Raw genomic sequence first — 66203 nt, 5'->3', positions numbered from 1 at the left:
CTGGGGCTGCTGAGCCTGGAGAAGGGCAGCCCCAGAGGGGATCCTGGAGGTGAGGGTGCTGGAGCCCTGGAGCAGGCTGCCCAGAGAGCTTGGGGAGTCTTCTCTGCAGAGATTCCACAGTCCCCTGGCCATGGGGATCCTGGGCAAGCTGCTGTGGGTGCCCTGCTCAGGCAGGGGGTGGGGCTGGATGATCCCTAGAGCTCCCTTCCAAGCCCCTCCCTGCTGGGATGCTGTAACGCTGAGTACTCTACCCAAGACTACTCAAAGAGCTAGAAGCCATCAGGAAGGTCCCCTCCCAAGCTCTCCTGAGGTGAGTTACCTTGTGTGGACATCGAGGGAGGCCTCAAAAGTGCAATAGTAGCTCTTCACCTTCCGTGGAGTGAAGGTGACCGTGGCAAAGGCCTGGGAGCAGCTGGGCACGGACAGCCGGACAGGATCCACCTCAAACACCTGGCCAGAGTGGCTCTTCAGCTTGGGGAAGCCCAGAGAAGGCTGTTAGGAGGAAACTTTTCTCCATGTGCTGCTGTCTCACCCATACAAGGATCATGAGGAACAGCCCCAGACAGTGTGGCCTCCTTCCGGCTTCCCTAGACAGGCTCCATCTGTCTCAGGGGGGGAATCCAAAGCAGTGCTGCCCCAGGGGGCTGCCATCAAGCCCAGGAGTGCAAAGCTTGCTTTCAGCGCTGGTCAGAGCCCCAGCACACATGGGAAGTGGGGACTGCATGGAAAACCCTGCAAAGAACCTGCCCCTGGCCTTTAAAGAGAAGGGGCAAAGAGCAGGGAGCCTAAGGAAAGCAGAGAATGGCTTGGGTTGGAAGAGACCTTTAGGATCATCAAGTCCAACTCTGAGCCCAGCACTGCCAGGTCACCACCAAACCATGGCCCTCAGCACCACAGCTCCACAGCTCTGAAATCCCTCTAGAGATGGGGCTCCACCTCTGCCCTGGGCAGCCTGGGCCAGGCCTTGACAACCCTCAAGGGAAAGAAATTGCTCCTCATGTCCAACCTAACCCTCCCCTGGCACAACCTGAGGCCATGTCCTCTTGTCCTAGCACTTATTCCTTTTGAGAGGAGACCAAGCCCACCCCAAAAGGGTCTGCTTTGAGCCCTGGCTCAAAGCTGAGGAAAAGCTCCTCCTCTGCCTGTGCTTCCAAGAGATGTTCAGAAGGGCTCAGGTCTCACTCCAAAGCCCCAGGGGCCTGGAGCTAAAACCTTGCCTGAGACACACTGAATGCAGCCCAGCTGTCACCTGCCCTGAGCTGCACTAGGCTGGGCAAAAGGAAGCAAGGAAGCTGGAGAACAAGGCAGATGCCACACAGCCTTCAGAGACTCCCCAAGGCCTCCTGTTCTTACCTTGCTGGGGCTGGGTTTGCTGGAGAGGAGCACATCGCAGGGGATTCTGTTCACATTGCAGATCCTGAAGCGTGCCGTGGCCTGGTGCCCAACCAGGAGCTTGGTGAAGATGAACTTGTTCTCATCTGTGAGGAACACCCCCTGCTGCTCCTGCACTGTCTGGAGGACCTGGCAGAGGTTGCTGCTGCTGCTGCAGATCTGATGCCCCTCAAAGATGGACTCAAGGTCATCAGCCAGGAATGCTGTGAGCAGAGCAGAGGGAGGGCTGAGGATGGAGAATCCTTCCTGCTGAACTGCCCTGCCCCTGCTGGCCTCTGAGAAGCTCTTTCTGCCCAGGGAGCTGCAAACCCCAGCCTTGGCTGGGGGAGCTGCCTGTGAGGATGGAGCTCAGGCACCCTCAGTCTGAAAGGGTTTCTTTTGATCCTTCCATGCATCCCTCCCAGCCTCTCCCACTGGTGGGCTTGGCAAGAACCTCTGAGGATTCGCAGAGAGATGCAAGGTCAGGCTCAGGCTGTCTGCTCTGTCCCAGGACTGAGGCTGGGTGCCGAGCAGCAGCAGCCTGGCCACAGGAACCCGTGGGCAGCACTCACCTGGAAGGCAGGACTCGGCCAGCAGGGTGTAGGGGATGCCAAGAGGGTTGTCCCTGGGGTCTCTGTTGCTGATGTCGATGAGCAGCTGCTCCTGGCACGGCCCTGGCAGCTCCGCAGCACAATCTACTGTCACCAGCTGCTGCTCCCCAGGAAGGATGGAGCCAAAGGCAGGGGACACTGTGAACATGCCCAGGGTGAGGCGAGCCTGCAGAAAGAGTCCCAGCAGAGGCTGATGGCAAACAGCCTCACTCTGAGCATCCCAGCAAGGAGGACCCTGGGCCTTGGCCTCCAGCTGGGCCCAGGGCAGGCAGGGATGACACCACGGCCCAGAGCACAACCCAGGATGAGATGAACAAGCTAAGGAGATGTGCAGGCCTAGCCTGAGTGGCTTAGAGAAAGGAGTTGGGTTGTAAGGGTGAAGGTGGGAGCTGGTGTCCTTCAGCCTCCAGTGTGAAACAGGAGAGCAGAGAGAACTGTGAGAAACCATCAGAGAGGAGAGCAGACTGGGCAGAAGGCAAGGCAAGGTCATCTCCTGTCCCTGGACTGGGAGTTCAGCAGGGACACTCCACAGCTGTGGCACTCACAGCCTTGTTTTGGCCAGCAGCTCCCAGGTACAGATCCCTTCCCCTTGGCCCCACAGCTCCAGGGCTGAGCAAGAGCACAGCATTGAGCAGCTCCTTCCTCTGCTCAGGGCTGGCAGAGGATGGGTCTCCCCCATGCAGCCCGTGTCCTGTGCTGTGGGCACAAGCCCCCAGCCTGGGCACAGCAGTGGAGGAGCCTGTCCTGGGGAGCAGGAGCCACCCACCTTCACAGAGGGCTTGGTTTCCTTTGGCAGCAAGGGCTTGCTCTGCTTGGCTGCAGCAGACCTTCCACTGGAGCTCCCCTGCTTGTGGGAGTCGGAGAACTTCCTTTGATGTGCACCCAGAGGAGAGAGCAGAGAACATCCCTCAGGCTGAGCTCCTCCTGCCCTTCTCCACAGCCAAACCTTCCTCCCCAGGGAAGAAAGTCCTCCTGCTCTTCACAGCCCCTGCACCACCTGTGGCTGTAGCTGATGGGCAGATGGGCTCCAGCAGCAGCTGCATGAGGATGAGCAGGAGGATTCTGTGGCATCTCTCTCCTCCCTGCTCACAAGCCAACTGCACAGGCAGACAATAACCCAGGGCTCACAGGACATGGACTTGTTTAGTTGGGAGAGACCTTTAAGGTCAGCAAGGCCAAGACTGACCCCAGCACTACAGGTCACCACTAAGCCATGGCCCTCAGCACCACACCTCACAGAGTCACAGAGGTGTTGGGGCTGGAACAGACCAAGCACCACATCTAAACGACCTTCAAACACACCCAGGCTTGGTGACTCCACCACCTCCCTGGGCAGCACATTCCTCTCCTGACCACTCTTGCTGGGACACAGTTTTTCCTGATGCCCAGTCTGAACCTACCCAGTCACAGCTTGAGGCTATTCCCTCTTTTCCTGTCACTAATTACCTGTGAGAGGAGACCAGCACCAACCTCTCCACAGCTCTGAAACCCCTCCAGGAGCAGGCACTCCACCACTGCCCTGGGCAGTCTGGGCCAGGCCTTGACAGCCCTCAAGGGGAAGAAATTGTTCTTCATGTGCAGCCTAAACCTCCCCTGGCACAACTTGAGGCTGTGTCCTCTTGTCCTAGCAGTTGTTCCTTGGGAGAAAAGACTAACCTCAGCTGGCTCCAGCCTCCCTTCAGGGAGCTGTAGAGAGCCAGAAGGGCTTCCCTCAGCCTCCTCTTCTCCAGGCTAAACAATGCTAGGTGCCTCAGCTGCTCCTCACAGCCCATGTGCTCCAGACCCTTCCCCAGCTTTGTTGTCCTTCTCTGGCCACCTTCCAGCACCTCAATGCTCTTGGAGTAAGGGGCCCAAGCCTGGCCCCAGGACTCACAGTGCAGCCTGGTTGTGTGTCCTGGCTGCCTGCCACACGCCAGCCCTGCTGTGGGGCCTCCTCCAGCAGGAAGGTTGCTGCAGGCCTTCTCACCTTTTCTTTGTGGGCTCAGCTGCAGCCTGCTCTGCTCTGCAGATGAGGAACTCGAAGGGCAGGAGGCCTCTGTTCTGCAGCAGGAAGCTGCAGGCCCTCCTGGTGCCGCTGGCCATGGCCCCGCAGTCGAGCAGCGCCGCAGGGCTGATGCTGTACTGGCTGAGCACAGCTCTGGCTGAGAGCCTCACTGGGATGCTGGCCATGGGCTCCCCTCCTGCCCTCAGCTTGGGCTCCAGCACCTGCAACCAGGGCAGGCCTTGGTAAATCCAGCAGAGCCCAACCTCTGGCTCTGGCCTGTGGCCACAGCCCAGGTGCCCATCAGCTCATCCCCCTGCTCTGAAGTCCTTCTCCAGAACTGCATTTTCAGCCCCTCTTAGAATCATGGAATGGGTTGGCTTGGAGGAGTCATTGGCTCAATTTTCCTGCAGTCAGCAGGAACAGCTGAGGGCAGAGCAGGTGCTTCAGAGCTCCAAACAACCTGACCTGCAGTGCTCCCAGTGATGGGGCAATGACCACCTCCCTGGCCAAGCTGGGCCAGGCTGGCACCACCCTCAGTGTCAGACATTTCTTCCTCCTATCCAGGCTGAATCTTCCTCTTTTAGTTTCAAACCATCACCCCTTGTCCTGTCCCAGCAGGCCCTGATCCAAAGTCTGTCCCCAGCTTTTGGATTGGCCCCCTCCAGCACTGGAAGGGCCAGAGCTGGCTTCTGAAAGCCTTTGCTGTGTGCAAATAACAGAAGGTTCCCCAGCTAAAGCTTGCTTTCCAGCACAGCCATGTCCTCCTGACCCCCTCAGCCCAGCTGTGCTCACCCTGCCTGCCCCAGGCAGCTCACCTGGCACAGCAGGATGGCTTTGTCCTCAATGCTGATCTCCCTCTGGGGGTGGAAGAGCAGCTGGACAGGGACAGGATGCTCAGAGGCAGGCAGCAGGCCCTGCTGGGGCTGCACAGTGAGGTGGGAGGCCAGGTCACGGCTTCCGGGGTCTGTGGGGCGCAGCCTGAACCTGGGGAGGGAAGGAGAAGAAGATCTCTGCAGTGAACAGCCCAGGGGCCAGCAGCACAGCCAGGACCTGGCATGGGACCAGTAAAAACCAACCAAAGAATTCTGCTGTGCTTAGGAGCCCCAGGCCCTGGCAGAGCCAGGCAGTGCTGAGTGCTGGCAGCTCCCCTCCACCCCCAGCGTTTTCATTCCTCCTCTGAAGAGTCTCCTGAAGAGAAAGGACTTAGCCCTGGAAGGACAGCAGCAGAGCTCAGCAGGGACTGGCCTCAGCTTCAGGGGCACAAAATCCCAGACCCCCAGCATGGGAGGGCTTGGAAAGGACCTCTGGGGATCATCTGGTGCAAGCCCCCTGCTAAAGTAGGGCACCCACAGCTTGCCCAGGAGCACAAGGGCCAGGGGGGGTTGGAATCTCTGCAGAGAAGGAGACTCCACAACCTCTCTGGGCAGCCTGCTCCAGGCCTCCAGCACCCTCACAGCAAAGATTCTCCTCCTGCTCAGATGGAACTTCCTGGGTTCCAGTTTGTGCCCACTGCCCCTTGGCCTGTCCCTGGACACCACTGTCAGGAGTCTGGCTCCAACCTCTTGCCTGCCACAGGTCCTTCATCTCCTGCTGAGCATTGCTCAGCTCCCCTCTGGGGCTGCTCTTCTCTAGGCTCAGCAGCCCCAGGGCTCTCAGCCTTTGCTCCTCACAGAGCTGCTCCAGGCCCCTCAGCACCTTTCTAGTTTCTGCTGGACTCTCTCCAGTGGTTCCCTCTTGCACTGAGGAGCCCAGAGCTGGAGCCAGGACTCCAGAGGTGGTCTCCCTAGGGCAGAGGACAGGCAGAGGAGAATGTCCCCTGACCTGCTGGCCACACTCTTCTTACTGCACCCCAGAGCCCAGGGGCTCTCCTTATGGTGCCTGCTGAGCTGTGCAGAACTGCTGGGCTGGGGCTGGATTCTCCATGGCAGTGGAGCCTGGAGCTCAGGACAGTCCCAGTGGTCACACACACCATGAGGCAGCCAGCATGGGAACAGCTTCTAGCCACAGGAGCAGACTGCAGGCCTGGGCAGGTGCTGGCCCCAGGCACTCCCAGAGCAGGCAGCTGGACCAACCTGTATGCAAGCTTGCACTGCCCTTGGTTCCTCAGGGTCAGCACTTGCTTGGCACTCCCCAGGACCTCCAGGACTCCAAAGTTCACACAGCCATCTGCACCTGCAGGACACCCCCAGAGCGAGGGAAGGGATGGGGAGGATGCTGGAGCTGCTGCAGGCTGCACCCAGTCAGGAGACAGAGACTGGGAGAGCTCAGGTGGGACAAAGCTCTGCTCAGCAAGTCTCCAGCCTTGCAAGGTTTCTCTGCCTGCTTTGCTGCCCTTTGCTCTTCTCACTCTGAGAGGATCTGTAGGGCTTAGCAGCCAAGGAGCTCAGCCTCTACCTCCTTGCTTCCAAGCACAGATCAACCACTTGATGTGCTGTACTGAGCCTTCAGGAACTGCCAGCTGCTTGTTCCCACCCCTGGTGTTTCAAAGGGGCACACTTCAAGGTGTGAGAGAGGCAAGGCACTGTGTGACCTGACAGTGCTCTACTCCACACAGCTGGCAAGAGACCTGTGCCATGGATCCATGCCAGGCCTGCATTGCTGTCCCATCCCATCCCATCCCATCCCATCCCATCCCATCCCATCCCACCCCCCACTTGCCCCAGCAGTGCAATGCATCTGAACTCCTTTGCTCTGGGGCCAGCCACTGACCTTCAGGCAGGGTGATGTTCAGAGCAACTTCCTAGGCCTCAGCCACAACTTCAATGCTCTCCACCTGAACAACACCCTGGACATTCTCTGCAGCTGAAACCTGAGGCAGCAAGAAGCAAACCCTAAAGTCCTTCTCCTCAGTGTTCCTGCTAAACAAGAGGAGTCCTTGTCTCTAGCAGCTGTCTTTACCCAGCCTGGGAGGCAGTGTGATGTACAAACACCCACAAGAGTCCTGAGGTGTCCCAGAGCAGGTGGCAATGACAGCCAACTCTCTCTTAGCAGGCAGCAGCCTCACTGCAATGCAGCCTCTAAACCCCAGGGGACAAAGCCTTAATAGCCAGAGGAGGAGACTCCACAACCTCTCTGGCAACCTGCTCCAGGGCTCCAGCACCCTCACACCAAAGATGTTGGAGCCTCCTGGCTTCCAGTTCCTGCCTCTTCCCCCTTGTTCTGTGCTGGCACCACTGCCTGGCTCCAGCTTCTTGCCCCCCACCCTCAGCTCCTGCTCAGCACTGAGGTATTCATAAGCAGCATCCTTCAGTGAGGGTCCCTTGGTGCTAAGGGCCCAGACAATGTGGGCTCAAAGGAATCTCCTCAGGGCTCATCCTTTGGCCCTCTTTGCCTTCAGACACAGCCTCCATCCCCCAGGGCCCACAGCACTCTGCCCAGCTCTGCCAGGCAGGGCCCTGTCCCCTCACCTCCAAGCGGAGCTTCTTCTCCACGCCGAGAGCCTTGGTGCTCCTGAAGCACAGCTGCACGGCCAGCTCCGAGCGGGGCCCGACCGTGCCCTGCCTCTGCCGCACCGAGAAGCCCTCGCCGAGGCTCTGCAGCCCGCTGAGCCTCCAGGCCACCGGCAGGGGGCAGCTGTTCCGCAGCAGCAGGCTCCTGCTGTGCTGGCTGCGGAGACACCAAGGCTCAGTGCCAGCTGCTGAGGGGCACAGCGGCAGCCCTGCCGCTGGCAGCAGCCCTCCCCATGGGGCTGAAACCACCCTGCAGGTTTTGCTCTTTGCCACAAGCCTGAGAGGGGAGGCCCTAGGGAGAGCTTGGTGGCAGAAGGGGATCCAACAGCAGGCAGAGCCAGAGCCAGATCCACTCTCTCTGCACCAGCAGAGGAGCAGCAAATGCATCAGGGCCCCCACTGCTGGGGGGCTAGAGCTGGGGACTGTCATGGGACATCCCAGCCAGCAAGGAACGGTGAGCAAGAGGCTGGCAAGTGCTGGGAGCAAGAGGGCTGCTGGCCCAGCCTCCAAGCTGAGGAAAGGGAAGCTGCAGCAGAGCCACCCCCAGCAGAGTGCCCCTGGCCTGACTGACCTGTGCAGAAGCACCCTGTTGAAATGCAGCTGCCTGGGGCTGACCCCCAGCTTCACCTGCACCCCTTGGCAGCACAGGTGGAAGACCACTGGCTCTGGGTTGCCCTTGATGCAGCAGATGAGGCTGTCTTCCACCAGGCCAGGTGAAGTGGGGTATGCCCAGATGCTCAGCTCCTGGCCCCAGCCCCACAAAGAGAAGCACAGAAGAACATTCAGTGAGCAGGAGGGGCAGCTCCTGGGCTCTGCTGCTGCTCCCTGGCCCACCTGCCTGTCTCCTACCTGCTTCTCCTTAGGTCCCAGCTGCATGCTGGCAGGCTCCAAGAGGAAGGTGCCCCCACTGCCACCCCTCTCAAAGGAGAAGTGCAGCTCTGCCTCCCAGGGGCTGACATTGCAGATGGAGAGCTGCTCGCAGTTGTCATCCTGCAGCACAGCCTTGGAGCTGGCCACAGAAAGGGCAAAGGCTGCAGGGGAGCTCTGTCAAGCAGCCTGAGAGAAAGGCTCATGTGGGACACCTTGCATGCTGCCTGTGTTCATTCCCTGCTTCCTTGGATGCCCAGCCCACACTTGGTGTCTCCATCCCAGAGGTGTGCACAGGCCACTTCAAGAGGCCTTCGACAAACCAGGACCTCAAAGGTGCCTGGCAAAACAGAAGCACAGCAGGCACCTGGATTCCTCCCCTCCTCTGCTGGCTTTCCCTCCCTGCAGGCTTCCCAGAAAAGTGTGGAGAGAGCTCAGCTTCTCTCTTCCAAAGCAGCCAGGAGACTGCCTGGGCCCAGCTCCTGGGTGAGCCTGAGGCTGAGGGCGGGAAAGCAAAAGGATTCCTTCCCAAGAGGAATCCCAGAGTTAACAAACACCTCCTGGTTCAGGTGTGGGACAGAGGTTGGTGGGAAAAGGTCAAAAAAAGGCAATGCCTCAGCCTGGCCAAATCCTCTTTTGGTTTTTAAACTCTTTTGATTTAACCTCCCTGGGGTGTCAGAATGCCACCAGCTCTCCAGAGCTCCCCTGCAGACAAACCTCCATTCCTAATGCTGAAAGAAGAGGGAAGTGAAAACCAGAAAGATGCCAGCAGCTACAGGGACATTATTTTAAGGCCAGACTCTATCCAGCAGTGGGGATCAGGAAAATGGAAATCCCATTTGCCCTGCCCTGCAGGTGCTTGTCCCCCAACAGCAGCTCCAACCATCAAGTCTTGCTGACACTGCAGATTTCACGGAGGGTTTCCAGTCCCTCAGCAGAAAAACTTCCTTTGCTCCTTCAGGCTGACCCACAGAGCTCCCAGCACTTGAAACAAACAGCACAAAGCTGCTGAAGCTGAGATGGGGGCTGACAAGTGACCCCAAGCTGCTTTCAGGCCGCAAGCAGCACCTGGCTCTGGCCACCAAAGCCCCCAGGGGGCAGGAAGATCAGCTCCATCCCCCCCAGCACTCCTGTGCCTGCTAGGTGCTCAAGTTGCCACAGCTGTGCTCCTTCAAAGCCACCAAACTCCCAGCTCTCTGCCCGGGCCTGCCCTGAATCGTGCCCCTGGGTGCATGTTCCTGGAAGCACAAGGTCCTGCAAGCAGCACAGCTGGGGGCTGGGCAGCACCTACCTGTCTCTTGCCTGGGCACACAGCAGCGGCCCCAAGTGGAACATCCCCGTGCTCAGGACATACTGCTTGGAGATGATGGCATCAGCTGCCTTGCTCTGCCTGCAGCCAGGAAACACCTCCCTGGCACAGAGAGAAGGAAGAGTTGGGAGATTCTCTGAGCACAAAACCTGCTCCCAAAGGCTGAACTCTTAGTGCTGGCCGAGGCACAGCACCGCTGCCCAGCTCCAAGCACGGCAAGAGATGCTGGGGGGCTCAGGCAGGTCCCAGGGGCACAAGGGGCAGAGTCTCAGCTCTGAGCTCAGGGGCAGCAGAGCGGGACGGCCCCAGGGGCCAGCCTTACCGTGGCTCCTGGCTGATGCTGGGGTACAGGCAGGTGCCCCTGCAGTGCAGCTGGTAGGGGCGCTTGGTGCCCAGCAGCTCCAAGTGCAGCCTCTGCTCAAAGCTGCCCAGCAGCGCGGAGCTGAAGTGGACCTGCAGCACCACCTGGCCCTGGGCAGGCACTACCCAGCGGTAGCTGCTGAGCCTGGCAGGGAAAGAGGAACCTTCAGGCACTGCTGAGGAGCAAAGGAGAGCAGGAGGAGCCATGGTGGAGCTGGGGTGGGAAAGCTCCTTGGCAAGCTGGCCCTGAAGCAGAGGGATCCCTCCTCCCTCACAGCTCACCTGGCACAGCTCTCTGGGGGGGGCAGGGTGTCCACGTCTGGGGGGTCCTGTGGCTGGTCCCTGGAGATCTCTCCTGCCACAGCCAGAGCTCTGCTTTCCCCTCACAGCCTCCTGGCTGCTGCTGCCTTTCTCCCTTCTCCAATGGCCTCTGGCTGGGGTGCCCTGCTCCTCTGAGGTCTTCACCCCAAAGGGAGAGAGCAAAGGGAAAGACAGCTGAGACCTGCCCTGAGAGCCAGCACTGCAGGGGAGGTCTCAGCAGAGCAGAGCACAGCACAGGGGCAAAAGCCTCTCCTTTGACCTGCTGCCCACATTGCTGGGGATCAGCCCAGGATAGGGCTTTCAGTGCCAGCTCCTCTCCATCTTTGCACCTCCCAGCTGAAGGTTTGAGGGGCAGAGCAGGGTGTGCTGCTGAGGCTTTGCCTCTCCTCTCAGACTGGCCCTGTGTTTCAAGCAGAGCTCTTTCTTCTGGACAGCCAGAAGGGATCTCTGCAGGCTTGGGCCCTGTCACATCTTCACTGCCCTGCCACTCTCACCCTTTTCCATCCCACCTGCCCCTTTGCCCCCATCCAGCCTGGTCCCTGTCCTGGCACCTTCACTGTGGGCCCAGTGGGGACATCCACAACACTTTCAGGAGCCTCCTCCTCTTCTGGCCCTGTGGCAGCTGCTGGCAGGAGCACAAAGTGCTGGAGGACTTCTGCAGGCACCTCCTGCTTGGCTGGGCAGTGAACCACAGAGTAGACAGCAGGGGGAGGAATGGGGGGCCCTGAGGGACCCAGGCCCAGCTCATCCAGGACCTAAAGCAGAAGAGCAAACCTTGGTCATGCTCCTGTGGCCTCTATCCTCACACCTCCTGAAAGACACTGAGCTGTTAGGGAGCTCTGATTGATTGAGGTGGAGCACAGCCCTTGCTCTGCCCAGGGTGGGGAGCAGGCTCCAGAGCAGGGCCAGGACTACAGGTGGCACCTGCAGAGGAATCTGGCCCCATCAATTCACCCCCATGAGCATGGCCTGCAGGATCTCAGCCAGCTGCCAGGAAGCTCCTCCAGCTCCAGCAGGGACAACCTCCAGGGGTGGACAGCCCCTGGGGCAGCACTCAGCTGATGAGAGTCATGGCTGAGTGTGGGCAGGGAGGTCCCACCTGCTAGCAGGGCCCCAGGAAGCCTGTTGTGGGGTACAAGGGGATGCAGTGACACAAGGGGGAGAGGCTGGCTCCTGCCACACAGGGCAGCAGCTGTTCTCACCGTGGCAGCCAAGTCATCTGGGGTTGGTTCTGTGGCTGCAGCCTCCCCCAGGACAACTTCTCCATCTCTCTCACTGTCCTTGGCCATCTTTTCTTTCACCTTCCTGAAGGCCTTCTCATATTTCTCATTGCCTGAAGGCAGAAACCCCCCAGAGTGCAGTGTGGGCATCTGAGCTGGGCAGCCCCCTCCCCACACCACCTCTCCCAGAAACACTCCTCCAGCAGCTCAGGGCACAGCATTGGAAGAGACCTCGAGGATCATCCAGCCCAACCTGTCACCACAGACCTCATGGCCAGACCATGGCACCAAGTGCCACATCCAATCCCCTCCTGAACCCCTCCAGGGATGGGGACTCCACCACCTCCCCAGGCAGCACATCCCAATGACCAATGACTCTCTCAGTGAAGAACCTTCTCCTCACCTCCAGCCTAAACCTCCCCTGGCACAGCTTGAGACTGTGTCCTCTTGTTCTGGTGCTGGGTGCCTGGGAGAAGAGACCAACCCCTTCCTGGCTACAGCCACCCTTTAGGTAGCTGTAGAGGGCAATGAGGTCACCCCTGAGCCTCCTCTTCTCCAGGCTAAGCAACCCCAGCTCCCTCAGCCTCTCCTCACAGGGCTGTGCTCAAGGCCTCTCCCCAGCCTTGTTGCCCTTCTCTGGACACCTTTCAAGTCTCTCAATGTCCTTCTTGAACTGAGGGGCCCAGAACTGGACACAGGACTCAAGGTGTGACCTAAGCAATGCAGAGCACAGGGGCACAATGACCTCCCTGCTCCTGCTGGCCACACCACTCCTAATGCAGGCCAGGATGCCCTTGGCCTTCTTGGCCACCTGGGCACACTGCTGGCTCATGTTCAGGCAGCTGTCAGTCAGCACCCCCAGGTCCCTCTCTGCCTGGCTGCTCTCAGCCACTCTGAGCCCAGCCTGGAGCTCTGCCTGGGGCTGCCGTGGCCAAAGTGCAGCACCCGGCAGTGGGTGCCTATCCTCCTGCTGCATGCTGAGCTTCACCCCTGCCCAGCTTCCTCCCCCAGAGGAGCAGCTCAGCCCCAGCCAGCTGGTGCAAACCCAGCTCTGCAGGGTGGCTCCTGGGACACAGCCCACAGGGACTTGCAGAGCCTGGGGAAGCCACCAGTGCTGCTCTGACAGCCTTGGGGGTAGGCCCTGGGGGAAAGCCCAGGGGAGCATCCTGAGGAGCAGCCAGGCAGTGCTCACCTTGGCTGTTCCTGGGCAGGTGCAGGCAGAGCCTGGGAAAGCTTCCCTCTCCTTTCAGGCAGACTTCTTGCGGCTCCAGGTGACCCACTGGGAGCTGGAAAGCCTTGCAGAAGGCCCCAGGCGCTTCTGGCAGCTAAGAGACTTTCAGCACCTGCTGCTGGCCGGCTCCAAGGCTACCCTGCAGGGAGGGAATGCACCAAAGAGGCTTTGATGGAGGGGGTGATGCTCAGCCAGGTTCTCCTCTGGAAGACAGCAGACAGCAGCACCTTCTAGCTGTCTGGTTTCCAAGAGCTTGTCTCCTGCCCCAGGCTGCCAGGTCCCCTCCAGAGTGCCAGCGTGGGGAGAGCTGGAAAGGACCTCTGGAGGTCATCACTCCAACTGCCCTGCTAAAGCAGGGCACCCCCAGCAGCTTGCCCAAGAGCAGCATGGCCAGGGGGAGCTGGAATCCCTCCAGAGCAGGAGGAGGCCTTCCCTCAGCACAGCCTGGCCTTTGCTCAGCACCAGCACAGCTCTGCTGCTCCCAGGCTTTGCCTTCAGCCAGCAGGAGCCAGGCCTGACCAAGCAAAGCTCCAGCAGCAGTGCTGGGCAAGGCAAGGGAAGTGCCCCTGCCCTCTGCAGGGCCAGCAGCTCCTGTCACAGCACCTCAGTGGTGGCCACTAGGCTCCTCAGCTCAAAAGGGACAGGGACCTACTGGAAAGAGTCCAAGGGAGACTACACACATGCTGAGGGCCTGCAGCATCTTTGTGAGGCTCAGAGGCTGAGACTCCTGGGGCTGTTGAGCCTGGAGAAGAGCAGCCCCAGAGAGGGCCTCTGATCAAAGCTCAGCAAGAGCTAAAGGGCTTGTGGGGGACAAGAGGATGGGGCTGGACTCTTGTCAGTGGTGCCCACTGACAGGACAAGAGGCAAGGGGCATCAGCTGGAACCCAGGGAGTTCCAGCTGGCCAGGAGGAGAAAATTCTCTGCTGTGAGGGTGCTGGAGGCCTGGAGCAGGCTGCCCAGAGAAGCTGTGGAGTCTCCTATGGAGAGATGCCAACCCCCCCTGGGCACGCTGCTGGGGGTGCCCTGCTGGAAGGAGGAGGTTGGGCTGGATGACCCCAGAGGCCCCTTGCAAACCACCCCCCCTCCTGGGATCCTGGGAGTGCAGGTGGGTGTCCAGGGCTCTGAGCCCCACCTGGGACTCCCACCAAACCTCCTGCCTGTGCAGTTCAACTCAGGGTGCAGGAGCCTGCCCTGGCTCATGCTGAGCTCCAGAGAAAGGCCACAAGGAGGAGCAGAGGGCTGGAGCTGCTCTGCTATGAGGACAGACTGAGAGAGTTGGGCTTGTGCAGGCTGGAGAGGAGAAGGCTCCAGGGAGACCTTCTTGTGGCCTTCAGGTCTCTGCAGGCAGCTCCAAGAAAGCTGGGGAGGGACTTTTGAGGGTGTCAGGGAGGGACAGGACTGGGGGGGTGGAGCAAAACTAGACAGGGGGAGATTCAGGTTGGGTGTTAGGAAGAAGTTCTTCCCCATGAAGGTGGTGAGAGCCTGGCCCAGGCTGCCCAGGGAGGTGGTGGAAGCCTCCTGCCTGGAGGTGTTTGCAGCCAGGCTGGAGGTGGCTGTGAGCAACCTGCTGTGGTGTGAGGTGTCCCTGCCCATGGCAGGGGGGTTGGAACTGGCTGAGCCTTGAGCTCCCTCCCAACCCTGACAATTCTGTGAGCTGCAAACACATCTCTGGCCACACAGCAGCAGAGCCTAGGACAAGATCTAGAACAGAAAGTGTCACTGGGGCTTCCAGAAGTGTCTCTGGCTTCCAGAAGAGCTGTCCCAGGCCAGAGCAAAAGGAAGCAGATCCAGAGGCACCTGGCTCTGGGTGACAGGACACATCTGCAGCCTTCCTCAGCTGCCCACTGCACACAGGGCTGCACTTGCAGGTCCCTGCTCCCCTTCAGGCTGCAGGGAGAAGCTGAGGAGTGGGCCAGGACCTGCCCCCTGAGCCCCCACTCCAGCACAGGACACAGCCAGAGCCAGCCCAGCCCCACTGCCAGCACCATCCACGCTGCCACAGCAGCACCAAGCAGAGCTGTGCCTTCAGAAGCTGGCAGGAAGAGGGCATGAGCCTGGCACCTCTTGCAGGAGGCAGGCAGGAGGAAAGATGGAAGCCATTTGGCTTCCTTTGCCCATGGCACCAAGGGCCTGAGAGAGGAATGCTGCTCCAGCCCAGAGACATCCACCCAAGGCTCAGGAGCTGAGGTCACAGAATCCTGGAAGGCTTTGGCTGGGAAGGGACCTTTCAAGGTCACAGAATCACAGGGCTTGGAAGGGACCTCTGGAGATCATCAGAGCAGGGTCACCTAGAGCAGCTTGCACAGGAGTGCAGCCAGGAGGCTTTGGAATGGCTCCAGAGGAGACTCCACAGCCTCTCTGGGCAGCCTGCCCCAGTGCCCCACTGCCCTCAACACACAGAAGTTCCTCCTGCTGTCAGATGGAACTTGGCTGTTGCAGTGTGTGCCCCTTGCCCCTTGTCCTCTCCCTGGGCACCACTGACAAAGCCTTGGCCAGAGCCCCCTGGGTCCCCTTGAAGGCTTCAGAAGCACTGAGGGGATCTGCCCTCTGTCTTGTCTTCTCCAGGCTACAAAGCCCCAAGCCCCTCAGCCTTTCTTCACCAGACAGATGTTCCAGTCCCCTCAGAGCCCTTGGCTGGACCCTCTCAAGCAGCTCCCTCAGGTCCTGACCAGCTCCTGCCCCCTGGGGACACTCACTACAGAAGCTCCAGCCAGCCTCTGTGCCAGCAGCTCCTTCAGGCCTGCAGTGAGCAGGGACAGCTGCAGCTAGGGCAGGCTGCTGGGATGCTGCAAACTCCTCTCTGCACTGCTCCAGCCCTGCTCAGCCCTGGCCCCCTCACTGCCCCCCCAGCTGCTGCAGAGGAGCAGAGCTGGAGGGGTGAAGGAGCAGGGAAGGGCTGCTCCAGCTCCTGGCACAGGAGCTTCATGGCCAGGCAAGAGCCAGGCAGTCTCCTGGGCAGCCCTGGCAGGGGCAGGCAGGGCAGTTCCTGTCTGCTCCCACAGGAGGTGACCCAGGACAAGAGCAAATGCTCTCAGGCTGTGCCAGGGGAGGGGGAGGTTGGGCATCAGGCACAATTTCTTCCCCACAAGGGCTGTGAAGGCCTGGCCCAGGCTGCCCAGGGCAGCAGGCAGTCCCCAGCCCCGGAGGCACTGAAAAGCTGTGGAGATGTGGTGCCAAGGGCCAGGGTTTGGGGGTGGCCTGGCAGTGCTGAGCTCCCAGCTGGCCTTGAGGATCTGAAAGGGCTCTTCCAAGCCAAAGGATCCTGTGATTGCATCCCCTCAGCAGAGACAGCTCCCAGCCCTGCCTGCTGCTGGGACAGTTCCCTCCTGCTCTTCTCTTTCTCCCCGGTTTTCCCCTCCAAGCCCAGCCAGGGCAGGCTGGCACAGGGCCAGGGTCAGGCCCTTGTGCTGCCCCCATCCTCACCGTGCTGGGCACCACCAGGGGCACAGCGGGCAGGGGGCTGCGGGCAGTGCCCGTGCCAGGGCTCAGCACCACGAAGGGGAAGGGCAGCTTCCCACAGCTCTGCAGGGGCAGCTCCACCTCTGTGACCACGTCCCACAGCTGCAGAGAGGAGAGAGGAGTGGGCAGTTAGAGACAGGCCTGGCACTGGGCACCTCCTGCAGCTGGCACTGGGGAAGGAGCCAAGGGAGGCAGTGCAGCAGAGCAGCAGAGCAGAGCTGGACACTTGGCTCCCAGCTTCACCTGGGCACCCCCAGCCCCAAGGGACCTCTTGGCCCTGCACAGGAGCTGAGCTTTGGGGCCCTCCCAGCAGGAGCACACCAGCACACTGCTCCCTCTTCACACTCCAGCAGCAGCAAGGCCCAGGGCTGCTCACCTGAGCATCTGCAGGCAGGGGCTGCTGCTCCACATCACAGAGAGAGAAGGGCTGCCCTAAGGCCAGGACCATGCTGAGGGGCAGGGGGCAGATGTTCTTCAGAGACAGAGGCTGGGCCAGAGGAGTTAGGACATCCCCTGCTTGCTGCAAGCACAGGAGAGAAGCATCACTCACCCCCAAGTGCCCAGGGCCCTCCTTCCCCACCCGCTGCCTTTCCAAACCCTTCAGCCCCCAGAGCTCCCAACAGCTCCTCTGGACTCTTTGGATAGGTTTCTCCCCTTCTGGAAGGGCTTTCTCCAAGCACAGCAGATGCTGCTGCTGGCTGCAAACCACAGCACTGCCCAGGGGGAACAGCCTCAGGACTGTGCAGGGAACAGGCCCCTGAGAGGAGGCAGCTGCTGCTAAGAGATCCAGCCCATCTGATTGCAGTGGCCTGTCCTCTCCTGGGGACAGCAGCACAAGAGGAGTGCCAGTCACCTACACTCATGCCTCTAGGAGCCTCCTAAGGCCAGGGGTGCTGGGCAGAGGAGACAAGCAAGCAGGATGCAGCAGAGAGCCTGCAGGAGCCTAAGGCTGGCTTTGAGTATGCACAGCCAGCCAGCAACCTCCAGGCTCCTGCTGCCCCTGCTACAGTGCCAAGATGCTCAGGGGCCTGGAGCAGCTCTGGGAGGAGCTGAGAGCCCTGGGGCTCTTGATCCTGGAGAAGAGCAGCCCCAGAGGGGATCTGCTCAGTGCTCAGCAAGAGCTAAAGGGTGGGGGACAAGAGCTTGGGGCCACTCTCCTCAGTGGTGCCACACCAACAAGAGCAAAGCAGTGCTGCTGAGGCTGTTGCCAGCCCCAGGGCAGCAAAGAATGAGCTCAGTGCTAACAGCAAAAGCTTGGTCCTGCTGCAGTCGACAGCCAAAGCCCTGGGGACTCAGAGCAGCTCTCTCCCCTCCTCCTTTGAAGCCAAGCACAGCCACAGCTTCCAGCCAGCAGGTCCAGGGCCAGGATGCCAGCCAGACACTCACCTTCTCCACCTGGAAAGTGATTGCTGTGGAGGACATCTGCAGGGCAGGAGCAATGAATTGGCAGCTGAGCTCCACCTGCAGGGTCTGGGTGCTCCTGGCCTCGCTGCCCACCGCGGCCTGGCACAGCAGCTGCTCCCTCACCGCCTGCAGGAGAAGCCACAGGGCACATGGGGGCTGCCAGCAGGGTGGCCAGAGGACAGCCTGCCTCTGCCAGCCACCAGCCACGGCCCTGCCACTGCCCCCCTCACTGCTGGTTTCCCCTTGCCCTCCACAGCTTGTGCTGCATCCCCTTTCTCCTGCACTCCAGTGGCCATCAGGCTGCAGCCAACAGCCACAAACAGCTCTGGGGAGGCTTGTGCTGCCAGGGACAATCCCTGCCCCAAAGGGTTCTTCCTTTGATGTGCCCCAGTGCTGAGCACAGTGCTACAGAAAGCTGGAGGAGCTGATGGAATGAAGATGGAGATGGAACTGGGCAGAAAAACAGGAGACAGAAAGGCCAAGGGCAGTCAGCTCTGCCTTGGAAGCTCAGTGGAAATGATTCCTGAGGAGGAACAACCCCTGCCCCAGCACAGCTGAGGCCTTGGCCTGCTGGGAGCTTGCAGCTCTGCAGACAGGGACCTGGGAGTGCTGCTGGAGAGCAAGTTGCCCACGAGCCAGCAAGCTGCCCTTGTGTCCAAGAAGGCCAAGAGGATTCCTGAAGGAGACTGTGGCCAGCAGGCTCTCCTCCCCCTCCATCCTGCCCTGCTGAGGCCACAGCTGGGTCCAGTTTGGGGCTGCCCAGTTCAAAGTAGTCAGGGAACTACTGAAGAGAGCCCAGTGAAGACTACAAAGATGCTGAGGAGCCTGGAGCACCTCTCTGAGGAGGAAAGGCTGAGACCTGGAGCTGCTGAGCCTGGAGCATCACAGAATCACACAGAAGCACAGAAGGCTCTGAGCTGGAAGGGACCTCCACAGGTCTTCTAGTCCAACCCCCTCAAAAAGAAGAGCAGCCCCAGAGCAGATCTTCTGCATGCTCAGCAAGAGCTAAAGGGTGAGGGGCAAGAGGATGGAGCCTGTGACAGGACAAGGGGCACAGACTGGAACCCAGGAAGCTCCATCTGAGCAGGAAGAGAAAATTCTCCTCAGCGAGGGTGCTGAGGCCTGGAGCAGCCTGCCCAGAGAGGTTGTGGAGTCTCCTTCTCTGCAGAGACTCCAAACACCCCCTGGACACTGGCAACCTGGCCAACCTGCTGTGGGTGCCCCTGCTGTAGCAGGGGGATTGGGCTGGATGATCCCCAGAGGTCCCTTCCAACCTCCCCCATGCTGGGATTCTGTGACCCACAGGAACCCCCCCCCAGGCAGATGCCTTCAGGTCAAGGAGGGATCACTCCCCACTAGGATGCCTCCTGCCCTCCTTCCCAGAGCTGCTTTGGAAAGAGACCTCCCCAGGACAGAGCTGCCTTGCATGTCCCAGCAGAGTCCTCTCTCAAGCTGGATGGGCTCACAGCCAAGCCTTGCTCTGGACAGCTCCTGGGATCACTTCTCCACTGCTGGCTCTTTCCTCTGCTACAGCACCACAACCCAACTCCTCCCAGAGCTCTTGGCTCTGACTGCAGGGCCAGGCAGGCACAGCTGGCTGCACAGAGCCCCTGCCAGCTTTCCAGGGAGACATTCTCACCACTGCACTCAACAGCTTGGTGCCTTTTGCTCCTCCTCAGCAAAACCTTTGGGCTCAGAACTGCATGGGGACAGCCCCAATACAGCCACCCAGGTGAGCAACGAAGTCTGCTTCAAGCCACTCTTGAGGCAAGCCTTTAGAACACCCTTCAAAACATGAACATCAGCAGGAGCTTCCTCTAGAGCTGTTCCACAGAGAAACATCTCATGGCTTGCCTTGGCTTGGCAGGGACCATTCAAGGTCATCCAGTCCAAGCCCTCTCCACTTCAACCTCTGTGCTGCTGGAGCTCAGCAGTGCACATCAGGGTGCAGCTCCTCTGCAGAGCTGCATTCCCCTGGCAGAAGGCTCCAGGCAGGAGGAGGCCCAGTGACCCATCCAAGGGTGCTGGCAAGACCTGGCTGCCCTTGGCACAGCAGGGCTGGCTGGGAGCCTGGGGCAAGTGTCACTGTTCCCAGGAAAGCAAGTTAAGCTGCCAGTTGCAGTGGTGCCATGGGGATGAACATCCCTGATCAGCAGAGCTGGCACTGGGCTCCTGCCTCTCCTCCAGCACTTGGTGCCAGACAAGGCCTCTGCCCATCTTTGTCTGCAGAGGAGAAATGCTGCAGCTCCAGCCACTGCCTGCCCTGCTGGCTTCCCCCAGACACAGGAAACCTGCCCTCCTGCCTTCCTTTCTGCCTCTGCTCCCAGGCTGTGAGTCACTTCTTCTCTCTGCCCTTCCCTCCTGCCTCAGCACCTGGCACCTTGGCACCTGCCACAGCAGCAGCTGCCTTCAGCCCCTGCTTTGGTAGCAGCAAGTGCTGCAGGATGGAACACAGAGCAGCCCCAGCCACTGATGGTGGCCAGCAAGGAAAGCAGAGGACTCTGCCAGGGGGAACCTGTGGCCTTCAAACAGTCTCTTGCTCACATTCTCAGGCCAGTGCCAGGGGGCTGCAGGACAAGTCCCAGGGGAGGTGATCTGATGGGGAAGGCTCAGCCCTTGTGAGGGACCTCACCTGGGGAGTGCTGGAGAAGCCTTCCAGCATCACCTCCATCGTTTGGCCTGGCCTCAGCTCCATCCTCTTGGGCCGAAGCTGAAACACAGGGCAGGCAGCAGGGGGGCCCTGGGAGGAAGCTTTGCCCTTGGTGCTGCTGAGGGAAGGCAGCCAACGGCGCTGGCCAGGCAGGGAGCAACCTCCCACGGTCCAGCGGAGCCGCTGGGTGCGGCGGCCTCGGTTGGTGACCCTGAGGCTGTAACAGCAGGGAGCCAGGCTGCAAGAGGAGCAGAGATGGAAAAGATCAGGAGAGCTGCTACTGCCCAGCACTCACCCAGCTGCTGCTGCTGCTGTCTGACCACACAGCTGGCAATGGAACCACCTCTGAACTGCTGACCTAGCTCAAACCTTCAGCGGGAGCCAGCCCGTGCCTACCCCTGAGCTTCTCCCCACCCAGCAGCAGCTCTGGTTGTGCCCAGCCAGGGAAAGCTTCCTGAAGCACATCCTCTCAGCTGCTGTGGGCAGAGCAGCACCAGCCCCTGCTGCTTCACACTCAGCAGAGTTGTAGCAAAGGGCTGCCTGAGGGTCAGGCTGGATCAGACCCTGAGCTGGCCTGACCTGGCTGCAAGCCCCTATGACAAGAGGGATCTGGAGGTGCTGGAAGGTGTCCAGGGAAGGGCCAGGAGGATGAGCAGAGGGCTGGAGCACCTCTCCTATGGGGACAGACTGAAGGAGTTGGGGCTGTTCAGTCTGGAGAAGAGAAGGCTCCCAGGTGACCTCATTGTGGCCTTCCAGTATCTGAAGGGGGCTACAGGAAGGCTGGGGAGGGACTGCTCAGGATCTCAGGCAGTGATAGGACTAGGGGGAATGGAATGAAGCTGGAGGTGGGGAGATTGAGGCTGGAGGTGAGGAGGAAGTTCTTCCCCATGAGAGTGGTGAAGCCCTGGAATGGGTTGTGCAGGGAGGTGGTTGAGGCCCTGTCCCTGGGGGTGTTTAAGGCCAGGCTGGCTGAGGCTCTGGCCAGGCTGATCTAGTGTGGGGTGTCCCTGCCCATGGCAGGGGGGTTGGAACTTGTGGTCCCTTCCAACCCTGACTGATACTATGACACTAAGCAGATGGAGGAAGAGCTCCAGGCCACTGCAGCTTCCCCTGGGCAGCTGCTGCCTCAGTTGGCTTCCTCTGCAGATGCCAGCGGGGAGCTGCAGGGTGTGGACTCCTCAGGGCCTGCCCGTGGCAGGAGGGTTGGAACCAGATGATCCCTTCCAAACCAAACCATTCTAGGATCCTATCTGGTGGTCAGGGCACCACTGGCTTCGCTGGTGGGGGGCCCTGGCATCCCTTTCATGCCTCCATCCTTTAGGAAGCATCCAGCCCTCATCAGCCTCTGCTGACCAGAGCAGCTGGGGTTGTGTTTGAGACAGAGCACTGAGCCTAAGAACATGGATCACCAGGAGTGTGGCTGAGAGGAGCAGGGCAGCCAGCCCAGCTCTGGCTGCTGAGGAAGCAGAGCCACAGCCAGAGATGAACAACCAGAGCCAGACAGAAACCCAAGGGAATGTCCCATGGGGATGGAAAGAAAGCCCAAGTGCAGCTGGGCAGACATGGCCACCCTTTGCTCCAGGAAACCCCTCCAGGGATGGGGACTCCAGCACTGCCCTGGGCAGCCTGGGCCAGGCCTTGTCCCTTAGGGGAAGAATTTGTTCCTCATGTCCAACCTAAACCTCCCCTGGAGCAACCTGAGGCCATCTTCTCTCCTCCTATCACTTGTTCCTTGGGAGAAGAGACCAACCCCCACCTGGCTCCAGCCTCCTTCCAGGCTCTTGTAGAGACCTGGCCCTCGGGGGGGATCGCTCCTCGGCTGGGCTCAACCCTCCAGCACCAGCCTCTGCCAGACTGCAAGACAAGGCAGAGCCCAGCTGAGGCCAGGAGCCACAGCCCTCGGTCTCTTGTGGGCTGGAGGAGCAAGGATGTGAGGGCAGCAAACCAGAAGGGCTTCCTTTGCCTGCAGCTGAGCTGGGGGGGCTGCAAGCAGCACCTCTGCAGGAGCTGACACCCCCCTGTGCCACCCTCCTCTCACAGACTCCCCTCATTAGCCACCACCTCACCAGCCCCAGAGACACTCGGCCTCAAGAGAAGGTTGTTTCCTCCTCCAGCCTCCTTGCAGGGAGTGCTCCCTGGCCAGCAGGACATGCACTGGCATGCAGATCTGCAGCTCCCAAGGCTCCAGCGTGGGGGCAGTGGGACATGCTCCACATTTCAGGGCTGTGCTTGGGACAAGAGGCCCTGCTCAGCCCAAACCCTGCAGCATCCCTGGAGAGGTTTTGCCCTTTGGAACAGGAGGCAGCAATGTGCTGGCAGGCTGGGCACGAGCCAAGCACATTGCATTGGGCAGGAGCCAGGGGGAGGCAGCTGGAGTTTCCAGCCTGGCAGCCCTGAGCTCTCACAGGACAGCTGCTAGAAATCTCCCTCTTGGAGTTTCCAACTAGCCCTCTTGGCCTCTCACTACAAGTCCTAGTCAAAAGTCTGTCCCCAGCGTTCTTAGAGGCCTCTTTAAGCACTGACAAGCTGCAAGAAGTTGACTTTCCTCCAGCAAATCCCAGGGAGAAGATCAGAGAGTCACAGAATGCTTTGGCATGGAAGGGACCTTCAACTAGTTCCAAGCCCCTGACCTGGGCAGGGACAGCTTCAACTAAAGCAGCTTGCTCAGAGCCCTGTCCTCAGTTCAAAGCTGAGGGACCTGGCATTGCTTAGCCTGGAGACAAGGAGGCTGAGGGGAGACCTTCTGGCTCTCTACACCTCCCTGAAAGGAGGCTGGAGCCAGGTGGGGTTCAGTCTCTCCTCCCAGGTACAAGCGATAGGACAAGAGGCAATGCCTCCAGTTGCACCAGGGCAGGTTGAGGGTGGCCATGAGCAACAATTCCTTCCCTTGAGGGCTGCCAAGGCCTGGCCCAGGCTGCCCTAGGCAGGGGTGGAGTCCCCATCCCTGGAGGGATTTCAAAGCCTTGGAGCTGTGGTGCTGAGGGCCACGGTTCAGTGCTGAGCTGGCAGTGCTGGGCTGAGGCTTGGCCTGGAGGATCTGAAAGGTCTTTTCCACCCCAAGGCATTCTGTGATCCCAGAGCTCCAAACCCATGACTCCCACAGCCAGAGACCTTCCACAGAGGAAAGGGAGAGCTTGGAAACAGGCTCCAGGCTCACTGCTGCTCAAACCTCTCCTCAAGCTCTGGGCTCCTGAGGGCTGCCCCAGCTGAACCTGCCCCCACAGCCAGGCTCCCCTGGCCACCTTCTGATGGAAGATCTTGCTTGCTCTCTCAGGCAGCCAGCTGGAAAGGCTCCAGAGGAGAACTGAGCCCCGGGTGGCCACAGAGCAGCCATTGCCACTGGAAGCCTCTCCAGATACTCAGCACCTCTGCCTGGAAGGCTGCAGGGATGGGGCTCTGATTGCAGAGCTGCAGACACCGGGAGGCCTCCTGCAGAACTTGGATGCTGCCAAAATCGACCTGGCTGGGCTGCACAGAGACAACTGGGCCCTCTCCAGTGCTCACCAAAGAGACCTTCTGCTCCAGGGAGGAGAGAGGAAAAACACCATGGGGAAAGCTGGCAAGGGTCAGACAGCTCTGGGGCTGCTCCTGCTCGGGGGAGAGCTCTGCCTGCTGGAAGCTGGCAGTGTTGGAAGCCTGAAGCAGGAGGCCTGCAGCAAGGGTGGGCTCTGGAGGGACCCCAGCTGAAAGCCACAAGCTGCTGTTGTCAGGGGGAAAGAAAGCAGCCTGCCCAGGCTGCAGTCTCTCCAGCAGCTCTCCTTCCTCTGCCCTGTGCCTGCTCCCAGCCCTGCTGCTGCTCAGCCTTGCCCCAAACCACTCTCCCTGGCTTCTGCTGCTGCACAGCCAGGCTTGGGCAGCAGCTTTTGGAACACTCCCAAAGCTCCCCCTTGACCAGCAGCCCTAGCTGGCACCAAGCTGGCTCTGCAGAGGAGAGATCATGGAAGCTGCTGCTCTGCTTTGTGCTCTGGGGTAATCCTGGCACCACCTGAGGAACAGAGCTGATGGCAGCACTCCAGCAGCCTTTTGGTCTCTTGAGCCAAAGCAGTGTTCTTGCAGAAGCAGCAAAGAGCACTGGAGGTGGCAGCTGGATGCCTTTGCTGCAGCACCTTCTCACTCATTCCAGAGCCAGCCTTTGCTTCAGCAGCACTCTGGGCTGTCCCTGGCTGCTCCTCCCCAGGACCCCCAAGGCAGCAGCAGTTGTTGCTCCTCTCCTAAGAGCAGAGGAGGAGAGGCAGGGACAGTGCTGGCTCCTTCCCCCATCTGCCCTGTCCCCAGTGCACTGCTGTGGCACACACTCTGATCACCCTCCCAGAGGGCACCACGCTGCCTCTCCTCTCCCCCTCACCCAGTGCCAGGGATCCCTGTGGTACAAGCCCCCTTTGCCCTGCAAGAAGCCCTGTACACCTCAGGCTCCAGCAAGCCCTGTGGCACGGAGCAGGCCCCTCCAGCACTCCCCAGGGGGTGTCCTGCACGCCCAAAGACGGCCACACGGGCAGGAGTGTGCTGCTCTCCTGGCACCTGGGCCCCCAGGGTCAGTGGCACCTCCACGGAGCTGTGAGGCTGAAGGAGCCCACAGGGCACGGGGCTGGAGCCCAGCACAGCAGCATCCTCCTGGTGCTTCTGGCAGGGGCAGGGGCACAGAAGGGGCTGGGCTGAAAGGGATCTTTCAAGCTCCTCCAGTCCAAGCCCCCTGCACTCAGCAGGGACAGCTGCAACTGCAGCAGGCTGCTCAGCACCCCTGACAGCCTGGCCTGGAAAGGTTCCAGGGAGGGGCATCTCTCACCTCCCTGGGCACCCTGGGCAGGCTCTCACCACCTTCAGAGTGAAAAATATCTTCCTCTTATCCAGTCTACATCTCCCTCTCTTAGTTCAAGCCATCCCCTCTCCCAACAGGCTCTGAAAAGCCACCAGAAGCTCTCCCTGGAGCCTTCTCCTCTCCAGGCTGAGCAGCCCCAACTCTCCCAGCCTGGCCTCACAGCAGAGGGCTCCCAGGCCTCCCAGCATTGCTGTGGCCTCCTCCAGCCCCACTCCAACAGGTCCCTGAATGTGCTGAGGCCTCCAGAGCTGCCCCAGCACTGCAGGGGGGGCTCAGCAGAGGGGCAGAATCTCCTCCCTGCCCCTGCTGCCCACTGCTGGGGACCAGCCCAGGGCACAGCTGGCTCTGGGCTGGTACTGCACAGTGCCAGCTCAGGAGCAGCTTGGCAGCCCTCAGTATCCTCAGGGGCTTCTCCATAGGGCTGCTCTCCAGCCTGGGTTGATCCTAGCAATCAAAGGTTACTGCAGAGGGAACTTGTAGAAAAATGTCAACCCTTAAGGTGTGCACAGCAGCAACTCACAAAGAGTTTGAAATCCCTGGCAGGAAGGCACAGAATGAAAGGCAAGACTTGGATGGCCTCAGCATCCTCAGGGGGTCCCAAAGCTGCTGCACTCACAACTCTCCCTGCTTGGGCTGGCAGAGCAGCTTCTCACCACCCTCTGAGTTCTCCTGCATGACAGCACCCCAGAGCCAGAGCCCAAACTGCTTCCCAAAGAGCTGAAATTGCTGCCTGAAGTTGATGCTCAGGAAGGTTCCCATTTCCCTGCTTCCTGAGCTTACATTTGGGCAGCTGAGAGAGACTGAATCTTGGCTCTCTTGATGGGACTCAACAAAGGTAAAGTCACCTTTGCTGCTTGCCCAGGCAATGGCTGATGTGTATTGGGAGCAGCCACTGGGATGCCTCTCAGGAAGGTGCAGAGATAAGCAGACTGCAGCTGTCCTGGAAACAGGCAGAGGCCACTGCTATCCCTGCTCTCTGGAACACACACCTCTGAAAAGCTGTTCAACAGATCTGAGCAACTACTGGCTCAGGAGAAGGCCAAGGCAGGAGAAAGCCAAGGCAGGAGAAGGCAAAGACAGGAGAAGGCCAACACCAGAGGCAGGACAATGCTGCTCTGAAGGAAAACGGAGAGCATACCAGGAGAGGAAAAATGACAGAGACCCTGGAAGAAGCAGACCAAAAGGAACCCTCTCTCCATGTCCTAAGTTGTGCCTGCTACAACTCATGGAGCTGCAGAGGCTGCTCAGAGGACAGCAATGACCTCTGCTCTACAGCCAAAGCTGCAGCACCCTTCCTCCACAGACCCAAACTCTCTTGGGGGGTGAGGGGGTGCCAATAGAATTCCTCTTCTCTCTCTCCCTATTTTCTCTCTCTCTCCCCTTCTGATCCATCCACTTTATTTGTGTACTACATAGCCTAGCTGTTGCTATTTTGGCCTCCTCTGTGCCTCTAATTTCCTAACACAGGAATATTCACAAGAACTGAGGCTCTTTCCCTCTCCAGACCAAGACAGTGGGTTCCTGTTCCCAGCAAACCTGTAGGATGGACTGGAAAGCATCAAGGTCTCTCTCTCCCAAAGCCCTTTGCTCCCCAGCACAGCCTGGCTGAGCCCTGGGGGCAGGAGGTGGGTGGGGGTGATGCCAACCTGAGGCAGCAGTGCATAGCAGCCTGGCAGGTCGCTGTCCTTCCCCAGGGGCAGCAGCTGCTGGGCAGGGAGCTGCAGGCAGCAGCGGCCGAAGGTCACCACGGGCTTGGGCACTCGCAGAGCAGGAACCACACAGCTGGGCAGAGAGAGGGCCAGAGGCAATGGAGACACTGGCAGAGGAGAGGCTGCTTGACCCCTCGTGTGGCATGGAAGGGAGCAGAACACAGCTGCCTAGAGCAGAGTGGCTGCAAATTGCCACCAGCAGCCTGGCCTGGAGCAGCAACCCCGTGGCCAGCAGGAGCAGGGCAGGGATTGGCCCCCTGGGCTCAGCACTGCTGAGGCCACCCCTCACATCCTGGCAGCACTTTAGGGCCCCTCACTCCAAGAAGGCCACTGAAGGGCTGCAGCAGGTCCAGAGAAGGGCAACAAAGCTGGGGCAGGCTCTGGAGAACAGGGCTGGGCAGGAGCAGAGCTGCTGGCTGGGCTGCTTTAGCCTGCAGCAAAGGAGGCAGAGCAGAGCCCTCCTGGCTCTCCACAAGTCCCTGCAAGGAGGCTGGAGCCAGCTGGGGCTTGGGCTCTGCTCCCAAGGCACAAGTGACAGCACAAGAGAAATGGCCCCAGGCTGTGCCAGGGGAGGGGCAGTGCCAAGCAGCCACAGAATTGCTGTGCCCTCTAGGAAAAGGCTCAGGGCCAGGCCTGCCCATTCTGGGCAGATGCTCCTCCAGGGGGCTGCCTGCAAGCCCTGCTGCTCCCAGCTCTGCCTGGGCAGAACCAGCTCATGAGGCAAGGCTCCTCCTGGGGAGCTGCAGCCAGCAAACCACATGCAAGGGGCTGGAGGCAGCAGGAGAGCCAAAGGGCTGCAAGGAAAGTGCTGGTCCCTGGCTGTGAGGGGCAGTGCCAGCAGCTCCTGGCCCACACCATCCACATCCAGCACCAGAGCCAGCTCATACAAGCCCTGGGTGTTGGAGCACAGGGTGAGCTGGGGGGAGAGCAAAGCCCCAAACACTTCAGCACCCCCACAGCTGCTGCCTTTCCATTCCCAGGCCATGGGAAGCAAGGGAGGCCTTGGCCCTGGTGCTGCTCCATCTGCAGAGCACAGGCCCTGGCAGCACCACAAGGCTGCTGGCAAGAGCTGCTTGCAGAAGTGCCTGTGGCAGCTCCCAGGCCATGGGTGAGAGGAATGCAGGCCCCAGCAGGCTGCCACTCAGCACTGCATGGCCAGGGAACAGCAGCAGTGCAGGGCAGAGCTGCTGCCTCCAGCAGAACCACTCCAGCTGTGCAGGGGGAAGCTGCTGCAGAAGCTTGGCCCAGCAGAACCTGCTCAGCTCACAGCCACCACAGCTTCTGCAGTCCCCCTGCAGAGCACTGCAGGGAATCCAACTCATCCTGCCCACAGCACAGGAGGGAGAAGAGCAGGCAGAGAAGCTAACTGCTTCCTCCAGCCACATCTCTCCCTGCAACAGCCTCCTGCTGCCCTCAGCCTTCCTCTGCCCAGCTGCAGGCCAAGGAATCAGCCTAAGCAGCTCTGAAAGCCTCAGCAGTGGCTTCTGGCCTGCAGCCTGGGGGGCAGGAGCTGCAGCTTCTGCCTGCAGGCTCCAAAGGCTGCTCCTTCAGGCAAGCCCCAGAGCAGCACAGCTCCCAACAGCCCAGCCCTGCTGCAGGGCTCTGCCTGGCCTCCCCCTCCCAGCCAGCAGCACTGAAGCCCTCTCCCAGAGCAGGGCAGCCTCAGCCCCAGCTGCTGAAGCCCCTCTGGCCCCACTGCTCCCTACCTGGATGTCCTGGAAGCTCAGGGCAGGGATGGTGCCTCTGCCAGGGCTGATGGTGAACTCACAGGGCCTGAGGCAGCTCCTGGCTCTCCTCTCCCAGCAGGGCAGAGAGGTGTCCAGCCCCTGGGCAGCGCTGGGCACGCTGGGCTCTGCCACACCGTCCCCGGGCACACGGAGGGTGAAGGCCACAGGCAGCAGGGAGGTGTTGGTCAGGCGACAGAACAGGCTGGGAGGGAAGCCTAGGAGAAAGGACACAGCTCTGCACCTCTGCACACAGCTCCCCTGCCTCCTGCAGGCAATCTCCTGACATGCTCAGGCTGCCCTTGGCCTCTGGCTCTCTTCCCTCTGAGCTGCAGCTGCCGCGGAAGCCAAGCAGCTCTGTGCTGGCACTGCTGGGGGACAACAAGTTCCCCATCGGGCAGCCAGGGGCCCTCCTGGCCAAGAAGGCCAAGGCTGCTCTCAGCAGAGGGTGGCCAGCAGGGCACAGCAAGCACCAGGAGCCTGCAGCTGCAAAGGCCTTCTCCAGGCCAGCAGCTGGAGAGGACTCTTCTCCTCTTGCATCCCAGGCTGCTGCCTGCTGGCATCCCTCTGGCTCTGTCTGCTCACAAGGAAGCCAAGAGACAGGGCAGGGATGGAGGGAGGGGAGGCTGCAGCTCAGCAAGGGCCAGCACTTCTCTTAGCCAAGTCCCTCAGCAGGAGGAAAACAGAGAGGCATCCTGGCCAGGCTGAGCACAGCTCTTCAGTCAGCCCAGAACTGGCTTCCCAGGCAGAGCTGAGAGCCCCTCAGGGAAAAGCCTTCTGGGAGCCTGAGCTGAAGCAGCAGAACCTGCAGCTCAGTGCTCAGGCAGCAGAGCTGGGCCTCTGCTGGGCAAGGAGAAGGAGCCAGGGCTCTGAGCACACCAGGGCCTGAGGCAGAGCTCTTTCTTGGCCACATTCCCTGGCACTGACAACCAGTGGCCCTCCCAGCACCAAGCAACATCTCACCCTGCAGCTCAGGGGGGCAATGGTCTCCAAGCCTGGCAACATTGACCCCCAGCAGCTATGGGCTAGGCCAGAGCTTCAACTCCCTGCTCCTGCAGTCCCAGCCCCTGGGCCCTGCTGGGGCTCTCACAGCCATCCTGCTGCCAAGGACTGGCAGCCTGGGGCTGATCAGACCATCAGGGACCCCACAAGACCCTGCTCTGCCAGTCCTTTGGGCCTCTGTGCCCTCAGGATGGCAAAGCCCTGCCCAGGCAGCCTGCAGCCCTGCTTGAACCTCCTGCAGGCTGCTCTGGAGGGCCACCAGTGCTGGAGGCTCTGAGGCTGCACTCTGGGGCTGCAGAGCCCTCGGGCTGTGCTCCAAGGCCAGGCCACACTCACCCCAGGAGCCGTCCCCGAAGCGCAGGCAAGGGACATGGAAGCGCAGAGGGGGTGCAGAGACACAGCCCCTGGGGGGACACAGCAGAGGAGGCCTTGGCTTGGCTGCAGAGCACTGCAGAGCCTGCAGCTTGCACTGCTGCTGGCAGGCTGCAAAGCTGCTCTCACAGCACAGGGGGCTGCACTCAGCCTCTCACCTGACAGCCAAGGGCCCAGGCTCAGGGATCCTTCCACACTGCACCTCAACTCCTCTCTCAAGTGCCCCAGGACAGGGGGACAGAAGCAGACCTGCAGGAGTTGGAACTCATCTGGCCAAAGGAGGCCCTGGCAGGGGCAGGAGCTGAAGCAGGAGCCCAGAGCTGCAGCTGCAGGAGGCATGGATGGCTCCTGTCTTGTGCAGGATCACCTGCAAGACATCCCATGGCAAGCCCTGAGGAACCTTCTTGCCTTCCAGGAGGCTGATTTGTGTCCTGCCCAAGCACCTCCCTGCAGGGTTACACCCCCCTTGATGGGGGCTGAAAAGAGCCCAGCCCCAGCTGCTCTGGCTGGGCAGAGAGAGACTTGGCTTTCCCCCTCCCAGGAGGAGGGGGCCCCTGGCTCCAAGGGGCTCTATGCCACTGCCCCTCCCTGCCCAGCAAGCCTTGCTAGGCAGGGCAGAGCTCTGCTCCTGCTCTCTCTTTCCCCTGCACAGCCACTGCTGCACAGAAGGCTCCCCAGGGCTGCTGCATCCCCCCCCTGCTGCTCCCTGCTGCATCCACACCTCCTGAAGAGCTGCAGCCACTGGCACCAAGGGAGTCCAGTGCCAGCTGGGGCTGCCTTTGGATGCTTTGCCCCCTGCCCTTCACCCTATCCCTTTGGAACCTGCCCTGGGACTGAGATCTACACAAAGAGAGTGGAACAAGGACCTTTTCTTCTGCCCAACAGATTCCAGACCATTTGCTGTCCTGAGCTTACCTCTCCTTTCTCCTGCCTGATTTGCTTGACCTTCCCAGCCAAGGGAGAGGGGGAGGGAATCTCCATCAGCTTCCATTTGGGCTTTTGGCCTGCAGGTCCAGCCCAGAGCAGCACAAGCTGACAGCTGGCAAAGGCAGAGGATGCTGCCTGCTGCTGCTTGGCAGAAGCCAAAGGGGAGTTCAGCCTTTGGGGGTTTGATGCCAAGCAGCCAGGACTTCATAGAATGGATCCTGGAATGGCTTGGTTGGAAGGGACCTTCCAGCTCATCCAGTTCCAACCCCCACCAGAGGCAGAGACCCCTCCCACCAGCCCAGGCTGCTCCAGGCCTCATCCAGCCTGGCCCTGAACACTTCCAGGGAAGGGGCAGCCACAGCCTCCCTGGGCAGCCTGTGCCAGTGTCTCCCTACTCTCACTCTAAAGACTCTTCCTAAGCTCCAGGCTCAAGCTGCCCTCCCCAAGCTTCACCTCATTCCCTCTCATCCCCCCTCCCAGCCCTTGGCCAAAGTCCCTCCCCAGCTCTCCTGGAGCTCCCACAGCTCCTGGAAGGCTGCTCTGAGCTCTCCCTGGAGCCTTCTCTTCCCCAGCCTGAACAGCCCCAGCTCCCACAGCCTGTCTCCACAGTGGGACTTCCCCCCGAGCCCTGCCAGCCCCTGCTGCTCACCTCAGAGCTGTTGCTGGAGCCAACCAACAGCTGCCCAGGGTCCAGCTGCTCAAGGCTGAAGCAGAGCCAGGGCCCTCGGCCTTCCCCTTGGATGTGCAGAGGCAGCCTGGCCTCACAGCCTGGGGGGAGAGTTCCATTGGATGACTCCTTGAGGCCTTGAGGTGGGAAGGGAGCTTCCAAGGGCAGCCAGCCCAAGCAGCAGCACTCAGCAGAACAGCTGCAGGCACAGCAGGGAGCTCTGAGCCCCAAGCAACCTGACCTGAAGTGGTGCCAGCAGTGGGGCACCTACCCCTCCCTGGGCAACTGGGGCCAGGCTCTCACCACCCTCAGTGTCAAACATGCTGGAGGTCTGAGGAGGTCAGCCAAGGGGCTTGGAGGAATCAAGGAGCAACAGGAACTGACTGCCCACTTAAACATCCTGGGCTTCCTCTTCAGGCTCACAGGGACCTGGACTCTGGGCCAGTGTCTGCCCCGGGGGCACAGGGGATCCCCCCTGGGGGCACAGGGGGTCCCACCCCGGCAGAAGAGCCAAGGGCAGCCTCTGCTCATCTCACTTGTCAGCTGGAGCAGCACTTGGATCCTTTCTACAAGCTCCAGCCAGCTCCAGTGCTCACTGCAGGGCTGCAGCACCACAGCAGCACCCAGAGAGCACAGCAGGCTGCCCAGGAGCCAAGGGCAGCCCCAGGCACAAAGCAAAGCTCTGCTGCAGGCAGAGACAACACAGCCCCAGGGCACTGTCAGCAAGGCTCTGCCTCAGCATCAGCTCTGCTGAGCCAAGGCTGTGGGCAGCATTTGGAGGTCACCTTGGCTCCCCACTTCCTCCTCAAGGGCCTGCTGAGGCTGACACTTCTCCTGGGGCCTGCTCTTGGCTTCTCCTGCCCCAGGAGGAGTTTGACACCTCTCCAAGGAGGCAGCCAGCACTTCCTGCCCAAGCCCAAGAGCCTGAAGAGCCAGCAGAAGCAGAGAACCTTTCTGGCTGGAAGAGCTCTTTCAGCTCCAGTCCAACCATGCTCCCATTGCTAGGGCACCCCCAAACCATGGCCCTCAGCACCACACCAACCCCCCAGGGATGGGGACTCCACCACTGCCCTGGGCAGCCTGCACCAGGCCTTGACAACCCTCAAGGGCAAGAGATCCCAGCCTAGAAAGCAGCCAGGGCCAAGCAAAGCCTGGCCTGAAGAGCAGAGCAGGATGCTGAGCTCCTCACCTCTGAGTGCTGAGGCTGTAGGGAGCCTCCTTGGCTCTCTTCCTGCCCTTGGCTCCTGCAGCTCCTCCCAGACTCTGCTCTCTGGGCAATCTCCGCCGGCTCTGGCCACTGGCCTGCCCCCTGCCCCCTCAGCCTGCTCAGGGCTATCTGAGGCAGCTCTCTAACTTGAGGAGTTGCTGAAGGAGGAGACTAACTTCTAAGCCTGCTTCTGAGGCTCTGTGAGCAGCACCACTCAGCCCTTTGCCTCTGCTGCCTGCTGCTCTGCCTCTGCATGTCTCGGCTTCTGCTTTGGCTTCCGTCTCCCTGCAGCTCCTCCTTTTCTTCCCCTCCTTCTCTTCGCCCTCTGCCTTATCCTCAAGATGTCTTTTCAGCCTTGCTTGCTGCTTGCTGACTCCAGACACCTTTGTGCTGTCCCTTGCCTGGGGGGCAGCACGCTGGGGAGGACTTGGGCAGGGTTGCTTCTCCTCAGCTTGCACAGCAGGCTGAGCAGGGCCTTTAGCTGCCAGATGAGCTGTGGCAGCCCTGTGCTGCTCAGCAGGGGCTGGAGCTGGAGCTGCAGGAGATGATCCTTGCTGAACACCCAGAGAGGCAGCCTGCAAGACAGACAAATCCACCACTGGGCTGCCTGGCACAGCTCTGACTCTGAGCTGCTCAGATCCTCTCTGCAAACCAAAGCCACCACCAGAAGTGTCTTGAAAGCTGTGAGGCTCAGCCCCTGCCCTGCTAAGGAGCCCTGCACTGCTCATCACCAGCACTGCAGCCATGGAGCCCCCTTACAAAAGATCCAATCCAAGCCCAGTGCAGAATCAGGGCTCCAGAGCAGCACTGCAAGCTGTGGCCCTTCACACAGGGCCTCACTGCAGCCTTCCTGCTTCTCCCCAGCCCTCCTGCTCAAGGCCACTCAGCTGCCCAGCCCCTGAGACACTTTCCCTCTTGTGGCCCTTCTGAGGTGCTTGGCTTTGCCTCCAGCTGCCAGCACAGCAAACTTTCAATGGCAAAGGCAAAGCCCTGCAGCTTAGCTGCCATCTTCAGAGGCTGGCATCCAACCAGCCTGGCCTGAGGAGCAATGGACTTGATTGCCAGCAGCCAGGCCTCCTTGTCCTGCCACAGAGCAGAGCTTTGAGGAAGCCTGGCTTGCTGTGAGCCACAAGAAGGGCTGGAAGAGGAGGATCACAGGCAGGGATCATTGGGGAGGGAAACTCAGGACCTTTTTTTGCCTCCCTTTTGAGTGCAAGTCTTAGTATTGAGGCCACCACGTCCTGCCCAAGCTCCCCAGATGAACTGGCACTGCTCCACTCCTCACAGAGCTCTGCTTCCCAGGCAGCAGCACCAGCTGAGGGCTGGCAGCTCCCAGCACAGCCAAGTTCTGTCCCCAAGAGCCTGAGCCCCCCCCAGCAAAGTGTCCCCACCTGTCCTGCTCACCTGTGCTTGGGCCTGCTCCAGCTCTGAGAGCTTCTGCCGCAGCTCCAGCAGCTCCTTTTCCTTCTCAAGCACTTGCTGCCTCAGCAGCTGCTCCTGGCTCAAAGGCTGTGCTGGAGGAGCAGAGGCAGCAGCCCTGGCACAGGCAGGGGCAGTGCATTCCTCTGGCTGGAAACAGAACAGAACCTGTGACACTGCACATCCTGAGGGAGCCAGGGAGCCCTGGAGCTGCTTTGCTTAGAACAAGGTCACCCAGCCCCAGCCTCAACCTAACACCCCCACGGCTCCCATGCTCAGCTCACTCCAGCTCCCTTCCCTGCTGCCACCCTCCAGCACTGGAGCTCACTCTCTGCAGCTGTTAGGAGCTGCACTCTTCAGGCACAATGGAACCAAACTCATTTGAAACCTTTGCCCCCACTCCAATTTGCTGCTGTGACAGGGGGACGTCGCCTAACAGCAGTTCCTCCATGGCCACCCTCCAGAGCACAGGTTTGACATAGGCAAAGCAAGCCCCCCCAGTGCTCTGCATTCAGGAGTGCCTCTGCCCTGCCTCCACAGCCCAGGCCCTGCACTCCTGAGGCACTGCACTCTCACCCAGCAGCCTACAGACAAGGATGGCTGCTCTGGGACCCTCTGTCCGTACAGCAGGCACACACACTGACCGAGGGAGCTGCAGGCTGAGGGCTCACAGGGCTGCCAGCAGCACTCCCAGCTGCAGGCAGAGGTGTCACTGGCCAAGCAGGATCTAGTGACTTGACTCTGACATCCAGGGCATGCAGCTTCTCCAGGGGGAAAACCCTGTCCCACGTCGAGCGCAAGAGGAATAAACTCTTGCGAGTCTCTGTGTCCCCCTGCAGCAACAAAACCACCCCAGGGCTCCCTCAGCTCCTGCCACACACAGCCTGCAGCTTTGCTGCCAGAAGGAAGGCTGCATGGCTGTCCTGTTGCTCTCAGCACTTGGCATCTCAACACACTGGCCTGGTGTGCAGCAGCTCTCAGCAGTGCAGCTCACACTCCCATGCCAAGGGAGTCAGGCAACAGCCTCTGAGGCAAGCAATGAGCCCAGGGGCTTGTGCTCAGCTCTCCAGCCCCTGCAGGACTTTGCCCCACCAGATGCCAGAGCAGGGCTAGCACTTCCAATTCAGCCAGCTCTGCTTCAGCTCAGCTGCACCCTCAGACCCATCTGGGAGACACAGATCCAACCTCCTTGGAGGCTCAGGGCCCACTTGATTGCTTCAAACCACCAGCAGGGCCCATGGCCCTCAGTGCAGAGCCAGGACAGAGATGCAGAAAAGCCAAGCACTTGGTGTGCTTCACCACCCAAGCAAAGCCACCCCTGGGCACAGGGCTCACTGCCCAGCCACAGCTTTGGCCTACAAAACTCTTCTGAAGTGCAGAGACCTTCTCAAAGACAGAGAGAAAGGTTTCCACCAGGTTTGGGGCAAAAGCCTGCAGGTATGCTCCTCCCACGTTCTTGATGATGGAGTCCAGCAGGTAGAGAGCAGGGAGCTTCTGTGCTGGAGGAGCCTGGAATCATGAGAAGAGAGGGAGGAGTTGAGACAACCAAAGCACCTCTGAAGCATTGCAAACCCAGGGATTGCCAGGCTCAGACACCTCAGAGCCAGCACTTCAGCAGGGTTGGAACACTGAGGTTTGCTCGTGCAGGCCAAACCAGCCCCTGGGACAGGCTTGCAGACAGCTTTTAACCCCCAGGCTTCTGGGCAGGCTGGAAAGCAGCCCTCGGCCCCCTGCTGCCCTGCTCTGCCCCTCTCCTGCCTCACAGCAGGACATCTCCCCAGGCCCTCCTCGCCCTCCAGCCCCCCCCAGCCCGCTGGCTCCAGCTGCTCCCCCCAGCAGCACAGCTAGGAGCAGCAGGCAGGGGAACTTCCAAACCTTGGCCGCTTGTGCCTCCACCAGGGCGGCAATGCTGCTGGCAAAGGCCACCTTCTGCTGGGCCAGGACGGTCAGCTTGCTGATGTAGGACTTGCTGCTGCGTGTCAGGCCCTGCAGCTGTGCCCAATAATCCTGGCACACAGCTGACAGCTCTCTCCTGGCTGCTGGGCACTCAGCAGGCAGCTCTGGCAGGCTGGTTCCGCTCAGCAGCTCCGACCCCATCCCAAAGGCGCTGTGGGCTACAGGGCCTCCCACCTCCTCCAGCCCAGGCAGCTGCTTCCCTGGCAGCAGCTCTGCTCTCTAGACAGGGAGAGCAGTTCAGTGACAAGTCCAGGAGCCAAGGACACGCAGACCCTGCCCTCCCCAGCCCTCCCCAGCCCCACACAGGCCTTGGCTCTGCAGGATGGCTCCTGCAAACCCTCCTGCCCTGCGCCTGCCTCCCTGCCAGGCTGCAGCCCCCCTGCCCTGGCAGAGCAGAGAGAGGGGCAGCAGCTCCCAGCACCCAGGAGCACTGGCCAAGAGCAGCCTCCAGGGCTCCCCTGGCCCACCCCTGCTGAAGACAGGAGCCCCCTGCCCGCAGCTTTCCTGACCTCCTCTGGGATGCTGCCAGTGCGGCCGAGCAGGCTGGAGGCAGCCTTGGCAATGGGCCCCTGCCAGCTCTTCCTGAGGCTGGGGATCCTGGGGAAGGCAGAGAAGGGCTGGCATGAGCTGCCAGGGGCTGAGCCTCTCTCAGAGATGCAGAGGAGAAAGAGGAGCCAAAGCTCTGAGGGCATGAGGTGCTCTTGAGGGAGAGTGAAACCGTGACAAGGGGCTGGGCCCCTCCCTGCCACCCTCCTCCCAGCCAGGGCATGCACAGGGCATTGGGGTACCCGGGCCAAGCTCCTGCCCACAGCCAGCCCTGTGCCAGCCCTGTGCCAAGTGCTGGGAGCAGGGGGCAGAGGGGCCAGCAGGCAGCAGACACTCACCTCTGGTAGAACAGCAGGTAGGCCTGCTGCTGCTGCAGGACCTCTTGGGGGGCTGCGGAGCCGACCCGCTCGTCGTCCGCTCGATACCACTGCCCATCGCTGGCCTGCAGCAGCAGAAGAGAGAGCAGGGCTGGGCTGTGCCCAGGCACCTTCCTGGCAGCAGGAGCAGCAGGAGCAGCGCCCGTGGGCACAGCTCCTCTCCCCACGAGGCAGAGGAGGCCCAGGGCAGGCCAGGGGGCTCTGCCAGAGCTGAACCTTCCCCCCTCCTGCGGCACAGCACAGCCTGTACCCCGCAGCCAGTGCTCCCCACCACGCACATCTGCTGAGCACCCTCCTTGCTGGGCCTACAGGGACCCCCCAGCACCCCCCAGCCCTGAGGGGGTGGCACCACAGCTCCTGGGCTCACCTTCACGTAGCAGTAGTAGTGCCCTGCGTGGCAGCTGTGCCCAGAGTGCAGCAGCACCGCATAGAGGCTGTACAGGACGGGGTCCCTGCGCCGCACAGACATGTAGGGGCGGAGGTTCAGCAGCATGGGGTACCGCACCTCCTGCAGAGACAGGAGGGCTCAGCAGCCGGCACAGGCCATGGCTTCTGTGCTGGGGCAAGAGCAGCACAGCTCTCCCAGCAGGGCCACCTCTCCAGAGAAGGGCACTCAGCCTCCTGGTGCAGAGGGGGTGCTGAGGAAGGCGGCAGGAGGAGCCGAACTCCGCCTGCAGCGCACAGCGGGGGAAGGGCTGCAGGAGCGCGGCACAGCTCCCGCTGGCCACAGCAGCACCTCCCGGCCTGCTCTGGGCAGCAGCACCTGGGGCCAGGAGAGAGCCTCAGCCCTGGGCTGCCAAGCGCTCACCTTGGTGATCTTCCCTGCGGCGTAGGGGGCAAAGCGCTTCAGGGCCACCGTGAGGACGTTGGGGGCTCGGTGGATGCTGAAGCGTTTGCTGGCCGACACCTCCTGCTGGCACCTGCACAGGCAGAGCTCCAGCTCTTCAAGCTGCTGCGCCAGCCAGCTGCCTGCCAGCCCTGGCCGGGCAGCAAAGCCCTTGGCACTGACCCTGCTGACAGCAGCCGCTGCTCCAGGGCCCCTGCTCACGGCCACGGCTGCCGGCCCAGCTCCTCCTCACCACAGGAGGCAGCCTTCGCGGCAGGCTTCCACGGCCACGGCCCTCAGGGCTGAGCCGCGGAGCAGGCAGTCGAGCCCTCCCGCAGCCAGCAGGGGGCACACCTGCTTGCCCCAGCACAGCGCCCCCCGGCCGCCCGCAGCCCCCAGCCTCACCTGCCACACTTGTAGGCGTTCTCCCCGCACAGCAGCTCTGCCTGCACAAACTGCCCCAGCGCCTGCACCACGCTCCTGGCCTCCTGCAAGGACAGAGCAGAGCTCAGGCCACCAGTGGCTGTCCACGCCACGGCCCCGAGAGAGTACACCCAGCGTGGGCACAGGGCCACAGGCTGCAGCAAACCCCTGAGCCCCACCAGCTGGCAGCGCCCAGCACCACGAGGGGCAGCTGCAGGGGCCCCAGCACCACGCAGCCTCACGCCCAGGCACCGGGCACTGCCCTGCCAGACACAGCAGGCAGCTCAACAAGGCAGCGGCTTCCCTCTTGCCTGGGCTGTGCCTTGGCACCGGCAGGCTCAGGAGCCCTGAGGGCAGCGATGCTGCAGCTGCAGGAACAGCCCCAGGAGAGCAGAGCTCCTCCCCAGCCCCCACCCTGCCGCCCTACCCCGATCTCCAGCGCCAGGTCCAGGCAAGGCTCGTAGCTGTCCGAGGTGCTCTTGCACTCCAAGCACGTCACTGCCAGAGAAAGAGCACTGAGCGCAGCCTGCCATGGCCCTGCACCCACCCCAGCAGCTGCAGCTGGGCATCTTCTGCACACACTCAGCAGTGCTCCCAAATGATTCCTCCTGCCAGGCAGCCCTGAGAGGCCCAGGCCCAGGAGCTGGCAGCCAACACTCACCACGGGACCGCAGGGAGCCGCCGAAGATCTGCTGAACCAGCGTCGGGGCCTGGCTCTGGCCATCCAACCTAGGCACAGGAGCAGCAGGGCTCACACCGCCCCTCCCCCACGCCCGAGGGCCCCCTCCCCGTGTCCTCAGCACAGCTCCCCCCGCTGCGCTCTGCCCAGCACACAGGCTGCAGAGCTCCAGAGGCAGAGGGAAGTCGCAGCCTCTGCCAGGCTGCTCTCCCAGGGCCACAGCTCCAGGGCTGGCACCAGGCTCCCAGGGGCACCTTCCTCCAGAAGGAGCAGAAGCTGCCGGCCGCGGCTCAGAGCTGTGCGCTGCAGACTGAGGCAGCGCAGGGCCCAGAGGAAAGCTGCTCACCCACAGCCACAGAGCTGCACCTGAGCCAGCTGCACCCCGGGTTCCCGGGCAGCTGGCACAGGATCCAGACCCACAGCAGCCTCAGGAGCGGGGGAGAGGGCCACAGCTAGGCTGGGGCAGAGGAGCCGGGAGAAGGGGGACTGTGGCACAGAGGGGCAGAGAGCTGGGCCATCCAGTGCGGCCCCTGCACTCAGTGCCTCCCTCTGGCAGTTCAGCCTGGGGCACAGGGTCAGCCCTCCCACGGGCACGGGGCACTGGTGAGGGCACAGGGCAGGAGGGCCACACATACTGGGCACAGCCGTTCCTGCAGGCCTGCTGCATGGCGTCGATGCTGTAGCGCAGGAACTCGTGGGCATCCTGCTGCTGCCGCAAGCAGAGGTGCTGGGCAATGTCTGCAGGAGGGGCAGCAGCCAGCCTCAGCATCTGCTGCAACAGATGCAGCTCCTCCCTCCCTCCCTGCTCCCCCGCAGCCCAAACCTGCTGTCAGACTCACGGCCACGGGAGGAGCCCCCCGCAGCCCACGGAGCCCCCAGCCCCTGGCAGGCTCCCTGAGTCACCTCAGGAGAGCTGTCTGCCAAGAGCTGCTCCCAGCCCACAGCTGCTGCTCCAGCATCAGTCCCTGCTGCAGGGCAGGGCAGGGCAGGGCAGGGCAGGGCAGGGCAGGGCAAGGCAGGGCAGTGCAGGGCAGGGCAAGGCAGGGCAGGGCAGGGCAGGACAGGGCAGGGCAGGACAGGGCAAGGCAGGGCAGGGCAGGGCAGGGCAGGGCAGGGAAGAGCAAAGCAGGGCAGGGCAGTGCAGGGCAGGGCAGGGTAGGGCAAGGCAGGGCAGGGCAGTGCACGGCAGGGCAGGGCAAGGCAGGGCAGGGCAGGGCAGGGAAGAGCAATGCAGGGCAGGGCAATGCAGGGCAGGGCAGGGCAGGGCAGGGCAGGGCAGGGCAAGGCAGGGCAGGGCAGGGAAGGGCAGGGAAGGGAAGAGCAATGCAGGGCAGGGCAATGCAGGGCAGGGCAGGGCAAGGCAGGGCAGGGCAGGGCAAGGCAGGGCAGGGCAGGGCAGGGCAGGGCAAGGCGGGGCAGGGCAGGGCAGGGCAAGGCAGGGCAGGGCAGGGCAAGGCAGGGCAGGGCAGGGCAGGGCAAGGCAGGGCAGGGCAGGGCAGGGCAGGGCAGGGCAGGGCAGGGCAAGGCAGGGCAGGGCAGGGCAGGGCAAGGCAGGGCAGGGCAGGGAAGGGCAGGGAAGGGAAGAGCAATGCAGGGCAGGGCAATGCAGGGCAGGGCAGGGCAAGGCAGGGCAGGGCAGGGCAGGGCAGGGCAGGGCAAGGCAGGGCAGGGCAGGGCAGGGCAAGGCAGGGCAGGGCAGGGCAAGGCAGGGCAGGGCAGGGCAGGGCAAGGCAGGGCAGGGCAGGGCAGGGCAGGGCAGGGCAGGGCAAGGCAGGGCAAGGCAGGGCAGGGCAGGGCAGGGCAGGGCAGGGCAGGGCAGGGCAGCCTCCCTTACTCTTGAGGTTCCGGATGAAGGACACCGGCTTTATGGCCTGCCCACTGCTGGCAAACGCCTGCCCCACGTGGTCCTGCATCAGGCACAGCATGCAGAAGCCTTCTTGGCGACCTGGAGCAGCAGAGCAGAGGACAGGACGTCAAGGACAAAGCCAGGAGAGATGGAGGCACGACAGAGGCTGCAGGGATCTCTCTTCCAACAGTGCTCAGCCACGCTCAGTGGTCCCTAGGAGCTCTGTGCTGCAGCACAGCTCTTGGGCATCCTGGGTACACAGGGGCCAGCAGACCTCACCCTGGCTGATGCCATCCCACTCACAGTACCACTGCAACAGCCCTCCCCCTCCCCCCCCCCCCCCCCCCCGAGGAGAGAGCGTCCATGGGGATGGAAAACAGCCACAGGCACTCTCCGGAGGAGGGCACAGGTTGGCCCTGAGGGGCAGGTCCCAGCAGAGCCCTACAGACAGGGCTGTGAGCCCTGAGAGCTCCCCCTGCTCCCAGCTCCGAGCCTCCCACAGCAGCTGCTGCCCGCAGGCAGCCTCCTGCCCTGCCCTGGCTGCAGCCAGCAGAGGCAGCACCTCGCCGGTGCCAGGCTGCAGAGCTGGGGAGCACCGCTAGGGCCAGGAGAAGACAGGAAGAGCCTCTGGTGGAGACAGGGGCAGCAGGGACAGAGAGGGCACAGCCCAACACTCGCAGCCCCTGCCAGGGCCACCTGCAGAGGTGCCGAGCGCAGGACAGGCAGGCAGCTCCCGCTCCCCACGGGCACCCTGGCACTGCCAGCCTGGCACCGCCAGCCGCCCGGCCCAGGCTCCCCACTCACAGCTGCGGCCGTGCTCCTCGGAGAGCAGGTAGTTGGCGAGCGGCGCCGTGTGGCTCAGGCACTGCAGCGTGGCGTTGAGGAAGCAGCTGCGCCCCAGGTTGTGCAGCCCAGCGCCGACCCCGCAGAGCCGCTCCCACCGCAGGGACAGGCGCCCCACGGGGAAGGGCAGCTGCTGGGGCACGGGGACCCCGTCCCCTCCTGCTGCTGGGGCTCGCTCACCGCCTGCAGGGAGAGGGGCGCTGAGCCACAGGGCTGAGGAGCACCAGCGGCCCCCTCGGCCCTCTCTACCTACCCTGCTTGCTGGTCAGCTCCTCCTTGGGGCTGCCGCCGTGGCTGCCAGCCTCGACCCAGGGCTCCAGCTGCTTCCCCCCGGGCTGATCCCCCTTGCCACGACCGGCACGCTCAGACTCTGCCTCCTGCTGCCACAGCTCCTTGGGCGAGGCAGCCGGCGGCCAGCCCGGAGCCCCTTCCTCACCCAGCCCCAGCCGGCGCCTCTTGGCTGCCGGCGCCAGCCCCTCCTCCAGCTCCTTCAGCCTCCGCATGCTGTGCACCATGGCGCCACGCTCGCTGGCCTCGACTCAGCTGTCCCTGGCCACTGAACTCCTTCCTCCTCCTCCTCCTCCTCCTCCTCCTCCTCCTCCTCCTTCTCCTCCTCCTCCTCCTCCTCGTGTCCCTCGCGCTCGGTGTCCAGGCAACAGGCTGAGGCGGAGCGGCGCTGCTGATTGGCTGCAGTGCCAAGGGGGGGCGGGACTTGTCAGGGCGTGGCCGTCGGGCTCGGCGATGCCCATTGTGTGCTGGCACCGCGGCGCAGCCGGGGGGGGCCTGGCCCTGTCCTGCTCCAGCCCCTGGCCCTGGCAGGTGCTGAGGGCAGTGGCACCAGGAGGGATCTGAAGGTGGCCTCGCAGCAGCTCCTCTCCTCCCCTCCTCCTCTCTTCCCCTCCATTCCCGGGGGCCCAGGGGATCCCTCCCTGGCTGAGGAGGGCTGCTGCAGACCCCAGCTAGTAGCTTCCCCTGCTCCTTGACCAGTGGGGTTCTTGTGCTGGTTTGCAGTTGTGAATATATCTCAACACTGTAACTCCTGGAGAGTTTGTACATATTCCTTGCACCCCATTGCAGATTTCCCTTTGCCTATACATACAGCTTTCCTTTGCTTCCAGCTGGGCTGGGCTGGCAAAGGTAATGTTGGGGGGGAATTTCAACCACAGGGAAGAAGGAGCAAAGATCACTGTCACATTTGATGCTCAGAGTTTACATCTGACTGGAGGGGAACAAGCCTTTGGCTGTCAAAGATCCTTCCAGACTTGCATTCCCAGGTACAGCTCTCCTTCAAAGTAAGCACAAGCTGTTCTCCAGGGCAGTATCAAAGCTAGGAGGAGAATCCAGGTGTGTTCCTGAACACCTCCTGAAGTCCATTCAAGGCAGCAGCTGGAAAACCAGCAGGGAAATCCAGCTTCTGGGTGATAAAAATGCCACCATGGGTCTGTTAAGGAAGCACAATCCACAGCACCCTCTGCCCTTGCCAGGCTGTGTCCCTCTGCCTAGATCTGCAGTTGAATTCATTTCTGACTCAGCAGTGGGGTTTTGTTTGCACTCTGCTGTTCCCTGCTCTGCAGAGGAGTTGGGGTTTTGTTGCAGACAAATGACTTGCATGTGCCTAAACAAAAGCAGGAACCACTCCCAGAAGTTTGCTTCTGCCTGCTGGCTTTTAAGGCACTGATTTGATTTGGGTTAAGCTAACCAGGCAGGAATTACAACAAGAGACTTCTCTTTATTCCCCCCCCCAAGATTAGGTGTTACACTTATCAGATTGTGGACAGGTTCTGTTTGCTTGCAAATTCCCCCAGGGTGCTCCTGGGCAGCTTGAGTGCAGTGTAGAGCATTCAGAAAATGGCAAAGGCTAAACCACGAAACAGCTTCACCCCACTGATCAAACCAGAGGCCAGGCAGGAGCTCAGGGAGAGCCAAGGAGAGCGCAGGTTGTGCTCCCGGGGATGGAGCAGGAACTGGGAGATGCTCCCTAGGTCTCTGGCCGGCAGCAGGCTCCAGAGCTGCCGCTTTGTAATCTCATTTGCGGATCGTGTGGCACAGCCCAAAGGGAAAGGCCCTGCCAGAACCAAAGTGTCCTCAGGCACGGCTGCCACGAGGCCAAACTCCTGCGGCAGCCCTGTCGGAAGGGTGCGAGGCAGCCGCAGCTTGCCGGCAGGCAGCCAGGGAGCAGGGCCCCAGGGCAGGCAGGGCCAGGGAGAAGCCAGGACCCAGGGCTGGTGTCTGCAGTGCTGCCGCCAAGGCAGCGAGGCCAAGAGGAAAGCAGAACATGGGAGTGAGCAAGAGGAAGGCAAGAGCAAGAGAGCCCCCACAGCTTGCTGCTCACCCTGCTTAATCTGTTCAGAGACAATGTGTCCCAGGCCAAGGCACACTGGGTGCCAAGCACCCTGCTAATCATAGTGCCAACCCCAAGCGCACTTCCCCCTCCAGCAGCCTTGACCTGTCCCAGGGGAAGGCAATTTCCTGCCTTTGCCTTTCCCCATTCAGACCTCCACTGGTGGAGATGGGGGAAGGAGGGTTTGGAGCGCACTGTAACAGCCACATCCGAGCAAACTCCTTCTTTTAGGTGCAGTGGGGCTTAAACCCGAGATCCAGCTATAGATTGGCCTAGTGACAGAATGGTGTCAAAGCAGCTGCTCTGCTGCATAAGCAGAGGAAGGCACATTTTCCCCTGGGTGACATGTGTAGACCTCTAGCAAGACAGTTCCAGGGCCTCAAAATGCCAGAAGAGGTGAAGAAAGCTTATTCTGTGAGCCCCACCTGCATCTGTCACAATCCCCTCCCAGAGCAACCTGACAGGGCCAGTGCTGACCTGGAGATGTCACCTGAGGGCTGTGGGGGCAGGCAGGGCCCAGGCCAGCAAGAAGAGAGCAGAGACAAGCCCAGATGAGTGTGGAGTCCTGCCTGTGGGCTGGCATCAGCTGGGAGCCCTGTGCAGGCTGGGGAGCAGGCTGGTGCAGAGGGCCCTGGGGGTCCTGCTGGACAGGATGTGAGTGGGAGGCAGCAGTGACCCATAGCAGGAGCTGGGTTTGGGGCTGTGTCCCCAGGGGCATTTCCAGCTGAGGCAGAGCTGGCAGCATCCCCCCAGTGCTGCTGTTGAGGAAGGCTGCTCTCAGGGCTCCTCCCTTTCTCCTCCCAGCGTTTGCCTACGGAGCAACAGGAGCAGGGAAAACCTACCCCATGCTGGGCTCAGAGAAGAGCCCTGGCATCATCTACCTCACCATGGAGGAGCTGTACAGGAGGCTGGAGGCTAGGAAGGAGCAGAAGAGCTACCAGGTCCTGGTCTCCTACCTGGAGGTAGGCTGTGCCCAGCTGTGCCCCTCCTGCTGCCAGGCCACCATCTCCAAGGTCTGGGCTTGTAGTGCCAGGGCTACCCCTGTGCTGCCAGCTGTGCCCAGTGGCCAGGACAGCCCCAGACTGGAAGCAGGCTGCCCCTACCCAGGCTGCTGAGCTGGTGCTGCTGGTCTGCTCCCTCTGGAGCTGGGGGCCACAGGGCACAGGGCAATGAGGGCTTCCTGGCTGCAAGGGCTTTGGAGGAGCAATGGCTCAGTGCCTGACTGGTGAAGCCTCCTGAGCTGTCCCCTGCCTTAGGGCACCTTCAGCTGCTCCTGCTGGCACCAGGTGCCAGAGGTGCTGTTGGGTGGGCAGCAGGCCCTGGGGTCCAGAGCTGCTCTGCCTGCTGCCCTTTGGGGCCCCAAGCCTCAGCCTGAGCTGGAGCTGCCTGCTGCAGGTCTACAACGAGCAGATCCGTGACCTGCTGGAGCCCAGGGGCCCTCTGCCCATCCGGGAGGATCCTGAGAGAGGAGCTGTGGTTCAGGGTCTCTCCATCCAGCAGGTGGGGGTGGAAGCAGGCACAAGGTGTGGGCAGCACTGCGCCTGCCCCAGGGGTGCCAGCGGGCACTGGGGGACCTGGAGGGGGGAGGGGAGGGCTGTGGGGACCCGGGGCAGGGGCTGCGGGGACCCGGGAGTGCCAGCTGGCTGGGTGCTGGCTGGCAGCAGCGCTGAGCCCGAGGCCAGAGGAGCCCTGCAGAGCCGCAGGAGGCCTCAGCCTGTGTGCCTGTGGCCGCTCGGTGCCCGTGCCGGGGCTGCGCCGATCCCTGCCCTCTGCCTGCTCCCCGCCAGCCCAGCTCGGCAGAGCAGCTCCTGCAGATGCTGCTCGGGGGCAGCAGGAACCGCACGCAGCATCCCACCGATGCCAGCGCCTCCTCCTCCCGCTCCCACGCCGTGCTGCAGGTGAGGGGTGGTGCTTGGGGCAGCCCTTGGCACCGCTGCCCGGAGGGGCGAGCCCGAGCGCCCTGCGGAGCTGCAGCCTGCCCTGCCTGTGCCCTGCCAGGTACAGGTGAAGCAGCAGGACCGCGCCGGGGGCCTCGCTGGGGCTCTGCCGGTGGCCGAGATGAGCTTGGGCGACCTGGCCGGCTCGGAGCGAGCCGCGGTGGCCAAGAGCAGGGGCGAGCGGCTGCGGGAGGGAGCCAGCATCAACCGCTCGCTGCTGGCCCTGCTCAGCGTCAGCCAGGCGCTGGCTGGGGCCGAGGGAAGGCTGCCGCCGAGGGGCCCTGAGCGCCGTCCCCAGGGCAGAGCTGCCGTGGGCTGAGCGTGGCCAGGGCTGGGAGCCGAGGGCCAGCCCCTGAGCGGAGCCTCGCTGTGCCGGGCAGGGCAAGCAGAGCCACGTCCCGTAGCGGGACAGCAAGCTGAGGCGGCTGCTGAAGGGCTCCATCGGCCGCACCCTGATGCTGGCTGCCCTCAGCCCCTCGCTGCTCTGCTGCCAGGACACCCTCAACACCCTCAGGTGTGCCAGCAGGGCCAAGGAGATCCAGGTCTCGGTGAGCACCTCGCCCCGCGGCCGGCAGCTGCTGGGGCTGCCCGGGAAGGAGCCTGGGGCAGGCTGCTGCCTCCCTGCCGCCTCCCTGCCGCAGCCGGGCTGCCTCTGGAGCCCCTCTCAGAGTCGGCTGCAGCCGCCCGGGCCCCACCAGCCCAGGGCAGGCTGAGGAGCTGCCCCGCTGCCGCCTCAGCGGAGGGGAAGGAGCTGTCCCGGTGCTGCTCTCAGCTCCGCTCCTCCCTCTCCCTGCAGCTCAAGAGCAACCTGCTCAGCCCGGACTCCCACGTCTGTCCGTGCGTTGTGCTGTGTGCGCAGCTGAGAGCGGAGGTGAGCTGCCGGGGGCAGGGCTGGGCTCTGTCTGCGGCTCTGCTTTGCCTGGCACCCAGCCTGCTGAGCTGCTGGGGCTCAGGGCATGCTCTGAGCCAGGGCTGCCCCTTGCTCACAGGTGGCAGAGCTGCAGGCCAAGCTCCGTGCCTAGGAGGATGCTGCCCGGGGGGCACAGAGCCAGGCGCCAGAGCCGCTGCCTGCCCTCGGCTCCAGCCCCTTGGAGCTGCCCAGGTGAGGCTGCTGGGCAGGAGGGATGGAGCCTGGGCTGGCACCTTGGGGTCCCCCATGGCCAGGAGCTTGCAGAGTTTGGCTGCTGGCTGCAGCCCAAGCGGCTGCCAGGACGCAGCTGAGCTGCTCTGCTGCTGTGCCACAGCCTCTCCACTGCCCAGCTGGAGTGAGGAGCCTGGCAGCCCCCAGAGCTGGGGGACAAAGGCCAAAGCTTCCTTGGGCTCCCTCCCAAACCTTGGTAGGCCCAGGGATGGCTTCCCCAGAGGCTCTTCCCTGGCTCAGGGGCTGCTGCTGTGACTCCTGCAGGTTGGAGGAGGCTGTGCCCAAGGTGTGCCTGGACCTGACTGGTGGGGAGAGGGCTGGAGAGCAGCAGCAGCAGCTGGCAGCTGGGTGTCCTGCTCCCTCGCAGCTGGCCTTGGAGGAGGTGAGAGGAGGGCTTGGCCTGGTGAGTGGGACCCAGCAGGCAGCTCAGGTACCTTGCTGGGCTGCACTGGGCAAGCTGGGAGCTGAGCTGCTCTGGGAGGTCTGGGCTCAGCAGGTGCTGGGCTGTGGAGTGCTGGAGAAAGCTCTGAGCCTGGCAGGGAAGGGGCAGCTGGGGGCCCAGGCTCAGCTCAGCTCTGGCCTGATGCTGCTCTGGGGGCTTGCTGCAGGCTGCAGAGGAAAGGTCTGCCCCAGCCAGCCAGCAGGCAGATGTGCAGCAGGAAGCAAAGGAAGCAGCCCTCCTCCTGCAGGGCTTGACTGCCAGCCAGCCAGAGGGGTGAGTGTCCTTGTGCCCCCTCCCTGTGCCACTTCCTCCTGGCTGCTCAGAGAGTTTCAACCTTCCTGTGGTGTGCAGCCCCCTGAGGGTGCTGGAGGTGGGGGAGGGCCCAGGCCTTGGCTTACAGAGCAGTGCCTGCCCTCTGAGGTGGGATTTGGCTCCTAGAGAGCCAGTCCCAGGGGAGAAGCTCCCCTGGAAGGGTCAGCAGGGAAGGTTTCCAGGCACAGCAGCTGAGAGCCTTCAGTGCCTCTTGCCAGGCCTGGAGCTGCCTTCCCCAGGGCTCTGCTGCTGCCTCTGCTCCCCGAGGTGCTGCCCTGGCAGGGCTGCCCTGGCACCACCTGCTGCTGTCTCTGCCCCAATCTCCTGGCAGAAGGAAGCTCTTGGGGAAGGTCTCCCGAGGGAGGCTGCCTGTGCTGTGTGCCTGAGGCCCAGCACAGCTCTGGGGCTGCTGTTGGGTGCCCTGCAGCCCACAGGTGACCTCCCAGCCCAGCTTCTGCAGTCCCAGCCTGGGGATCCCTCAGCCTCAAAGCTTGCCTGGCCCAGAGCTCCCCCCAGGCTGTGCCCCAGCTGAGGAGGGGGCTCAGAGGTGCTGCTGGTGGTGCTGAGCCTCTCTTGGGTGCCAGTGGCTGAGGTTCAGCCCCTCACTGCTCCTTGGCTCTGTCTCTCTCTGCCCCAGGGCTGCAGCTGCTGCCAGGAGCCATGACCTCAATGTCACCTACCAGGTCTGCAGGCTGCCAGCCTCAGGCAGCAGCCCTGAGCCCTTGGGCTGCAGGGGCCTGGAGCCCCCAGGCTGGCAGCACAAGCAGGATGCCCTCTCGGTGCCCAAGTGAGTGCTGCCCTGGGGCCTTCCCTGTGGGTTTGGGGATCCTGCCCTCCATGGCTGGGTGACCCCTGTGTGGATGGCTGCAGCTCTGTGGAGGGCAGAGGGTGGGCAGGAGGCACTTGGCCAGCAGGCACAGGCTGAGCTCACCTGGGCATGGCTGCACAGGGCAGAGAGCATTCCAAGGGAAGCTTTTCCTGCTCCTGCTCCTCCCTTTGGCCCTGGAGCATCCTCCAGATTGCTTCAGGAGTGCTGGCTGGCAGCAGGTTGGGCATCTGCTCTGCTGGCACTGGGGGTCAGGGCTGTGCCCTTAGGGGGTTTGGGGATTTGGGGGTGGCTTTTGGCTGGTGCAGCAAAGAGGCTCTGGCTCTTCTGGAGCCCTGTGGCTGTGCAGAGGCTGAGCCCCACCTGGCCCTGCTGGTGCAGGACACCCCCAGGGAGACCTCCTTGCTTCTGGGGCTCTGCAAATAGCTCAGAGTGAGGAGAGCTGGACATGGGGACAGGGCAGGGCCCAGCCCCGTGCCAGGGGCAGTCAGGATCCCCCCTGGCACTAACCATCCCTGCCCTGGCTGCAGGCCCTGCACGCTGGCCTGTGCCACACAGGCACCCTCTGTGCCCAGGCTGCCTGTGGGCTGCAGAGCCTCTGCCCTGAAGCAGAAGGCAGCTGAGAGGTGAGAGAGCTGCCAGCAGCTGCCTGTGCTCCCCACTGTGGGGCCAGCCCCATGGCTGCAGCTGCACCTTGCCTGTGGCCTCTGGGCTGCAGGGAGGCCTCTGCCCCGAGCCTGGCTGGGTGCCAATGGCCTCTTTGCCCTCCTCAGAGCCCTTTGCCCCCCCGGGGGTGGGCAGCAGATCTGTATCCCCCAGCTGCACAGCAGGCACCGAGCTGCCAAGGCCTCTGCCCCCCAGGTGAGGCTGCCCTGGGAGCCACTCTGCCAGGAGTGAGCCCTGCCCCGGGGCAGGCTGCAGCCTGCTGCTGTGCCAGCCCCGTGCCAGCTGGAGCAGAGCCCTGCCATGGGGATGGTTGGTGCTGGGGGGTGGCTGCAGCCTGCTGCTGTGCCAGCCCTGTGCCAGCTGGAGCAGAGCCCTGCCATGGGGATGGTTGGTGCTGGGGGTGGCTGCAGCCTGCTGCTGTGCCAGCCCTGTGCCAGCTGGAGCAGAGCCCTGCCATGGGGATGGTTGGTGCTGGGGGTGGCTGCAGCCTGCTGCTGTGCCAGCCCCGTGCCAGCTGGAGCAGAGCCCTGCCATGGGGATGGTTGGTGCTGGGGGTGGCTGCAGCCCCAGCTGGGGGGAGGGCAGGAGAGCAGGGAGCTGCCAGGGCCTGGGTGTGCCCCAGAGCTGCCTGCTGCCCTTCTCTCCTCTCTCTGCGGCCCCAGAGCATCCTTCAGGCCCTCTGAGCAGCAGCGCAGCAGGAGCAGCCCCAGAGTGCCTCCAGCCCCGGCTGAGAGCGCAGAGCCCTGGGGGATGCGTGGGCAGCCCTGGGCGTGCCCCGTGCGGGCCCTGGTGGGTGCCCGGTGCTGGCTTCTCAGCGCTGCTGAGGGGCAGGCGGCGCTGGGCTGGCCGCGGGGGCTGGGCAGGGCCGGAGCTGCCGGCAGGGAGCTGGGAGGAGAAGCTGCCAGGGCAGGGCTGGGGCTGAGGGCAAAGATGGCGGCCGGGCCCCGGCGGCCTACGGCTCCCATGGCGCTCTGCGCGGGCGGGAGGGGGCGGGGCTGTCGGCGTTCGAGAGCCAATGGGAGGCTGTGTTCGGGCACCGGCCAATGAGCGCAGGGGGCAGCTTTTGAAGCCCTGTGGCGCAGGCGGCGGTGAGTGGCGCTGGGGCCCCGGCAGCGACGAGGGATAGGGATGGGGACGGCTGCGGGGGGCGGGGCCTGGGGGAGGGAGGGAGGGAGGGAGGGAGTGCCTGCTGCTGTGCCAGCCCCGTGCCTGCTGCTGTGCCAGCCCCGTGCCAGCTGCTGTGCCAGCCCCGTGCCTGCTGCTGTGCCAGCCCCGTGCCAGCTGCTGTGCCAGCCCCGTGCCTGCTGCTGTGCCAGCCCCGTGCCTGCTGCTGTGCCAGCCCCGTGCCAGCTGCTGTGCCAGCCCCGTGCCAGCTGGAGCAGAGCCCTGCCATGGGGATGGTTGGTGCTGGGGGGGATGGCTGCAGCCTGCTGCTGTGCCAGCCCCGTGCCAGCTGCAAGGCAAAGCCCTGCCATGGGGATGGTTGGTGCTGGGGGGGATGGCTGCAGCCTGCTGCTGTGCCAGCCCCGTGCCAGCTGCAAGGCAAAGCCCTGCCATGGGGATGGTTGGTGCTGGGGGGGATGGCTGCAGCCTGCTGCTGTGCCAGCCCCATGCCAGCTGCACGGCAAAGCCCTGGCATGGGGATGGTTGGTGCTGGGGGGGATGGCTGCAGCCCCAGCTGGGGGGAGTGCAAGACAACAGGGAGCTGCCAGGGCCTGGATGTGCCTCAGGAGGGGAGCTGCATTTGCTGCTTGTGCCCCAGTGCTGTCCTCATGCCCCTCTCCTCTCTGCAGCCCCAGAGCATCCTTCAGGCCCTCTGCGCAGGCAGTGCAGGAAGAGGAGCCCCGAAGTGCTCCCAGCGCTTGGCAGCAGTCTCCCTGCTTCCAGCCCCCAGCCAGTGAAGCTCTTAAGGTGAAGACTTCAGCAGCCAGGAGCCCAGCCCAAGCTCCCAGCACTGCTTCCACCTTCTCCCTTGGTGTGGGAGCTCTTCTTCGTCCTTTGCTTTGTGTCCGTTCCCGCTTCCGCACTTTTACACCCGGTCCTGTCCGCGGCGCCGCTTTCCCCCGCTCCCCGTCCCGGTCCCGTCCGCGGCGCCTCTGCCCCCCGGTCCCGCTCCCCCTCCCCGTCCGCATCTCTGCTTTCCTCCGGCCCGGTCCCGGTCCCCGTCCCCTCCGCGGCGCCGCGTTCCCCTCTCCCGCCCCAGCCCTTTTTGCGGCTGGTTCCCCCTACCCCACTTCGCGGTTCCCATCCCTGTCCCCTCCCCTCTGCGCCGCGGTTCCCCCCCCCCCCCCCCCGTTTGTGGTGATCACTAAACGTTTGGGTTTTTGGCTCTTCAGACCTCTTCTGGCTACTTCTTGCCTCCCCTTTGGGGACCCTGGGGCTGGGGCTCCCTCGGGGGGCTCCTGGGCCAGGCCCTTCCTCCCGGGACGGGCTCCAGTCTGCCTTCCCCCTCTCTGCCATCATCGCAGGGGCTCTGGGGCTCTTGTTCTTAGCCTCTGTGGATCAGGCAGCCCCACTCAGCTTCACAGGGGGAAGGTGGAACCAAAGGGCTCTCTTCTTTCTTCCCCAAGCTCCACTCCCTCACCTTGGTCTTTGTCTGCAGCTGTGGCATGAACTGAGACCACTCTGCCTCCCTTTTCATATAGCCATTAAGGCTGGAAAAGACTTCTGAGATCCTGCAGTCCAACCATAACCAACAGAGCATGTGCCCAAGAGCCATGGCCACACATTTCCTGAGCCCCTCCAGGCGTGGGGACTCCACCACCTCCCTGGGCAGCCTCTTCCACTGCCTGACCACTCTAGCTGTAAGAAATTCTTCCTAGTATCCAAGCTAAGCCTTCCCTAGCACAGCTTGAGCCCATGACCTCTTGTCCTGTCATCAGTTCCTGGGGAGAAGAGGCCTCCTTTCAGCTAGCTCTAGAGAGAAAGAAGCTGTCCTCTCAGCATCCTCCTCTTCAATAGCTTCTGCCTTGTGCAGGAATCTTCCAGCCCCAGCTAGAGCAGGAGCAGAGAATCCAGCTCAGGTCACCCAGGAACACATCCAGACCGGGCTGGAAAGGCTCCAGGGAAGGAGACTCCACAACCTCTCTGGGCAGCCTGCTCCAGGCCTCTGGGACCCTCACAGTCAAGAAGTTCTTCCTCCTGTTGAGGTGGAGCCTCCTGTGCTGCAGTTTCCATCCACTGCCCCTTGGCCTATCCCAGGGCACAGTGAGCAGAAGCTGTCCCTGTCCCTGTCCCCTCCCTCCTGACCCCCAGCCCTCAGCTATTGAGAGGCATTGATCAGATCCCCCTCAGCCTTCTCCTCTCCAGACTGCACAGCCCCAGGGCTCTCAGCCTCTCCTCCCCAGGCAGTGCTGCAGTCCCTTCGGCATCCTTGGAGCCTCCCTTGGACTCTCTCCAGCAGATCCCTGTCCCTCCTGAACTGGGGAGCCCAGAGCTGGATGCAATATTCCAGGGGAGGTCTCAGCAGGGCAGAGCAGAGGGGGAGGAGAACCTCCCTGGCTCTGCTGGCCACACTCCTCTGAATGCCCCCCAGGACCCCCTTGGCCTTCTTGGCCCCCAGGGCACACTGCTGTCCCATGCAGAGCTTGTTGCCCACCAGCACTCCCAGGTCCTGTTTCAACCTCTTCAAGGATGTGCTGCCTGTGGGAGCCTGGGTGCTGCTCCTGCTTCCTGTGAGGAGCTCAGGCAATGAAATATTCTCTTAACTCCTTTTGCTCCCCTGTTCCAAACCATTTCACCTTGTGCCTTGCACCAAGCCCTTTGAGAACCTCTCCAACTGCCAGCCACACAAGGTGAGTTTCTCACATCAGCCTTCATGCTACCTGTGCTTGCAGACAGGGCAAGATCCAACTCAGAGTCCTCAGGGAAAGGGAAAACCAAGTCAAGGTTCTTGTGAGCCCTTCAGAATGCCAAATCATTTATTGCTCAGGGGTTAACCACCTGGGTTTCACAAATCATTTGGAACTCTTAGGAGTTGCTGCAGTCAGAACTAGGGGCTGGGGGTGGCTGACACCCCTCAGGCTGTGCTGTCATCCAGTGGGCTCTGGAAGAGCTGAGGGCTGGCTGCAGGCAACCCTCCTGGAGTTCAACAAGGACAAGGGCAAGGTCCTGCATCTGGGGAGGAGTAACAGCAGGCACCAGGACAGGTTAGGAGCTGCCCTGCTGGAGAGCAGCTCCGTGGAGTCTTAGTGCACAAGTTCTGCACGGGACAGCAATGTGCCCTGGTGGCCAAGAGAGCCAATGGGGTCCTGGGGTGCAGCAAGGAAAGTGTGGCCAGCAGGGCTGGGGAGGTTCTGCTCCCCCTCTGCTCTGCTCTGCCCTGCTGAGACCACAGCTGCAATCCTGGGTCCAGTTCTGGGCTCCCCAGCTCGAGGGAGACAGAGAGCTGCTGGGGACAGTCCAAGGGAGAGCCAGGAGGATGCTTAGGGGACTTGAGCATCTCCCCTGGGAAGAGAGGCTGAGAGCCCTGGGGCTGGTTAGTCTGGAGAAGAGAAGGCTGAGAGGGATCTGATCAATGTCTATTGACAGCTGAGGGCTGGGGGGCAAGGGGAGGGGGCCAAGCTCTTGTGGGTGGTGCACAGCAATCAGCCAAGGAACAGTGGAGACAAACTGGGACAGGGAAGGTTTCAGCTCAACAGGAGGAGAAACTTCTTTGGTGTGAGGCTGCTGGAGCCCTGGAGCAGGCTGCCCAGAGAGGTTGTGGAGTCTCCTGCTCTGGAGCCTGCCCAAGCCCTGCATCCTGGACGCATTCCTGTGCAGACTGCCCTGGGTGCTGCTGCTCTGGCAGCCACTCACCCCTAGATCTATGAATACAGTCTCACAGGCTCACAGTCTCGCCAAGGTTGGAAGAGACCTCGAGGATCATGGAGTCCAGCCTGCCAGCACAGACCCGTGACTAGAGCATGTCTCCCAGGGCCACGTCCAATCTCCGCTTGCACACCTCCAGGGACGGGGACTCCACCACCTCCCTGGGCAGCACATCCCAATGAGGAATGACTCTCTTGGTGAAGAACTTTCTCCTCACCTCCAGCCTAAACCTCCCCTGCTGCAGCTTGAGACTGTGTCCCCTTGTTCTGGGGCCGGTTGCCTGGGAGAAGAGCCCAACCCCCACCTGGCTACGACCTCCCTTCAGGGAGCTGCAGAGGCATTGAAAGGATTTCTGAAGAGTAGCAAAGCTTTCAATAAAACACAACTGAAGTTTCTCCCTTCAGGCACTCAAGAATTGCTAGGGCTACACATGGAAGGGTACTTGTCAAAACTGCTGTGGTTTGTTCATTCCCCTGGGGTGTTCTGCAGACTGAAACCCAGGAGCAGACTCACCAGGACAGCCATGAGAATGTCAGGAGAATTCATTCAGAATTGTCTTTTCCATTGATGCATTTAAAAATCTTTTCTAATGGATACTTGTGACAGTTCCCAGGAACTCCAGCAGACCTCAACAGAGCAGCAGCAAGCACCTCCATGTTTGATTTGCTTTGTGGGTAGTTTTGTCTCTTAACCCCCCCCACGTTCAAGAGTCTGTACTGGGATGGGTGGATCATAGTCGGTGTGGATTCTTCCCCATGAGAGTGGTGAAACCCTGGAATGGGTTGTCCAGGGAGGTGGTTGAGGCCCCGTCCCTGGGGGTGTTTAAGAGCAGGCTGGATGAGGCTCTGTCCAGCCTGATCTAGTGTGGGGTGTCCCTGCCCATGGCAGGGGGTTGGAACTAGATGATCCTTGTGGTCCCTTCCAACCCTGAATGAAACTATGAAACTATGAAACTATGAAACCTCCAAGGCACTGAAGTAGCTCTTGTGCTGCTTCACAAGCCCATCAAACCTGCAGTGTGAATGAGTCTGCCTTGAGCATGGGTGATCAGCATTTGGAGGTCACCTTGGCTCCCCACTTCCTCCTCAAGGGCCTGCTGAGGCTGACACTTCTCCTGGGGCCTGCTCTTGGCTTCTCCTGCCCCAGGAGGAGTTTGACACCTCTCCAAGGAGGCAGTGAGCGCTTCCTGCCCAAGAGCCTGAAGAGTCCTGGAGCTGTGAGGTGTGGGATGGAGCTGGGCAGCTGTGGTGGGTTAAGGCCTCTTTCTGCAAACAAAAGAAGCAAGCAGGGGGGAGGCTTGCGGGTACTTTACCCTCCCTGCAGGGCGTTTCCCCTGGGAAAGCTGAGGCTGTTCCACTCCCCCCTCCCTGCCCAGCTAGGGTAGAAAAAGCAGGACATCATAGCTGTTGGAGCTCCTTTTTGGCTCCTGCCTCTGCTGGATGAGAGCTACTGCAGCTGCCCTCCTGCTCCTCAGCCACGTGGCCGGACCTGATCCTTCTCCCTGCTGCCTCTGCGCCTTCTCAGAGAGAGACTGGTTCTGTATTATTCTTTTCTGTCCCCCTCCCATCCACTCTTGCTCCTTGCCCTTGTGAACTTTTCCTGTTATTGCCATATATATATATAGTTTAAAGGAAAATTCTTTGCCTCTCTACTTCCAAGCTGACTCCAGATTGTTGCTCAGTGGATTTGCTCCTTACCCTTTTTTGTTCCCTCTCCCTGTTTGGAGGGGGGGGGGGGGGGAGTGGGGAAGAGATTCTCAGCCTTTTCCCCATTTGAGCTTTTAACTCTCAGTTAAGGCTCCAACCACTACAGTAGAGGACAGTGCAGCAAAAGGCTCTGAGGCAAGGCAAGGGAGAAGCAGAGCAGGGGACAGAGGAGTGCCAGAGGCCCTGGGCACCACAGCGTCTGACAGAGCCCTGCCCTCCTCCTGTCACCCCTCAGGCCCAGCACTGGCTGGAAACCAAAGGTCAGCCTCTGCAGTGGGCAGCCAGGGACACAGAGTGCAGGCAGGCAGTGTCCAGCACTGACCTGAGTCACAGTGCAGGCTCAGGGAGCTGCAGTGATCCTCGGGCCGCAGCGGCAGCAGCTCCCCAGCCATCTGCATGGCGTCCCCGGCCCCCAGAGCTCCCAGCCAGGGCTCAGCAGAGAATGGGCTGCAAGAGAGAGACACAGCAGGGCTGCTGCAGAGACCTGGGCACCACAGGCCTGCTGCAGGCCACTGCTCTGCAGCTGCCTTCTGCAAGCAAGGAGCAAAGTAGCCACAGGCAGCAGAATCAGAGAACCTTTCTGGCTGGAAAAGATCTTTCAGCTCCACTCCAACCATGCTCCCATTGCCAGGGCACCCCCAAACCATGGCCCTCAGCACCACACCAACCCCCCAGGGATGGGGACTCCACCACTGTCCTGGGCAGCCTGCACCAGGCCTTGACAACCCTCAAGGGCAAGAAATTGTTCCTCATGTCTCAGCCCAAACCTTCCCTGGCACAACTGAGGGCATTTCCTCCTGGCCTATCACTTGTTCCTTGGGAGCAGAGACCAAGCCCTGCCTGGCTCCAGCCTCCTGTCAGGGAGCTGAAGAGAGACAGAAGATCCACCCTCAGCCTCCTCCAGGCTAAACATCCCCAGTTCCCTCAGCTGCTCCTCACAAGACTTTTGCTCTAGACCCTTCACCAGCTTTGTAGTCCCTCCTGGAGCCACCCCAGCACCTCAGTGTGCTCCCTGTAGTGAGGGGGCCAAAAGTCAATGCAGTACTCAGGCTGTGCATCCAGTACCCAGTGCAGGCTACACTGCTCTGCTCCTGTTGGCCACACCATGGCTGACCCAGGCCAGGATGCTGTTGGCCTGCTCAGCCACCTGGCCACAGGCTGGCTCAGATGCAGCCTCTGTTGCCCAGCACCCTAGGTCTTTGCTGGGCATCTTTCCAGCCACTCTTCCCCCAGCCTGCAGTGTTGCAGGGGGTTGCTGTGACCCAGGTACTGGACCTGCCACTTGGCCTTGATGAACCTCATGCCATTGGCTTGAGCTTTGATCCAGCCTGGCCAGGTGCCTCTGTACATTCACAAGCAGATGAACACTCCTGCCCAGCTTGGGCCTGTCTGCAAACTGACTGAGGGAGCCTCAACGCCCTCACCCAGGGCACTGATCAAGTGTTCAGGAGAGCTGGCCCCAGCACTGAGCCTTGGGGAACACCACTGGTGACCAGACACCCAGGGGAGTTAGCTCCATTCACTTGAAAGCAGAAGGCAAACCAACCCCATGGAATCAGAAAGAGAGCTCCTTGCTGGGGATTGTTTTGAGCAAGAGGGGACATGGGTCCCAGCAACACCTGTGCAATTCAGGCCTTGAAGAACTCTCTGTTGATAATAGAGCGGTGGAGTAGGAGCTGTGGGAAAGAGTTGATTGCCTGGTATGCTGAAGTCCAGCTGCCCCTGAGAAGGGAGGCAAGCAAGATAAGCAGGAGGCGAGATCTGGGAAAGAGAGCAATTAGACTGAGTAGGAAGAATTCCACAGAGTTGTGAAAACAATGCTGTAACCTTCTAGAGAGGAACCAACAGTGTGTGTTAAATTAGAACAGAATTAACTATGCATAAGGTAAGACTCTAAATAACAAAGTGTGGAACAATAAAGTGGGATGATTACTGTCACTCATACTGAGTGCTGTCGTCCCTGCCTCTGTTCTTGTCAGCTCCTGGCTCAGTGCTGAAGAGATTCAGCACTCAGAAGGTCCCAGAGTAGAGAATGACACCAGGTGCCCCATACACTGCATCCAGCTCCCTGCAGTGAGGCTGCAGAGCCCAGCTGCTGGCAATGCCACCAGAGCAGGGCTGCTGGAGAGCACAGGGCTGGAAGAGCTGCTGGCACTCACAGCCTCACCCTGGCTTCCTGCCACCCAGAAACCTCACCTCAAAAGCTGCAAATGGCAAGGCAGCTCCTGGCCCAGGAGATCCCAGCCTAGAAAGCAGCCAGGAACAAGCAAAGCCTGGCCTGAAGAGCAGAGCAGGATGCTGAGCTCCTCACCTCTGAGTGCTGAGGCTGTAGGGAGCCTCCTTGGGCTCTGTTTCTGCCCTTGGCTCCTGCAGCTCCTCCCAGACTCTGCTCTCTGGGCAATCTCCGCCGGCTCTGGCCACTGGCCTGCCCCCTGCCCCCTCAGCCTGCTCAGGGCTATCTGAGGCAGCTCTCTAATTTGAGGAGTTGCTGAAGGAGGAGACTAACTTCTAAGCCTTCTTCTGAGGCTCTGTGAGCAGCACCACTCAGCCCTTTGCCTCTGCTGCCTGCTGCTCTGCCTCTGCATGTCTCGGCTTCTGCTTTGGCTTCTTTTTCCCTGCAGCTCCTCCTTTTCTTCCCCTCCTTCTCTTCGCCCTCTGCCTTATCCTCAAGATGTCTTTTCAGCCTTGCTTGCTGCTTGCTGACTTCAGACACCTTTCTGCTTTCCCTTTCCTGGGGGGCAGCATCTTTACCCCTGGCTGGCTTCTCTCTCTCAGGCTTAGGTTTCCCTTGGGCCCGGCGAAGGGGTAGAAGAGGAGAGTCAGAGGCAGGGATCATTGTGGAGGGAAACTCAGAACAAACCCCAACAAATTCACCTTTTTTTGCCTCGATTTTGAGTGCAATTCTTAGTTTTCAGGTCACAAAATCCTGCCCAAGCTCCCCAGATGAACTGGCATTGCTCCACTCCTCACAGAGCTCTGCTTCCCAGGCAGCAGCACCAGCTGAGGGCTGGCAGCTCCCAGCACAGCCAAGAACTGTCCCCAAGAGCCTGAGCCCCCCCCAGCAAAGTGTCCCCACCTGTCCTGCTCACCTGTGCTTGGGCCTGCTCCAGCTCTGAGAGCTTCTGCCGCAGTTCCAGCAGCTCCTTTTCCTTCTCAAGCACTTGCTGCCTCAGCAGCTGCTCCTGGCTCAAAGGCTTCCCTGGAGGAGCAGAGGCAGCAGCTGTGGCACAGGCAGGGGCAGTGCATTCCTCTGGCTGGAAACAGAACAGAACCTCTTACACTGAAAATCCTGAGAGAGTCATGGAACCCTGGAACTGGTTTGGTTAGAACAAGGTCACCCAGCCCCAGCCTCAACCTAACACCCCCATGGCCCCCATGCTCAGCTCACTCCAGCTCCCTTACCTGCTGTCACCATCTAGCACTGGAGCTCTCTCTGTGCAGCTGTTGGAAGCTGCACCATTCATGCACAATGGAACCAAACTCATTTGAAACCTTTGCCCCCACTAGAATTTGCTGTTGTGACAGGGGGAGCAAGTGGAGCATGGATTGGAAAGGGACTGAGGCACAAACCCACAGAAATATCTCCAGCCAAAAGGCAACAAAGGAAACTCTTTGACATGACATAGCCCTCCTCAGGTACTGCAAGGCCTGTTGTGGATGGGGTTCTGCACTTCACTCCCAAGAGGGAAGTAACAAGCTATTTAAAGCAGCCACACTCTCAGCATAGAGCCTTATACAAACCCCAAGGGCTGTAAATCAGATTAACAACAATCATTCACTCTGATGCCTACCAGAACATCCTGAATCCAGAAGATGCTTCCTTTGCTCTTCCATTGGAGAAACAGAGTCAGGAGGAAGAATGCAGCTGTGCTGGACCAGCCTCCTGCAAGACCTGAAACCAGCCCTGAGACCATCTTCAGCAAGGTGTTGGCAGAGAAAGTGGAACAACAGCAAAGGCAGAAAGCTAAAGCTGCCCTCTTGCAGCACAGACACTGTGTTTCATGGAGAGCAAAATGCTCCCTGGGGACAGGAGGCTGGGAGCTGAAAAGCCTCTGCCCCCCCTGCACTCCAGACAAACAAGCAAACCCAAAGCCAAAGCACACAGCCAGCCAAGAGCGGCTGGGGGCTGCCACTGTGTCACCTATGGACTCAGGCCTGAGCTGCTACAGAACACTTTGATGGGAGGCAACCTTGTGATAAGGGAAAGAAACAGAAGCCTGGATCCAAACGAATGACCCTGACAGGAGCCTTGGAGCTGTCAGAGCACAAAGCCTGAGACCTGTCCAGAGCTGCAGCTGGACAGCAGAGGGGCTGAATGGAACAGAGTAACAGAAGCACAGCCAGGAGCAGAGGCTCTGATGAAGGCACTCAGGAGATGTGAAACAGGAGCCAGAACGAGGCCAGTTCCTAAAGGTGCTAAGTCTATCATCCAAAGCTCACAGGAAATCTCCTTCTAGAGAGGTAAAAAGGGGCAGGAAAGCCTGAAGCTTTTCCCTGTCCCACCAACAAAGCCCAGGGGGGAGCAAGGGAAAACCCAAGGGCAAAGGATGCAAAAGGGATAAAACTTTGAGCCCAGCTCCAGAGCTGAACTCAGGTGAGGGAAACACCACCTTGCTGTGACCAAACTCAAGAGTGCAACAAAAGAGACACTCCAGGGCTAGCAACTTGTCCCTGCTCACTGTTTTACTCACAGCAGTGTCAGGCAAGCTCCCGAGATTCCCCAGCAGCAACCCTGGCACAGCGACTCCTCCAGTTTGCATTGACCTGGGGACAGAGACACAGAGATGTTTGCCAGCAGCCCCCTGCCCCTGCCCAGGGCCAAACATTTTGTGCCTGGGAAGAGCAGGCCCTGCATGCTCAGAGTAACAATGCAGCTCTTTGGAGATGAGATTTGCCAGCAGCTAAATAAGCCCTTGGTAAAGAGGCCAGCTCCTTCCCATGCCTCTGCTGGGTGATCTCTCCCCTGGCTGGAAGCCTGCACCCTGGGAAACAGCAGGAATCAACTGGTCTGCATCCCTGGGAATCCTCTCCAGTGCAGCTGCAGACAGCAGGATCTGATGACAAAAAGCAAGACAACAAATCCAGCCAACGCCACCAACCATCCCCTGCCCTTGCCCTTGGGGATAGCTTCAGCAGGGAGACTTTGTGCAATCATCACTATGTCTGGTGGCTGCTCTGCTGATGGAACTGGGCAGGGGAAGCAGGATGTGGAAGAGCACAGCAGTCACAGCCCTGCCACCGGGTATCACCAGGTGCTGAAGTGCTGAGGCTCCCTGGCACCCTGGAGCTGCCTGGCTGCCAGACTTCACCGGATGGAAGCAGCCGGGTTCAGCACCGAGCTGCACTGCAGCTGCTCGCAGCCTTGCCTGGCTCAGGGCTCCGTGCCGCGGGGCTTGGCCTCGCTCAGGCTTTAGAATGAAGCCTGCTCGGCAAACACAAGATCGAGACTCTTCTCTTGCCTTACCGCCAAGGAAAGCAGCTCTTGGCCTTTAGCTTCTGCCCAGGCTTAGCCTCGCAGCAGCGCTTAAGCGGGAGCCGCGGTGCCGGGGCAGGGGGCGGCGTGGGGGCACGGCCGGCTCCGCGGCTGCCGCCCCGCAGAGACGCAGGGCCCGGCCCCGGCAGGGCGGACGGCAGCCCGGGCACCCCAAAGCCACCCCGGAACCTCCTCCTCGCCCCCGCTGCGGGCAGCCTCCTGCAGGGCGGGGAGCAGCCGGCCCGGGCCCCGCCGCTGCCCAAGGCCGGCGAGGGCTCCCCTGCCGCTGCTGCTGCCGCTGCTGCTGCCCCTGCCCCTGCCCCTGCCCCTGCCGCTGCTGCCGCTGCTGCTGCCCCTGCCCCTGCCGCTGCCCCTGCCCCTGCCCCTGCCCCTGCCCCTGCCCCTGCCCCTGCCGCTGCCCCTGCCCCTGCCCCTGCCCCTGCCCCTGCCCCTGCCGCTGCCCCTGCCCCTGCCCCTGCCCCTGCCGCTGCCCCTGCCCCTGCCCCTGCCCCTGCCCCTGCCCCTGCCGCTGCCCCTGCCCCTGCCCCTGCCCCTGCCCCTGCCCCTGCCGCTGCCCCTGCCCCTGCCCCTGCCCCTGCCGCTGCCCCTGCCCCTGCCGCTGCCCCTGCCCCTGCCGCTGCCCCTGCCGCTGCCCCTGCCCCTGCCCCTGCCCCTGCCCCTGCCGCTGCTGCTGCCGCTGCCCCTGCCCCTGCCCTTGCCCCTGCCCTTGCCCCTGCCCCTGCCCCTGCCCCTGCCCCTGCCCCTGCCCCTGCCCCTGCCGCTGCCCCTGCCCCTGCCCCTGCCGCTGCCCCTGCCCCTGCCCCTGCCCCTGCCGCTGCCCCTGCCCCTGCCGCTGCCCCTGCCCCTGCCCCTGCCGCTGCCCCTGCCCCTGCCCCTGCCCCTGCCCCTGCCGCTGCCCCTGCCGCTGCCCCTGCCGCTGCCCCTGCCCCTGCCTCTGCCCCTGCCCCTGCCCCTGCCCCTGCCCCTGCCCCTGTCCCTGCCGCTGCCCCTGCCCCTGCCCCTGCCCCTGCCCCTGCCGCGGGGCTGGCAGCGCTGCGCTGCGCTCCCGCCCGGCTCGGAGCGGCTCCGGCAGCGGCTGGGGCGGCAGGGGGCTGGGCCGCGGCTAACGAGCGCCCGGGGACACCCCCGGCCCCAGCTCAGCTCCCCTGCAGCAGCCCCCTCAGCCCACAGCCCCCCGCAGCCTGCCTGCCCGCTCCAAGGGGCAGCCCGGGGGGGGGGCAGCAGGGCCCGGGGCCGCTGCCGCCAGCAGCCGGCAGCCAGGGCAGGCCTCGCTCGGCTGCGCCTCCCTCCGGGCACCCAGGCTCTGCCCTGCTCGCTCTCGGGCTCTGGCCCAGGCCCGGCCTCGCTCCCGGCCCCCTGCAATGCTGCGGCGCTGCCAAGCTGCCGGCTGGGGACACCTCCCCCAGGGGGACCCTTCCCGCTCTGCTCAGCTCCTCCTGCCCCTGGGGCGGCTGCGCCAGCGCCCCCGGCTGGAGGCAGAACAGAGCAAGGGGAAACACCATGGGCAAACTCCACTTGTGCCCAAAGCCAGGCCAAAGATAGGGTAGGGTAGGGTAGGGTAGGGTAGGGTAGGGTAGGGTAGGGTAGGGTAGGGTAGGGTAGGGTAGGACAGGACAGGATAGGATAGGATAGGATGGGATAGGATAGGATAGGATAGGATAGGATAGGATAGGATAGGATAGGATAGGATAGGATAGGATGGGATAGGATGGGATAGGATGGGATAGGATAGGATAGGATAGGATAGGATAGGATAGGATAGGATAGGATAGGATAGGATAGGATAGGATGGGATAGGATAGGATAGAATTAACCAGGTTGGAAGAGACCTTCAAGATCATCACGTCCAACCCATCAACCAATCCAACACCACCTAAACAACTAACCCATGGCACCAAGCACCCCAACAAGTCTCCTCCTAAACACCTCCAATGATGGCGACTCCACCACCCCCCTGGGCAGCACATTCCAATGGGCAATCACTCTCTGTAGAATTTCTTCCTCACATCCAGCCTAAACCTCCCCTGGCACAGCTTGAGACTGTGTCCTCTTGTTCTGGTGCTGGCTGCCTGGGAGAAGAGACCAACCTCTGCCTGTCTACAACCTCCCTTTGGGTAGTTGTAGAGAGCAAGAAGGTCTCCCCTGAGTCTCCTCCTCTTCAGGCTAAGCAGCCCCAGCTCCCTCAGCCTCTCCTCACAGGGCTGTGCTCCAGACCCCTCCCCAGCTTTGTTGCCCTTCTCTGGACTCGTTCCAGCAGCTCAACCTCCTTCCTAAACTGAGGGGCCCTGAACTGGTGTGGCCTAACCAGTGCAGTGTACAGGGGCAGGATGAGCTCCCTGCTCCTGCTGGCCACACTCTTCCTGATGCAGGCCAGGATGCCATTGGCCCTCCTGGCTGCCTGGGCACACTGCAGGCTCATGTTCAGCCTACCATCGACCACTACCCCCAGGTCCCTCTCTGCCTGGCTGCTCTCAGCCACCCTGCCCCCAGCCTGCAGCACTGCCTGGGGTTGCTGTGGCCAATGTGCAGCCCCTGGCACTTGGATGTGTTCAATCTCCTGCCCTTGGCCTCTGCCCATCTGCCCAGCCTGTCCAGGTCCCTCTGCAGAGCCTCTCTGCCCTCCAGCAGATCAACTCCTGCCCCAGCTTGCTGTCATCTGCAAAATCACTGCCGATGGACTCAGTGCCCTCATCCAGATCATCAATAAAGATGTTAAAGAGCATGGGGCCCAGCACTGATCCTTGGGGCACACCACTAGTGATTGGCCACCAGCTGGATGTGGCACCATATGCCACGTAATGCCCTACCAGTGGATCAGCAGAAGGAATCTCGTTTGCTCGGGTGCAAGCAAGGAACTGTTTTGGCCACTCCACATCAGTTCAGTGATCAGGGAGAGCTGAACACCGCCAGGGAAAGCCCAAAGGCTCCTGGCATGGCGCCGCCGGGGGTGCCCTCAGACGTCACTTCCGCCCTTCCTTCCGCAGGGGAGGCCGTGCTACCCACAGCAACCATGGTGCTCTCCAGTGCTGCGTCGTGACGTCACTTCCGCCCTTCCTGCCAGACCCCCACGCCCAGTGCTCCCGGCGGTGCTCCAGAGGCGCTGCTGCCAGCCGGGCGGCTCTGGCCCGGCGGCCCCCGGATCCGCACGGGGAGGCTGCAGCTGCCGAGTCGCACAGCCAGGACCCGCCGTGGCCAGAGCGCCGCTACGAGCGCACCCCGTGGCCCCTTCAGCCGCTCCGCCGCGGCTCCGGCTGCCCCGCAAGCGGGAAGCAGGGAGCGGAGGCGCCGGGTTCTGCGCCTGCACGGCCGGCGTTTGCTGAGCCTAGCCGCAGAGACACGGAGTCGTTTGGGTCGGGAAACCCAGCAGGTTCAGTTGAATCTTGGTGCCAGGGGTGAGCCCTGGGCTGGCCCCCAGGTGAGTGACAGCTGCTCCCCATGAAGCCCTCTGCTTACCAAAGGGGAAGAGAAAGAACTGAAGGAGGGAGACCGAGGCAGAGGGAAAGAAGGCTGAAAGCAGCTGTAAGGACACAAAGAGCAATCCAACGGAGTGGACAAAACCCCAGCTCCCTCAGCCTCTCCTCACAGAACTGTGCTCCAGACCCCTCCCCAGCTTTGTTGCCCTTCTCTGGACACCTTCCAACATCTCCACATCTTTTCTAACCTGAGGAGCCCAGAACTGGACACAGGACTCGAGGTGTGGCCTGAGCAGTGCTGAGCACAGGGCAGGATGAGCTCCCTGCTCCTGCTGGCCACACTGCTCCTGATGCAGGCCAGGATGCCATTGGCCTTCTTGGCCACCTGGGCACACTGCTGGCTCCTGTTCAGCCCAGGGGCCAAGTGCCAAGCTCCCCCATGCCAAAACTTTATGCCCAATGACTTCCCCCACGATGCTGAGCCAGATACATGTTCAGGTGCCTTACAGCACCCAAGCCAGGGAAATCCTCCTGCAGAACTGTCCCGATGGGGCATAGCCAAGCCCAGCCATGCTTGACCAAGAGCCGGAGGACAGCAGCAGCAGCTGGAGGTAGATGCCAGAGGCTCTGCACGGAGCTGGGTCCGGACTTGCCGGCGGCACCAAGCCAGCAGCAGAGCTGCTGGGCAGGGCCCTGGCCGCTCACTGCTGTGAGCTGCTCAGCAGCTACTTGGCTACATTTCAGATTGCTGTTCTGCTGCTGCTCTGGTTTGTTTCCAACAGGAGTTAAGAGAGGGGGGTTGGTAAACCCTTCCCTTTCCGCCCTTGCTTCTGCCCGGCTGCCGGCCGGCTGGGGGAGTGCTGCTGGTGCCTCCCCCTCCGCCGGTGCCCAGCGGCTCCACTTCTCTCGCTGTGGACAAGGTGGAAGCTTAGCTCTTGCTTTCGCTTTGCCTCTGCAACTGCATCCAGAGCACAGCTTGGGCTTATGAAATTTCCTGCCTGCAGCTCCCGGCACAGCGCCTTGGACTGACCGAATTTCCCAGCCTGAGCATTGCTGTGTGAGGAACCTGACTCTGGAGCTTGAGCAAAGGCTCCAGAGTTTGGGGTTTCCCCCTCTTTCCTCTGCCTCTGCTCCATGAAGGAGCTGAAGGGAGTCCATCTTGTGACCGAAGCAGAAATTGCAGCTCCTGGCTCTCTCTAGCTCTGGATTTGATGTTAGGCTCAGAGTTGTCTTTTCCCTTCCTCTGCCTAAATCGTTCAGCTGTTCCTGAAGGTGTATTTGATGTGGATCCTTCCCAGCCGGGCACAGGAACCTGAACATAACTGTACAAAAGTTGTATTGACGTTTTCTGGGGGCCTTTGGGATTAATACAGTTATCAATATCATTATTAATAGTTCTGCCAGTTATTAACTGTTATGAATGACAGTCGATTGAATACAGTTTGAAAGGAGCAATTTTAAGGCAATGAGAGACATGCAAAACAGCGCTGGGTGCACAGTGCACACTCCTCACAGTCTAACTCCCCTTTAAATCTCCTACT

At 61.7% G+C, this 66203-nt stretch overlaps 4 protein-coding genes and 1 long non-coding RNA gene across 5 annotated transcripts in view; 1 reads left to right on the top strand and 4 right to left on the bottom strand.

The window, feature by feature from the left end:
• The window catches only part of LOC137458794 (hydrocephalus-inducing protein-like), a 9095-nt gene extending 6168 nt beyond the window's left edge, over positions 1 to 2927 (bottom strand). The window contains exons 1-4 of the mRNA XM_068170056.1: positions 2749 to 2927; positions 1944 to 2148; positions 1354 to 1595; positions 320 to 471 (exon numbers count right to left, since the gene is read on the bottom strand). Coding sequence (XP_068026157.1) covers positions 320 to 471; positions 1354 to 1595; positions 1944 to 2130 — 581 coding nt within the window. The 5' untranslated portion in view covers positions 2131 to 2148; positions 2749 to 2927. The remainder of the gene's footprint in view (positions 1 to 319; positions 472 to 1353; positions 1596 to 1943; positions 2149 to 2748) is intronic.
• Positions 2928 to 30124: 27197 nt separating this feature from the next.
• Positions 30125 to 60436, bottom strand: LOC137458793 (uncharacterized). The gene is made up of 5 exons (XM_068170055.1): positions 59547 to 60436; positions 34065 to 34229; positions 31436 to 31554; positions 30775 to 30898; positions 30125 to 30226 (listed from the first exon to the last, which is right to left on the bottom strand). The coding sequence occupies exons 1-5, from the start codon at positions 59667 to 59669 to the stop codon at positions 30125 to 30127; spliced, it is 633 nt and encodes a 210-aa protein (XP_068026156.1). The 5' UTR covers positions 59670 to 60436.
• LOC137458797 (uncharacterized) lies at positions 34835 to 36000 on the bottom strand. Its single transcript, XR_010991963.1, has 3 exons — positions 35955 to 36000; positions 35463 to 35588; positions 34835 to 34912 (listed from the first exon to the last, which is right to left on the bottom strand). It is a non-coding gene; the product is annotated as an uncharacterized lncRNA (long non-coding RNA).
• LOC137458790 (ubiquitin carboxyl-terminal hydrolase 36-like) lies at positions 36059 to 42090 on the bottom strand. The gene is made up of 13 exons (XM_068170053.1): positions 41829 to 42090; positions 41537 to 41758; positions 40721 to 40831; positions 39522 to 39624; positions 38869 to 38936; positions 38635 to 38705; positions 38190 to 38272; positions 37767 to 37878; positions 37326 to 37466; positions 36920 to 37023; positions 36503 to 36632; positions 36172 to 36254; positions 36059 to 36071 (listed from the first exon to the last, which is right to left on the bottom strand). The coding sequence occupies exons 1-13, from the start codon at positions 42088 to 42090 to the stop codon at positions 36059 to 36061; spliced, it is 1503 nt and encodes a 500-aa protein (XP_068026154.1).
• Positions 60437 to 63970: 3534 nt separating the features above from the next.
• Positions 63971 to 66203, top strand: part of LOC137458792 (sentrin-specific protease 2-like) — an 11260-nt gene continuing 9027 nt past the window's right edge. Inside the window, exons 1-2 of the mRNA XM_068170054.1 lie at positions 63971 to 64044; positions 64234 to 64641. Coding sequence (XP_068026155.1) covers positions 63971 to 64044; positions 64234 to 64641 — 482 coding nt within the window. The remainder of the gene's footprint in view (positions 64045 to 64233; positions 64642 to 66203) is intronic.

This window comes from Melanerpes formicivorus, unplaced genomic scaffold (assembly GCF_026170545.1).
Source record: "Melanerpes formicivorus ecotype bairdi unplaced genomic scaffold, bMelFor1.0.p_v2 SCAF_278, whole genome shotgun sequence".
Taxonomy (NCBI): domain Eukaryota; kingdom Metazoa; phylum Chordata; class Aves; order Piciformes; family Picidae; genus Melanerpes; species Melanerpes formicivorus.
This window is presented reverse-complemented; position numbering and strand designations above follow the sequence as displayed.

Bases quoted from the DNA above. Each gene is read 5' to 3' on its own strand.
- LOC137458790 (XM_068170053.1), bottom strand. From the start codon at position 42,090: ATGGTGCACAGCATGCGGAGGCTGAAGGAGCTGGAGGAGGGGCTGGCG. The intron at 38,273-38,634 runs GTAGGGCGGCAG...CTGTCCTTGCAG, and splicing joins ACCTGGCGCTGGAGATCGGG to GAGGCCAGGAGCGTGGTGCA. The intron at 37,467-37,766 runs GTGAGCGCTTGG...CTGTCTCTGCAG, and splicing joins CCGCAGGGAAGATCACCAAG to GAGGTGCGGTACCCCATGCT.
- LOC137458793 (XM_068170055.1), bottom strand. From the start codon at position 59,669: ATGGTCTCAGGGCTGGTTTCAGGTCTTGCAGGAGGCTGGTCCAGCACA. The intron at 31,555-34,064 runs GTGAGCAGGACA...CTCTCCCCCCAG, and splicing joins TGGAGCAGGCCCAAGCACAG to GCTGTGAGGCCAGGCTGCCT. The intron at 30,227-30,774 runs GTAAGCTCAGGA...GATGTCTTGCAG, and splicing joins TCAGGCAGGAGAAAGGAGAG to GTGATCCTGCACAAGACAGG.